We start from the raw sequence: 70892 nt of genomic DNA on the forward strand, positions 1-70892 counted from the left end.
GGTGGGGGGGGATAGGGGCTTGAAGACATTGCTGGAGGTTTTAAATAGCTATAGACGTGGGGGAGGAGGGATGAGGCAGTGAGTAGGTCAGGGGAGAGGATGGTCAGGCAGGTTTGAGGGCCCAGCTGAGAGCCAGTCCTAGGGGTAGGGGCATTTCCACAGCAGCCATCAGCAGCCCGTTATAGGAAGAGGAGGTAGGCAGCCACATGGTTCCAGGATCAACGTTCTGTCTAATAGGTCCAGGAGGAGACAGAGAGGAAAGGATATCAGGGTGTGTTTAAGAGAAAAGGTGAGGAGGGGTAGTCCATGGGTCCAAAGTGGGATAGGGAAGGCAGAAAAGACAGAGGGGACTTCAGAGGAGAAATAGAGGACCCAGGGTCTGTTCAGGTGATCTAGTGTCCCAACCCACTTTTGTCAATTCCAGGGACTAACTTGAAAACACTTGTGGCCAAGGCATGGCCTTGCCCTGTTTTTTGTTCTTTTTTTAAATCTTTTTTTTTCTTTAAATGTTTATTTATGTTTCAGAGAAACAGAGAGACAGAGAGAGAGAGGCAGGAGCAGAGAGAGATGGAGAGAGAGAATCCCAAGCGGGCTTCCCGCTGTTAGCACAGAGCCAGACATGGGGCTTGATCTCATGAACTGTGAGATCATGACCTGAACCAAGATCAAGAGTCAGCCGCTTAACTGATTGAGCCACCCAGGCACTGTAGGAACCTCCTCAAGTCAAGCTGACCCTAATGGAAAAATACCAACCATTGTTTCACTCTCCAACCCTTTTCTGCTTGAACAATCAAGGGTTGGGAAATTGACCTCGGGGAGTCATAAAATGTAACCCATAAATTATAACTTAAAGGTTAACTTGTTTCTAAGTTACTGTTGCTAGATTCTAAGATACTGTTGCTAGATCCCACCCTTTAACCACAAAGTTCTCGCTTCTGTGCACCTCCCCTTCGGACATATGATTGGTCACTTCAAACTCCCCCTGAGACAAAGAGCTCTAAAATTGATAGGTCTCTGCCAAATCTTATGTTTGTGTGTCAAAATATGATTGAGAACTATAGAATGCTGCAAACTATGATTGGTTAACTAAATGATGACTTATTTTGTCTTGCCAAAACCCTTAAAAACCCTGAGTTCCTGCTCAGCAGCACTCTCTCCTGAGGAATTGCCAACACTGGGGGGGGGGTGGGGGCTGTTTGGCCGAACTAAAATAAAACCCATTAACCATCTCCGTTTGTGTCCGTGGGTTTCACTCTCAGTGACTCGCTTCAGGAGGGAAAGGTCTAACAGTGCCCCTGGTTTGTTTTGCCTTTTTTTTTTAAAGTAATTTCTACCCCCAACGTGGGGCAAGGACTCATGACCCTGAGATCAAGAGTTGCATGTTCTTGAGCCAGCCAGTCTTGCCATATTTTTGCCTTTGTAAAAAAAAAAACAGAAACCGAAAAACAAAAAAACCAACCTGGAAATTAAATTTACTGTGATCACTTCACTAGCAGAAGATTCCTTCCATTTCCTTCTTCATAGTTAAGTAGACACCATCATTTGCTAATTTGTTCACTCATTCATTCATTCATATATCCAATGTTGTGTTTATAATGTGCTTTGTGAACATGGTGACATGGGCCCCTGCTAACATAGAGGTGAGCCATATGAAAGGAAGCTTTTTCTCCTTTCTCCCCTCAAATAGGACATAAATTCGCAGCTAATTTCCCCAAGCTTCAGCTCTAAGTTAGCAGAGTCCAGAGTTCATAGAGCACATTGTAAGTGCACAACGTTGGATACACAAATGAATGAGTGAGCAAATGAACAAACTAAAGGAACAATGGCTTCTATTCATGTTAGTTTCAATATGATCATCAACAAGGTGTATTTTAGGAGTAATTTGTATGTAAAATGCCTGAATCTTAAGTGAACAGCTTATTGTATTTTCATCTATGTGTATCCTCTATATAACCACCATCCAGATCAAGATATAGAATATTTCCATCACCCTAGGAAGTTTCCGTTGGCCCTTTCTCAGTCTACCTCTCTCACCCTCAAAAATAATGAATATTTTGACTTCTATCATCATAGATTCAGAGGACACAGTGTTTTTGATTAGATTTTTCAGGGGAGTTGTAGAGAACTATCCCAAAGTCACTGTAGTCAGTATCCAGTGCTCAATGAGATGAAGTGTCCACTAAAGCTTGGAAATAAGATTGCCATGTCTTGGGGCACCTGAATGGCTCAGTCCGTTAAGCATCTGACTCTTGATTTCGGATCAGGTCATAATCTCATGGTTTGTGAGTTCAAGCCCTACATTGGGCTCTGCACTGGTGGTATGGAGCCTGCTTGGGATTCTCTCTCCCTCTCTCTCTGCCCTTCCCCCAATTGCGAGTGAGCGTGTTAAGGACCAAACTAACACCATGACAGGCTTCAAATAAGCCTCAGAAACTGGAAGGGCTAAGTTTCTGTTTCCCCAGGTGTGACTCAGCAGTAACGGAAAGAAAAACAACCCACCTGTTACCCAAGCAGATACCACCACCAGCCTGAGCCAATCATTAAATGCCTGATGTTCCCGCTGTTTAGTGAGCTCGCTTAGTTTAGCCAATCACCCTGTGCCGATGCGCCACCCAATCATTTTGTAATCCCAGCCCCTCACTCCACCCTTCACCCCATCCCTCACCCCTACTGTAATAAAAACCCTGCTCTGCTCGACTGATGATCAGGGCTCTCAGCACGGATCCACTGCATTGGTGAGGTCTGAGAGACCAAGCTTAAGCCTGAATAAATGCCCTTTGCTTTGGCATATGTGACTCGGTCTCCTGCTTGTCTTTGGGGGAATCCACGATCTCGGCATAACACATGCATGCACATACACACTCAAAAATCAATAAACATTAAAAAAAAAAAAGACTGCCATGTCTCAGTCAAGGTATACTCAGGAAAACAAAGTTGATTTTTGAGTAGCCAGGATTCCTACGTCACTTCCATTTTTGGAGAGAATACACTGACCCAGGTGACCTGAATATGCAGATTACCACATGCTTATATCTCATTATAAATTAACAAAATGCCATTTCAACATTAAGATCTACGATGCCTTGGAAGATAGCCATTAATTAACATGCCAACCTAACTTTCTTTGGAAACTTCCACACTCACTGAAGACATGTTTTGTAAACACAAAATTCTCCAAACATACACTGGAATCACACACAGGGGTGCCCGGGAGGCTCAGTCGGTTAAGTAACAGACTCTTGATTTCAGCCTAGCTCAGCACAGAACCCACTTTGGATCCTCTGTCTCCCTCTCTCTCTGCTTCTCCCATGCTCATGTTCTCTCTCGCTAAAAAAATAAATAAAATATTTTAAAAAAGAAAATCACATACAAATAATTCCTCCAAGACAAAGGAAAATATACCTTCTCAAGATTCAAAAAAGCAAACTAGATTTTTTTAACCTTTTTATTGTAAAATATAACACACAAACATACAATATCAATGTCCAGAAGATGGATAATTATGAAATGAACACTAGTGAAATAACCACTCCCTGGGACATTGAGAAAGGACCAGAACCCCACATACTTGTGCATGTCCCCTTTAGACACCTCCCCATCTCGACTACTCCATACCTAGGTAACCACTATTGGATTTTTATGATAATCACTTCCTTGCTTTTCAATATACTTTGAACACCTACATCCCTAAACAATATACTTTCTTTTTGCCTGTTTTGAAACTTTACATAAGTGGAATCACATTGTTCATTTTTATGTATATTTATGTATAACATAACATATAGGATACATAATGTATATTATTTATATTTCTTCATTTTCATTTTGGTATAGATCCCATTGTATGGAAAATTCCACAATTTGCTATCCATCCTATTGTTAATGAACATTTAAATTGTTTCCAGTTTTTGGCTTTTATGAATAGTGAACAAATGAATGTTATGTTATTTTTTTTGTTAAGTTTTTTAAAATTTACATCCAAGTTAGTTAGCATATAGTGCAACAGTGATTTCAAGAGTAGATTCCTGAATGCCCCTTCCCCATTTAGCCCATCCCCTCCCACAACTCCTCCAGTAACCTTCTGTTTGTTCTCCATATTTAATAGTCTTTTCTGCTTTTGTCCCCTCCCTGTTTTTATATTATTTTTGCTTCCCTTCCCTTATGTTCATCTGTTTCGTATCGTAAAGTCCTCATATGAGTGAAGTCATAGGATATTTGTCTTTCTCTCACTAATTTCGCTTATCATGATACCGTCTAGTTCCATCCACGTAGTTGCCAATGGTAAGATTTCATTCTTTTGATTGCTGAGTAATACTCCATTATATATATATACCACATATTCTTGATCCATTCATCCATTGATGGACATTTGGGCTCTTTCCATGCTTTGGTTATTGTCGATATGGCTGCTATAAACGTTGGGGTGCATGTACCCCTTCAAATCAGTATTTTTGTATCCTTTGGATAAATACCTAGTAGTTCAATTGCTGGGCTGTAGGGTAGTTCTATTTTTAATTTTTTGAGAAATATCCATACTGTTTTCCAGAGTGGCTGCACCAATTTGCATTCCCGCCAGCAGCGCAAAAGAGATCCTCTTTTGCATCCTCGCCAACATCTGCGGTTGCCTGAGTAGTTCATGTTAGCCATTCTGACGGATGTGAGGTGGTAACTCATTGTGATTTTGATTTGTACTCCCCTGATGATGAGTAATGTGGAGCATCGTTTCATGTGTCTGTTGGACTTCTGGGTGTTTTCTTGGGAGAAGTGCCTGTTCCTGTCTTTAGCCCATTTCTTCACTGGATTGTTTGTAAAAAATGAAGGTTATGAACATTTTGTACATGTATTCCAGCACATGTAACTGCATATTCCTACAGTATTTCATCCAAGGAATAGAATTCCTGGGTCACAGGGCATGTATAACTTCAACTTTAATCGATTCGGTAATGTTTTAAATTTTTTATTTATTGTTTTAATTATTTTTGAGAGAGAGAGCACAAGTGAGGGTGCAGGGAGCAGAGAGAGGGAGACACAGAAGCTGAATCAGTCTGCATCCAGGCTATGAGATGTCAGCACAGAGCCCGATGTGGGGCATGAACCCAAGAACCGTGAGATCATGATCTGAGCCAAAGTTGGATGCCCAACCGACTGAGCCACCCAGGCATCCCAGATTAGGCAATATTTTTTAAAAAATTATTGTACTTGAGGCACCTGGCTGGTTCAGTCAGTAGAGCATGTGACTCATGATCTCAGGGTCATGAGTTCAAGACCCATGTTGGGCATAAAACTCAGTTTAAAAAATATTTATTTATTTAAAAAGATTGTTTAATGTTTATTTATTTTTTGAGAGAGACAGAGCATGAACAGGGAAGGGGCAGAGAGAAAGGGAGACACAGAATATGAAGCAGGCTCCAGGCTGTCAGCGCAGAGGCTGACACAGGGCTTGAATCCATGAACCATGAGATCATGTCCTGAGCTGAAGTCAAATACTTAACCTACTGAGCCACCCAGGCGTCCCCCGCAAAAAAATTTTTCAAATCATTATACCAATATGCTCTTACCAACATGTTTTGAAAGTTTCTGTAGATTCACATCATTGTCTATACTTGGCATGGTGAAATCTTTTAACTTTTACCAACCTAGTGGTGTGTTGTAATTTCCCTTGGTTTCAAATTGGCATTTCCCTAACTACTAATGAGGTTGAGTGTTGTTGTTTTTTTATACATATAGATTCACTGGCTTTTGGATTTCCTCTTCTGTAAAGTATCTGTTCAAGCCCATTTTTCTATCAGGCTTTTTCTTTCTTCTTTTTTTAAATGTTTATTTATTTATTTTGAGAGACAGCACACAGGTGCAAGCAGGGGAGGGGCAGAGAGAGATTCCCAAGTAGGCTCCAAACTGACAGCACAGAGCCTGACACAGAGCTTGATCACATGGAACTGTGAGACCAAGACCTAGGAGCTGAAACCAAGAGTGGGACACTTAAACGACTGAGCCACCCAGGTGCCCCAAGCTGATTTTTTCTTATTGATTTGTAGGAGTAATTTATACAGTGTGGATACAGCTTATCTTTTATTTTCCCATTTTGTGGCTTTTATTTTCTTTTTCTTTTTCTTTTTTAAATGTTTATTTGTTTTTGTGAGAGAAACAGAAGAGGGGGAAAGGGCAGAAAAAGAGGGAGACAGAGGACCCAAAGGGGCTCCGTGCTGACAGCCTGATTGTGGGGCTCCAATTCACAGACAAGATCATGACCTGAGCTGAAGTCAGTCGCTTAACCAATTGAGTCACCCAGGTGCCCCTTGTGGCTTGTATTTTCATTTATTTTATTTTTTTTAATTGACTTTATTTTTTAGAACAGTTTTAGATTTAGAGAAAAACTGAGAAGATATACAGAGAGTTTCCACATGCCTCACACCCAGTGTTCTCTATTATCATCATCTTACATTGGTATGGCACATTTGTCACAATTAATGACCCAATATTGATATATTATTAGGTAGAATCCGTAGTTTATTCAGAATTCCTATTTGGGTTGCAGGATTCCATCCAGGAACCCACAGTATGTTGTCATTGTTATGCCCAAGTCGCAATATCCTCAACGACCAGAGACCACCAGGAAGACCGAGGCACGCATGCAAAGGCAAAGGGCTTTATTACGGGGTCGGGCTCAGGCTCACAGACTTCACCAGTGCAGTGGATCCGTGCTGAAAGCCCCAAACAAGGGCTGAGCGGGGTTTTTATGGGGTTTGGGGCGGGGGGAGTTATAAGAAATTGTGACATAGGTACAGTGATCCAATCATTATTATACAATATTATTGACAGCAGGTTTAACCATTCACATTGTCTAGAGTATTCGTTACTTTTGGCCGGATCCAATTACAACATTTAGAGTACCTTTAAAATCAACCAATTACAGGGCGAGCCTAGGGTCTTGTTCGGCGACTATCAGGTTAACTTTAACATTAGGTAACAGGGTCCTATCTAAAGTCTCATCTGCAGGCCTCACCCTTAGGAATGTGGAGAGTGGTAGCTGGCCTTCCCTGACTGGGTGTTGGAAGGTGGTCTCTCTTGCTCTAGACAATGTGTAACTGCCTGTTCGTTTCGGGGAACTGAAACCTAGGCCTTCTAGATCAGAGGGGAAACTTAAAGCCTGTCATGGAGTCTGTTTGGTTTAGACTTGTGTCCTTTCAGTCATGTCCCCTTAAGCCCCTCTTGGCTGTGATAGTTTCTCAGACATTCCTTGTTCTTTTATGAACTTGAAAGCTTTGAGGAGTACTTGTCATCAGATATTTTGTAGGGTGTCCCTCAGTTGGGATTTGTCTGGTATTTTTGTCATTAGACTGGGGTTATGGGTTCGGAGAGGTAGGCCATAGAGATAAAGTGCCATTTTCATCACATCATATCAAGAATACAGACATGGGGGTGCCTGGGTGGCTCAGTCGGTTGAGCGTCCAATTTCCGCTCAGGTCATGATCTCATGGGTCATGGGTTCAAGCCCTGCATCAGGCTCTGTGCAGACAGCTTGGAGCCTGGAGCCTGCTTCAGATTCTGTGTCTCCCTCTCTCTCTGACCCTCCCCCGCTCACACTCTGTGTCTCTCTCAAAAATAAATAAATATTTTAAAAAATAAATACAGACATGGTTTGCACTACTGCCATTGACCTTGATCACCTGGATGAGGTAGTGTTTGTCAGGTTTCTCTACTGGAAAGTCCCTCTCCCCTCACCCCTTCCCCTCCCCTTTCCCATTCTGTGTATGGTATCTTTTGAAAAGAAATGCTTTTTTTTTTAATTTTTAATGTTTATTTTTGCAAGAGAGAGAGACACACACAGTGCGACTGGGAGAGGGGCAGAAAAAGGAGACACAGAATCTGAAGCAGACTGCAGGCTCTGAGCTGTCAGCACAGAGCCCAACGTGGGGCTTGGACTCACCAACTGTGATATCATGACCTGAGCCAGTCAGATGCTTAACCAACTGAGCCACTCAGGGGCCTCTGAAAAGAAATTCTTAATTTTAATTGAGTGGGGGCTGCATGGTCTGGGGGCATGGCATGACCTTTGGCTCCACAGGGCTCCCAGAGGGCTGATTTGCAGGGACCAAGCTATCTCAAAATGCTGCCTCTGGGATCATTCAGAATTTACTGCTGAAAGGAATGGGTCAGGGGGACACAATAAGGGAAACAAACTGAACTGTGTATGCTTTCAAATCTTATTCCTGGCCCTCTCCTTTTAAAATTCAATAGCCAAGCACCAGCCATCTTTGTTTACTGGTTCCTTTCTAAGAATCCTCCCCTCAGGGTGATGAATGACAGGAGCCTTGGCTATCTGGCTTGGGAGGAGAGGTATGATGAAGGTGGGGGCGGGGGGTTCTTTTAGGCTAAAGGCAGGTCATTATTTCCTGTATTATCCTGCCACACATACATCCACCTCTAAATGCTTCAATGAGAAAGTTAGCCGCACATCCCTGATTGTTTACCCAGCATAAAAGATTGAAACAGAAGGACTACACTGAGGGAGCAGAAGTGCTGACGAATCAAAATGTGACCTTGAGTACAGACGCCCTTCCCCAGGTTTCAATCTCTCAATCTGCAAAACAAAGAGAAAGCTTCCTACAGTGTTTATCTTGCTGAATTCCAAGGCCATAAGGAGCAGCGATGCCCCTTGGAGACTTCAGAGGAAAATGGGCTTTAAAGGATAAGCTATTCACCCCTCACTCAAAGAAGGATGCTATTTGTCAAGACACAGAGTATGGAAAGATGGTAGGACTTTGAGGTTTTCTTGCGGGGAGGGGAAAAGAAGAGGGATTTATTTTATGTTCCTATTTCAAACAGTTTTGGTTTTCTTCAAATTAAAAGAAATTACAATGTCCTAGACCTCTTTCAAGAAACAGAAAAATTCATTCCTTTTCCTGTTTCTTTAGGTTGGATGAAATGGCGAAAGTTCTCCGCTTTTAGCTAATGGTGCCCCTAAATAAGGTTTATTTTTTCTTTCAGGGCCTTTGGTTAAAAATCTGTTCTAGGATATGCAGCAAGATGGACAAAGAATACAATTTTAGTTGATGTAAAGAGGAATGACTCCATCATGCTTAAAAATTAATTTTTAGGGGTGCCAGGGTGGCTCAGATGGTTAAGCATCTGACTTCTGGTTTCAGCTCAGGTTATGATTGCATAGTTTTGTGAGTTTGAGCCCTGCACCAGGCTCTGTGCTGACAGTGTGGAGCCTGCTTGGGATTCTCTCTCTCTCTCTCTCTCTCTCTCTCTCTCTCTCTCTCTCTCTCACTCTCTCTCTCTCTCCCTCTCTCTCTGCCCCTCCCTCTCTCTCAAAATAAATAAACTTAAAATATTTTTATTGAGCCTTTTAGTTTATAACATGGGGTAAAAGGAAAGTCAGTTCTCCTAAACCAATATTTCACACAGCTGTAGTAAAAGATTTCAAAGTTTAGGGAATTATAATGGATTACATATATTAAAAAGTGGGGATTGGGTAAACAGTATCTGCGTTCTTGAATTTTCCAGTTGAGTCTTCCGTTACAATAGTAACCAGCTCTAATTAGTTACATAAGTTTCTTCAAGGCCATGTTTTATTGTTGCTGATGTCTTTACAACAGAAGCATTGCTATTTCAGTCAATATCCGCTAATTCCACTTCAAAAATGAATTTTGTATTTGGTGGAATTTTGGTAGTGAAAGGACACAGGTCTGAACCACACTGACTCCATGACAGGCTTCAAGTTTCCCCTCGGACCTTGGAGGCCTAAGTGTCAGTTTCTCAGAATCAGTAGACAATAAAAGGGCACAGATTGCTCAACCAGGGACCACCTTAGGAACACCCAATCAGAAGCGGCCAGCTAAAATGCTTAACATTCCTAAGGGCAGGCCTGGAGATAGAAGCTATAGATAATCACTTATTGCTTACGGCTAGTTCCACCCTCCATGAGGGTCCTGGGTCCACCCTGTAATTGGTTAATACTCTAAATGTTGTGAATGGGTCCCGCCAAAAGTAACGAACACTCTGCACAATGTGTATGGTTAAGTTACTACCAATGATGTGATGCGATAATGATTGGACCCCTGTACCTGTGTCATAATTTCCTGTAACTCCCCCTCCCAAACCCCATAAAAACCCTGCTCAGCCCTTGTTCGGGGCTCTCAGCACGGATCCACTGCACTGGTGAAGGCTGTGAGCCTGAACGTATAAGCCCGTAATAATAAATGCCCTTTGCTTTTGCATGCGTGACTCGGTCTCCCTGGTGGTCTCTGGTTTTTGGGGACGATATTGAAATCTGGGCATAACAGTAGCAGGCTGTCCTTTCGTTCCATAAGCCCATTCTGGTTCAATTTCTAGTCGAGCCTTTTCTCCTTTACTCATGGTCAAGAGTGCTTCATCCCCTCCTCTGACAACTTTGCCTGTTCCAACCTTAAAACTTAAAGGCTTGGCGTTTTTCTTCTTTTGAACTCGTTCGACTATTAGTATTAAAAGCAGTTCCATCCTAAAGTGTTCCTGTATACCAGTAATGAACAACATCTCCCCTTTTGGGAAAGTTAGTTTTATCTCCTTATTTTACATATTTTGGTGGACCCTCATCCAGAGTTTCTTCAGACTTGGTTTCTTTGGGTTTATCTTCATTAAGCTTCACACTTTTCACCTGCTCAGACACTTTACTTATACTTTCAGTACCCTTGATATGCTTACTTTCAAAAAGATGGTTATAGGCTGTAACCAAATGGTCCTTATTAGCTGTCTTGGCCACATTTTTAATGTTTCCTAACAACTTATGCTCTGCAAGAAACGAATCTGAATCGTGGTCCTGTAGAAACTTGATAATGTCCTTCTTGGGTAGCTGCTCCAGGGTCCAGGCCTGCTGTGGAACGGCCACAATCTTCTCCCACTGCCTCTGCTTTCTTTTATTTATTTACTTATTTATTTTAATGTTTTTTAATTTATTTTTGAGAGACATGGAGAGAGACAGCGTGAGCAGGCAAAGGTCAGAGAGAGAGAGAGAGAGAGAGAGAGAGAGAGAGAGAGAGAGAGGGAGGGAGAGAGAGATACGGAATCTGAAGCAGGCTCCAGGCCCTGAGCTGTCAGCACAGAGCCAGACGCGGGGCTCAAATCCACGAACGGTGAGATCATGACCTAAGCCTAAGCCAGACGCTTAACTGACTGAGCCACCCAGGCGCCCCTGCCTCTGCTTTCTATACTTAAATTTTTTAATCAATTTTTAAAAAATGATTAAATTTTTATTGTCTTTTTTCCCCCCAAAACCAGTCATTTCAGAGTTGATGCTCTGGAAAATAACTGCTTTAGACTTTTTTTTGAGTAATCTAATAATTTCACATTTCTAATGGCAAAATATCCCTTACCCCTACAGATTTCTTTAAAGTCACTGTTGTGCAAATTCTCCTTTGAAAGAATGCAAATTTGAGAGTCCAGAGTTTCCTGAAGTTGAGGGAGGAGATCCAGATTCCATTCTATAATTGTGAGTGGCTTTGGTGAGTATACCGGGTTCCATAAAATTCAAAAGGAAGTATGTGGGGAGGGTTCTGATTCCAATTTTGAGTAGGGCAAGTTTTTCCTGGTGTAGGTCTGTTACCTGAACAACTTCTGGGAAAACTGCTTCCAACCCATCTCCTTTTTTCCCCTTTCAATTAATCCCAAGAAGAAAATGGAGATGGAAAACTGTAAACAGTAAGGCATTTCCCCCCCCCCAACAACTCTCTTGCTTTTGTGCACTTTAGAGAGCTCAAACACCTTCAATGGCTCTCCATTTCCTGCCAGTTGGCCGTAGTTCTTTTATTCAGCATTAATATTCTCAATAAATATGTGTGCAATTGAAGATTTTAGCTCCATGTGCCGCCCCCTCCCCCATATAATTGTTAGACCTTTCCCTCCTGAAGGGAGTCACCGAGAGTGAAACCTGCGGACACAAACGGAGATGGTCAATGGATTTTATTTTATTTCTTAATGCTTTTTATTTATTTTTGAGAGGACAGAGAGAGACAGCTCGAGCATGGGAGGGTCAGAGAGAGAGGGAGACACAGAATCTGAAATGGGCTCCAGGCACTGAGCTAGCTGTCAGCACAGAGCCTGACACAGGGCTCAAACCCACGAACCGCGAGATCATGACCTGAGCCAAAGCCTGACGCTTAACCAACTGAGCCACCCAGGCGCCCCTGGGTTTTATTTTAGTTTGACCAAATGCCCCCTCCCGAGTTTTGGCAAGTCCTCAGGAGAGAGCCCCGTTGAGCAGGAGCTCAGGGTTTTTAAGGGTTTTGGGAAGACAAAATAAGTCATCATTTAGTTAACCAATCATAGTTTGCAGCATTCTATAGTGCTCAATCATATTTCGACACACAAACGTAAGATTTGGCAGAGACCTGTCAATTTTAGAGCTCTTTGCCTCAAGAGAAATTTGAAGTGACCAATCATAGGTCAGAAGAGGAGGCGAAGCAGGTGCACAGAAGGGAGAACTTTGCGGTTAAAGTGTGGGATCTAGCAACAGTATCTTAGAATCTAGCAACAGTAACTTAGAAACAAGTTAACCTTTAAGTTATAATTTATGGGTTACATTGTATGACTCCCGGAGGTCAATTTCCCAAACCTTGATTGTTCAAGCAGAAAAGGGTTGGAGAGTGAAACAATGGTTGGTATTTTTCCATTAGGGTCAGCTTGACCAGAGGGGGTCTTACAATAATCTCTTCTTTCATTAAATCAAACAGTTAATGCTCAACCTGACAGACTTTCTGCATGCTGTATTTTGCGGTTTTTGCTACCTGCCAGAACCACCTCTACTTCTGTACTTGCATATTGAAACCACAAACATCTTTCAAGGTCATGGGCTGTCTTTGAAGGTCCTGGGCCGGGGCATCCTTTTCTGACCTTAGTTGTTAAACTATGTCACTTCTTGCAAAAAAAAAAAACAAACAAAAACAAAAAACTAGGCAACACCCCTCCTGAAAAGTGGGAAGAATGGATCCAGGTGTGATTAGTAGATCTCACCCTTACCTAACACTGAGCAAATGGATGAAGGAAGTAATTAATATTCTTGTCCTGTCGCTCCTGGTTATAAGAGTCACCTTAAGGTGGCGACCGAGCGGCCATTTCTCTGGGGGCTAGAGGAGAACACGTGTACAGACGACCCCCCGCCCCTCACCTGCAGACCTGGAAGGTCCCGCGCCAGTTTGAAAACAGCCAATCATGAAGCTCCAGCTTCCCATCACCCTGACAGCGGAGGCGACCTATTCCATCCTGCCCCGGCCCTGAAATGCCCTTATTTGATAATCTGCCCTCCCAAGATCAAACCCAGAACCCCCTCACCCATGAGGGGCGACTTCCCCGACTCCCCACGTCGTGGGACCTTGCCCGGGAATCGCAGATCCCAATAAAGGCTTTCTTGGCTCCATAACGTAGTCTCTTTCTTTCCTCCCATCTCTGCCTCCATCTATTAAATCTTAACACTGGTGATGGGAGAGTCTTAGGAGATAGGGTTGCCATATTTAGAACATCAAGATACAGGATGCCCAGTCATATGTGAATTTCAGATAAACAACATATACTTTTTTCTTTTCTTTTTTTTTTTTTTTAAGTAGGCTTCATGGCCCATTGTGGAACCCTAAGTGGAGCTTAAACTCACCATCTGAGATCAAGACATGAGCTGATACCAAGAGTCAGAGGCTTAACCACTGAGCCACCCAGGGGGTACCTATGAATACTTAAAACATCTTTTTGAAGTTTATTTTTTTAATTTGTGTGTGTGTGTGTGTGTGTGTGTGTGTGTGAGTGAGTGTGAGAGAGAGAGAGAGAGAGAGAGAGAGAGAGAGAGAGCGCGCGCGCGCAAGTGGGGGAGAGGCAGAGAGAGAATCCCAAGCAGGCTCCATAGTGTCAGTGCGGACCCCAATGCGGGGCTCAAACGCACAAAACCGTGAGGTCAGGACGTGAGCCGAAATCAAGAGTTGGCACTTACCTGACTGAGCTGCCCAAGCGCCCTCGAATCCAATTTTTTTTTAAGTACCAGTATGTCCCATGAAATATTTATGATATATTTGTACTAAAAGGGATTCGTTGTTCATCTGAAATTCAAATTTAACTAGGCGTCCTGTATTTTATCTGGCACTCCTGCTTGGAGGGCCGGTTCCGAGGCGCCTGGCTTCCTCCCCGCAGGTGCTCAGCATCTGTGCAATTGTTAGAAGGAAATCCAAATCCGCCCGGTAGCTGCCACAGCTGCACTCGCGCGGGGCGGAGCCAGGCGACCAGGAAAGACAGACACCCCAGTTGTAGATCATCACCAGAGATTGGCCAAGGGGTCCGCACCTCGGAGTCAGCCCCACCCCGTGGGCACTCAGGATCCTCAGACCGGCTCTGTCATCCCCCACATCCCCGACCCCCTGCCCTACCCCTCAATCTCGTGACTGGTGGTCACGGGCGGGGGGGACGGAGCTGCCTGACCCTTCAATCGCTGCCTGCCATTGGTAGGGCCTTCCATCCATCACTTTGGGCCCCGCCCAAGAGGCTGACGTTCCACTAGACTGCGTCTCTTCGACAGGCCGCAACGTAGCTGGCGATTGGTGGGGAATGCGACAGTCGTCCCGGCAGAGGCGACGACAGGGCGGTCTCGGGGAGTCGGGACGAGCAGGAGCGCGTTACCCCCTGTCGCTGAGGTGGTCGCTCGCGTTCAGCCGGCCCGGTCCGTGCCGCCCTGCACTGCTGCGGTCGCCGCGGAACCATGGCTGTGCTCGTGATGCTCCTGTCCTTGTTGGCGGCGGGTGAGGGCCAGGGCGCGGTCGGGGTGGCCGTCAGCCTCGGGGGTCGGGGGTGGCCTCAGGTGGGCGGCAGCGGCGCCGGTGCCGCAGTGCGGGCAACCGGCGGCGGCCTCGCTCCGGCCGCCTCCCTCACAGCCTTCTCCTCGGCCGACCCGCGGCGGCGCAGCCCGGAGGCCGCGGGGGCAGAGCCGGCCGGGCGGTGTGGGGGCACCTGGTTTAACCCGCCGCCTCTTCCAGGAAGGCGCGTCGCCGGCCCTGCCGCGGGTGTCTTCCGGCTCCAGAGGCGCGGCGTGTATTTCCCAGTTAGCTGTGGAACCGCAGCCCTTTGCGAGAAGGGAAGGCGGACTTCTTAGCTGCCATCAGATGCTGCGTTTCTTGGCATTTTTCTGCCGTCTTCCTTTCTAGCGGTTGTCATCAGTAATTGGTGAAATCGCCTCTGCTCCCTTAACGTGTTTCAGGATACAAAAGTTGGAGGTGGCGTCATTGTTTCTGTAGCGTTCTTTCTAAAGGCAAATTCCGAGTACCTCTCAGTAGTTTGTCAGGGTTCTCCATTTTAAGGATTTGGAAACTAAGATGTGAGTCACGTTCTCAGGGTCACATGTCAAGTAAATGGTAGCTTTCAGGGTAGAACCTAGGTTCTCTTGTATTCAGCAAGCCAGTTAATGTTTGGCCTATTTCTATGCATCATGAAATTCATTTCACAGCGTTCTTAGAAGAGGGCATCATCCTCACTTTACAGGGTGATCAAGCCTAAATAAATTACCCAGCACCACGCAAGTAGTAGGCAGCAAAGCTGGAACTGAACCCAGAACAGCTGGCTCGAAAGTGTGGGTCTTTTCCATTATGTGTGTTGTGGCGCAGGTAATGGAGACGCTGCTGCTGCTGCGTCGGGGTAATGTGGACTGGGGGCTCAGTGGCCAACAAGAGGCCAACTTGAGAACAACTTAGAGAAATGGGGTTCTGTTTCCTAGTGTGTCTGTTTAAAGCCTGTGGGTTAAAAATCTTTGTGAGGTGCTGGGATGACCGGCCCACTTTTGGAATGGTGGTTTCTGCATGAGGGTATAGACCACTCATGTTCTTGAAATCTGCAGGTCTTGGCCATCCCTGAAGGTGTGCTCAGGGTGGTGTGTTGATGACAGTTATACTTATTTTCATACCCACAAAGTTTTAGGGTTGTCTTGTTCGTTTTGTTTCTGCTCCTGGCTCTGGAAAATTCATCCTGGTCTATCTAAGTATGTTAACGTTTTTGGTTTTTTTCTATTAAGAGTTGTTTATTTATTTTGAGAAAGAAACAATGTGTGTGCATGTGCGTGCATTAGCAGGACAGGAGTGGAGAGAGAGAACCCCAAGCAGGCTCTGTGCAGAGCCCAGCACGGGGCTCGATCTCATAAACCATGAGATCATGACCTCAGCTGAAATCAAGTCAGACACTTAACTGACTGAGCCACCCAGGTGCCCCTAGTAAATTACTCTGAGGGATGTTTTTACTTCAGTTTTTAAAATTTCAGAATCTTCCCTTTGATGTCGTGATTTAACTAAGTATTCATTGAAATTGCATCTTTGTTTTTAACGTTTATTTATTTTTCTGATTTGAAAGAGTGCATGAGTGGGAGAGGGGCAGAGAGAAAGAGAGACGGAATCTGAAGCAGGCTCCAGGCTCTGAGCTGTCAGCACAGAGCCTGATGTGGGGCTCGAACTCTCCAGTGGGTGGGATCATGACCTGAGCCGAAGTCCGATGCTTAACTGACTGAGCCACCTAGGCGCCCCAAAATTCCATCTTTTAATGTTGTGACTGATACTATTTTGATTCAGTGAAGTTTAGAGGTTTTTGTTTTTGGTCTGAGGCAAAGTAATTGCTTCTGTACATGGTTTGAACATGCTTTCCTAACTAGAATAGTCTAATTCATACAGACTAAGAATCAGATCTTGTCAGCTTCTGCATTGCTTGGTCTTGTCATGTGAGGTTAAATTACTGTTTTCCACAGTGACTAAATGTGATCTAGTGGAAAACATCTTTAAGACATTGGACTTCTCTATTTGAGAAAAAACAAAAGTCCTTTAAAATGATGTTAACTAAACCAGAGAGAGACTAGAAGAAGGGAGCTGGGGTTATCAATACCAAATCATGAGGAGTGTTTGAAAAAATTCAGGTGTTTAGCCTGGAGAGGAAAGGCCAAGGGCAAACACATGGAATTTGAAGAACTGTCCTGTAGAAAAGAGATGTGATGTGGTCAAGTAGGACCTATTTATTAATTTTTTAAAGTTTATTTACTTATTTTGAGGAAAGGAGAGAGCTCGAGTGGCAGAGCGAAGATCCCAAGCACGTGAGAGTGGAGCCCAACACAGGGCTCGAACTCACGAACTGTGCGATCATGACCTAAGCCAAAACCAAGAGTTGGATGCTTAACTGACTGACCACCCAGGCGCTATTTATTTTTTCTCTTATTGATTTAATCCACCGTTCATTGATCATAGAATAGTATGGTGGGAGTTCCTAAAGGGAAGGATACTTACCCTCTCTTCCAGAATGGGGCAGCTGAGGGAAATTTCCCTGGGGAAGGAGGAGCAACTATGTGAAAGGTTGATGTGAGGGCAAAAGGCAGTTTAGACAAAACGGCATGTGTAAACACAGAGATGGGAGAGCAAAAGAGCCGGTAGTTTGGTGGGGCTGGAATGTAGAAGAGTTAAGTTGGGTGTTATGTTTTGGGTTCTGTCTCCAAAGCTCTGGGCAGCGAGTGCAAGTGATTAAACTGTTGGGTGAATGAGTGCACCTGTATTTTGAAAAGGTTCTAGAAAGGCTGGCTCAGAAAATGGTGTGACAGGTAATAAGGCAGCTGGTTCTAGGCTGGTAAGGATCTGGAATGTGCAAATGGACCAGGAGGGGAAGGGATTTGTGAGATAAGAAGAAAAAAATCCTCAGAATTTGGCAGTTGATTGGCTGATGACCAGTTTGAGCAGCTGCATGGAAGGCTGTGTCATCCTTTGAGATAGAGAATATCGAAGGAGCCTGTGGAAAGATGGCCAGTTCAGTTCGGAACCTGTTGAGGGGCCCGTGGGACTTAGAAGGAACTGCTCAGCTGACTGTTGGGTCTTTGGGTCTCGGGCTCAAGGGAAGAATCTGGGAGCCATCTGTGTTTGTGTTTGCAGCCTGAGGAGTAGATGGGCTCAGCCAGGGACGGGTATACAATAGGAAAGTGGTGAGGGTCAAGAATGGAGACCTCAGATCTCAAAAGTGGGGGATGCTAGGTGATCTATTGGGATGCCAGGAGAGGGTACTAGAACATCCATTTGTCTTTTTTTTTTTAATTTCCTGTTTTGTTTTTTTTTTAGTATATTTATTTTGAGAGCGACAGAGACAGTGTGAGCTGGGGAGAGAGGGAGAGAGGGAGAGAGAATCCCAAGCAAGCTCTGTGCTGTCAGCTCGAACTCAGGAAACCTTGTGATCATGACCTGAGCTATTAAAATGGAGAGTCAGACACTTAACTGACTGAGCCACCCAGGCACCCCGTTGTTTTTTGTTTTAATAGTAATGGTCAGATACTTCATAGAATGTCCCTCAATTTGAGTTTGCCTGATGTTTTCTCATGATTGAATTGGAAAGAATACTACACAGTTACCTCATCCTCTTAAAAAAAAAAAACATTGTCTTTTGGGGCACCTGGGTGGTTCAGTCGATGAAGTGTCCCGACTCTTGTTTTCTGCTTAAGTCATGATCTCAGTTTGTGAGATCGAACTTTGTGTTGGACTCTATGCTGACAGTGTGGAGCCTGATTGGGATGCACGCATGCTCGTTCTCTCTCTCTCTCTCTCTCTCTCTCTCTCTCTCTCTCTCTCTGCCCCTCCCCTTCTCCTGCCCTCTGTCTCTCACACACATTTAAAAAAATTTCTATTTTTGTGTGCTTTGTAATATATTATGAATGTATAGTCTGTCCTACACGTGTGTGCTTTATGTGTATATTGGGGCTACTTTCAGGTTTGTACTGAAAGGGCTGAAACCTAAAAAGCTTGGGCATCACTCACTGTTTTAAAGGGTGGAAGAGAAAGAAACAGAGTCCCAGAACTCTGCGGGGAGTGGGAAACAAAAGCCCAGGCTTCATGAGGGTCAAGGCAGGAAGGAAGGAGGGTCAAGGCACCCAGTATCAGGTGCTTTGAGAAGTTAAATGAATCAAGGGCTGAGAATTGTGTTTTGGGCTTGGTGAGTGGTTTCAGTGGCGTGGGGGAGTCCGGAGCTGTGAGTTCGGTAGCAGTGTGAGATGAACTAGAGAAGCAAACGGTGGCTGACTGCTCTTCTAGGATTCTTCCTCTGAAGGGAAGCAGAGGCTGGTAGGCCCAAAGGAGGGTTTTGTTTTTTTTTTTTTTTTGTGGTTGTAACTTAGAATGGGAACACTCTTAAGTGTATTTTAAGGCTGAAATGAAAGCCAGTTGAAAGGGGGAAGTTGCTAGTGCAAAGTGTGGCTTCATTCACTAACTCAGCAACTGTTAAGCTCTAGTGTGTCAGGCACTGTTCTCAGCTCTTGGGGATATTGTGTGAACAAGACAAACTGAAATCCCTGCCCTCATGGAGCTTATATTCTACAGGGCCAGCTTCTTATGCCTATAGCCCCAGCGCTGCCTGACTCCTGATCGGTTGTCTTCCCAGAATAGTGGCGTAATAAACACTGAATGACTAATAGGTGAGCAGCTGAAGGTCCCCAAGAAGGCTGAGTGCCAGGATAATGTCAGACTCTTGGGGGGACGTCCCTGCCAACATCTGCAGGGAGAGGAGATAAGGCGGGGAGCTGGTGCAGATAAATTTGTGGTAGGGAGAGGAAGCGGGCAGTGGGAGGGATTCCTGGGCTTTCTCTTGAAGCTGGAGACGAGTTATCTGCTAAGATGGAGTCATGGGGGATTAAGTTGCAGAAGCTGCGAAGCTCATTCCAGTTCAGTACAAGGAAGGCCTTTTCAGGGCACTGACATGTTGGCACAGTGGAGATGATGGCTGGCAAAGGTAGGGTTTGTGCGTTGAGGTGGTGTCCTCCCTCGGTTATATTCTGGTAGAGAATGGGTGACTTCTATCATGTATCCACGACATACCTGTGTTAAGCAGCAGTTTCTCCGTCTAGGAGGCCACAGCTGTAAGGCTTTCTAAGTCTCGAGGCTCCTGAAGGATTGTCGTGCAGGCACAGAAGTGGGGGATCTACCTACAGTGTTGGGGGCAGGGGCCCCTGAGTGGCTCACTCATTTAAGTGTCCGACTGCAGGTTGTGCACTCAAGGTTTGTGACTTCGAGCACTGCATCGGGCTCTCTGCTGTCAGCACAGAGCCTGCTTCGGATCCTCTGTCTCCCTCCCTCTCTTTCTGCCCTCTCTCCCCACCTCCCGCCCCAGTTCTCGCTCTCTCTGAAAAATAAACACTAAAAAAAAAAAACAAAAAACAATGTTGGGGGGCAGAGTCATTCAATATAGCTTTCTTTGCTGTGGTTGAGTGATTAGGGCCATACTGCAAAACAGTGCTATCTCCAGATCCAAATATGTCTACGGTACTTGGAAAGTATAGGTCTCTTGCTGCCCCGTTTTCCTTAGCGTTTGCAATAACCACTACTCGAGTGAACCAAGATGCCCATCAGTTACAGACAGCCACCCCAATCGGCTAAATTTTTTTTGCCTGCCTTCAGCTAGAACATTTTGGAAATTCCTGCTGTGGCAGCCGCACTGAATTGAAACTCATAACTCTTCGTGTTGTATCAGCACCATCCTGAGGTCTTTTATTTACTGTCAATACTGCAACACCAAAACATTTATTGTTGCTTTCAACTTTATTCCCATACCCCTTAAGTGGTACTTTCCTTAGGTCAAGAGAATAACAGCGATGCTTTATTAAAGTCTAATTTTCTCATACGAGGTAAGCATGGCCAAAATTTGTTTTAGACTTGCAGCTAATCTTTTCATAGGAATCTGAAAGTTTCCATTAGTTGTTCTCGTGTAAGCTAGACGTGATTGGGTTAACATAAAATGGCCAAGGAAGCGGAACACCTCATCCTTAGCCCCGCAGGGCTTCTCAAACAGCCCCTTTATTCTCCTCCTCTGCCTGTTAATCCCAGGCTCCGTACCCACAGCTAGACGAGTGGGCTATATTATTACAGAATATCTTTTCTCAGTCTCTTGATACATCCACCGGAAGTACCATTTCTTATACTACTTTGTTTCTAAAGTCTGACGTGTTTATATTCTGACTGGTAACATGCCTCTGCCCTGTGTCTGACCATCTTCATTTGCCTATGGAATGTAAAGAAAGACCTCTGTCCTAAGATAGGTGAACTTGCTAAGGTTTCAGGGTGAAATACTAGGAATTTTATGAGTTTGCATTTTGAAGACAGGGCTGAAGGCTGACATGATTTAGAGATTTCAAGTTTCTTCCTTTTTGGTCTTTGCTAGGGTTTTGTTTGCATTTTTAAATTCTGGGGAAATGCCATTGATTTAAAAAAAATTTTTTTTTAATGTTTTATTTTTGAGAGAGAAAGAGACAGAGAGAGAGAGCAAGCGTGAGCAGGGGATGGTCAGAGAGAGAGAGATACAGAATCTGAAGCAGGCTCCAGGCTCTGAGCTAGCTGTCAGGACAGAGCCCGATGCGGGGCTCGAACCCACGGACTGTGAGATCAGGACCTGAGCTGAAGCTGGACGCTTGACTGAGCCACCCAGGTGCCCCAGAAATGCCATTGATTTTTAATTCTTGCTGAAGTGCCACATGCCCCCTGTTTAAGGGCCACCTGTAGGAAGGCATCTAGATCATTAGGAGAATCCTGTTTCTAACTATGCCTCTGTTAGAGCAGAATGTATGGACTTAGGTTCTTAGAGTAGTACATTGAAAAATAATTTGTTGATGTTTTTGATTCAGCATTTTGTCCAATAATTAGTATGCTAAGTTGAAAATGGGGGAACATGTTTTATGTTTAATAATTTTCAACATGGGTACAAAAGATTTATGATGTTGATCACTCATTTTATTAATCTGTTTTCTTCCAGGTGTTTTGGGGGACGAGTTTAGTATATTAAGATCACCAGGGTCTGTTGTTTTCCGAGATGGAAATTGGCCTATACCAGGAGAGCGAATCCCAGACGTGGCTGCATTGTCCATGGGCTTCTCTGTTAAAGAAGTACGTGTATTAAAAAATAAGATTTTGGGAGCTACTTCTGAAAGTATTTTTCTTGATTTCTGCTCATAGCCCAAGAAAGCAGCAAGCAGACATAGGTATATTTGGTACAGATTACAAAAGTAAAAAAGCTCATTTGTAGTCGGGGAGATTTAGAGAGCTGCTACAATCTTGCTTATGAAGCCAAGTCTTCATAAATCACTGACTGTGTGATTCTTCAGAGCGGTGATGCTCTTTGTACGCGAGGGACTACATCTGTCCTATTCAGAGGATGTATGATTTTACTCCCCCCCCCCTCCCCGTACTCCATAGCTTTTTATTTTAGTTCGGGCCATTACAAAATGCCATGGACTGGATGGCTTAGGTAAACAACGAGCATTTATTTCTCACAGTTTTGAGGGCTGGAAGTCCAAGCTCAGGGCGCCAGCCTGGTCGGATTCTTAGTGAGGGCCCTCTTCCAGTTTGCAGACTGCTGGCCTCAGAGGGTGGGGAGAGGGCTGTAAGGCACTTACCCCACCGTGAGCCTCCGTCTTTGTGACCTCATCACCTCCCTAAGGCCTGCCCCTAATACTATCACATTGGGGAGTAGCTTTCAACCTGAATTTGGGGGCGGGGGAGGGGAGGGACCCAAACGTTCAGCCTATTGCTGTTTATTATGAATGATAAAATGCATATGCATCTTGCCTGAGTTTGGGAAGATAGTGCAGTGAGTAGCTGCCGGGTAGCCTAGGACCCTGGTTTCCCACAGTGAAGCCAGAACCTGTCCAGTAACTGGCTGCTTACAGGATGTGGTGGAGAGGGCCTGGATCCTGTCAGTGTGAGAGATCTGCAGTTAAGGGCTAGAAGATAGGAGATGCAGTTTGCTCTGTCTTGCTGTCATCATTCTTCTCACTTCATAAATTTGGCGCTTTTGATGTGGTGTCTAGATTATCATCAGTCAGTCAACGGAACTTTCCTCCTAGGTGCTGAGTGCCCTTGAAACCAGAAGCAGGCTCGGGAGCTACTCTCCCCTGGGCCTGTGGGTGGAGCCCCTGAGCTCTTTGTGTGACCGAGACTGGTTGGTTACATTTAAGGAGGAAATTTGTACCTAATTCTTTACCTTAAATTTGACTACAGTGGCTGTCAAAGTAACCCTTAGCCACAGTGTAGATAAGGGCAAAGGATGATGAGGAGGAAAGCGTCCATGTTTATCTGAAGAAGACAATGGTTTGTAATCTGGAATTTGAAAAGTACCTGCATTTCATTCTGCTTTCTTCCACAAAAGGTCTGAGATGACTTTTCACCTCGGATCCATAGAAGTGTAAGAGCATAAAGGAGGTTGAACTCCGTATGCTTGATTAGACAGAAGCTTTGCTCCCCCTGTGAATTGTCATCCTTTATGTGACGCGTCAGCCCAGAACCCCTGGCTCCGCTCCGTAGATGTTGTTGGAGAAATGGTTTCTGGACTTCATAATTAAGCACCGTTTCATGCTCTCCAATGTTTAGGACCTTTCTTGGCCAGGACTCGCGGTTGGTAACCTGTTCCACCGTCCTCGAGCTACCGTTATGGTGTTGGTGAAGGGAGTAGACAAACTCGCTCTACCCCCGGGCAGTGTCATTTCATACCCTCTGGAGAATGTGAGTATTTATGATAAAAAATTAAAGGCATGCATTTTTAATCTTGTCAGCTGTCGTTATGAATTGTGTTCTAAGCACACTTCTCTTGTACATTTTCTTGGGCATTATCTTGTCACTCTCCCTTCTGAAACTCACCTGATTTGTGTGTAAGAAGGAGACCGGAGGCTATTTTGCTGGTTCACTCTTTCCTTCCCTGGCTCTTCAGGCAGGACGGCTGGCTGAGCGGTCGTGGAGTCACCAAAACACTTTTACATGCGTCCCTGAACTTTCAGACAAGGAAGGAACACACGTAGCTGCCAGATAGGAGTGGGAAACTCAAAAGCCGCAGTGGGGAACGAGAGCTGAAGCTGGAGTCATGTCCCCCGCAGAAGGCCGGGGGCTGTGGGTGCTGTCTTGTCCTCAGAAGGGGGGCTGGTAAAGCCCCGGCTGCCCCAGGGCTGCCCCAGAGGGGCTGGCCTACCACTCAGCGCTGGGACCCAGACAGTCTCCCAAAGGAAATCAGAACCACAGGCTTGTGCCGTGCGGAGCGCTGTGCTCCAAATTCCCATGACCCACCGCATGTGGACCCTCCACAGCCCAGGGCTGCTTTGGTTAGGGAAAAAAAAAACAAAAAACAAAAACCAACTGAAGATGAGTTGAATTTACAAACCACTTGCAAGAAAAAAATGCCATGAGAGTGTCAGCAGGTGCAACAAACCACATTCATTCACTTAGAACTACAGATAACCGAGCAATCTCAGAGATTTGAAAATACATATGTTAAACTTGTGAAGGAGTTAGAGGAAGGGATAGAAATTATGAGGCAGTTAGATGATGCTTCTAATAGGTGGTGCATTAATTGATATTCACTTCTACATATTTCATAATTTATAGTGTGACTTCTTTAACCCATGGGTTATTTAGAAATGTTTAACGTGTGGGTCCTTTTCAAATAATTTTTTTGATTTTTCAGTTTCTAATTTCATGGTATTGTCAGGCTGGTTTGTATGATGATCTGGGAGAAAATTTTCAGACTTTCTGTGGTCTAGTATTATTTCCAAGGACACGTACTAGACCACAAGGCAAATCTCAACAAATAATAATTAGTATCAAACCACTTTCTCTGACCACAGTGCACTTAAATCTGAAAACCACAAAACGATACCTCAACGATGTGTCTGGGGGGCTCAGTCAGTTAAGTGTCGACTTGGTTTCGGCTCAGGTCAGGATCTCATGGTCTATGAGTTCAAGCCCTGCATCAGGCTCTGTGCTGACAGTGTATAGCCTGCTGGCGATTCGCTCTCTGCCCCTCCCCCACTCATGCGCTTGCTTGCTCGCTCTCTCTCTCTCAAAATAAATAAATGTATTTGGAAGGGTGGGGAGAATGAAGGAAATAGGTAAAGGGGATGAAGAGGTACAAACTTACAGTTAGGAAATAAATAAGTCATAGGGATATAAAGTAAAGCAGAAGGAATACAGGCAGTAATATTGTAATAACCAGTGACAGTAACTAGACTTACCATGATAATCATTTCCTAATGTGTATAAATGTCAAATCACTGTACACCTGCTAACGAATATGGCGTGTCGACTATACTTCAGTAAGAAATAATAAATAAATGAAAATGTATTCGGAAATGGGAAAAACAAAATAGATGACTCCTCAGCTTTAAAGTGCACTGAAAATCTTACGAGCTGTCAGAGAAAAGACACTGTCATTACAAAGGAATGAGAGTAGAAAGAGCAGATTTCCTATTGCCATTAGGGACTAGAAGAGCAAAACCGAACAGCAGTAATTGTCTGTATAAGGCTGGGCTGAGCATGTTGTGCACGACATCATAATAATGAAATGATACGGATCCAGTGAACATTATGACTCTTGGGAGGGTGAAGATACAGAAATGGAGTGCATGTATGGGGCGGGGGAGGGGCTGTGTGGTTGGCGACCTGGGAAAGGTAAATCCTCATTTTCTTTCTTTTTTGTTTTAATGTTTATTTTTGAGAGGGAGACACAGAATCTGAAGCAGGCTCCAGGCTCTGAGCTAGCTGTCAGCACAGAGCCTGATGCAGGGCTCAAACCCACGAACTGTGAGATCATGACCTGAGCTGAAGTCAGACGCTTAACTGACTGAGCCACCCAGGCGCCCTAAAGCCTCACTTTCTACAATGTGCAATAAAGAGATGATGCCTAAAATTGAAAAATCAAGCTGTAGTGATATAGACATGACTTAGACATGGTGGTAAAAGGAAACAAAGGATACGAAAGTGGGGATCTTTGGAATGGGAATTGGGGGACAAACTTATTTTTCACAGAAAATCTAGTAGAACTATTTGTATCTTTAAACCATGTATATGGTTTTTTTATTCTTATTTTTTTTAATGTTTGTTTTTGAGACCGAGAGAGAGAGTGAGCATGAGCAGAGGAGGGGCAGAGAGAGAGAGGGAGACACAGAATCCAAAGCAGGTGTCAGGCTCTGAGCTGTCAGCACAGAGCCCAACATGGGGCTCAAACTCATGGGAACCATGAGATCATGACCTAGGCCAAAGTTGGATGCTTAACCAACTGAGCCACCCAGGAGCCCCACTTTTTTTTTTTTTTAATATTTATTTCTGAGAGAGAGAGCAAGCAAGTGCACACAGGTGGGAGAGGGGCAGAGAAAGAGGGAGACACAGAATCCGTAGCAGGTTCCAGTCTCTAAGCTATCAGCGCGCAGAGCCCAATGCGGGGTTTGAACCCACAAACCGTGAGATCATGACCTGAGCCAAAGTCGTATGCTTACCTGACTGAGCCACCCTGATGCCCCTAAACCATGTATATAATTTTATTTCTTGAAAAAAAAAATTTTAAATCAACAGGAAAAGTTGGGATAGATGTACTCCAAAATAATTCACGAGTTGAAGAGAAAAATCACAGTGGAAGTTTTGAAATTATTTGGAACTATTATTGAATGTACCATATATTTTTAAATGGTGGAGTGCAGCTAAAGTGATAAGGAAAGGAAAATGTATAGCTTTAAATGCACATGTTAGACAGTTTAAAAGATTGGAAATCAGTGAGTTAAAGAAACCAAAATAATCTCAGAATAAATGGAAGAAAGGGAACGATAAAAATCAAAAGGCAGATTTAGGGCCACCTGGGTGGGTCAGTCAATTAAGCATCCAACTCTTGATCTCTGCTCAGGTCTTGATCTCAGGGCTGTGAGTTTGAGCCCCACATTGGGCTCCACACTAGGAATGGAGCCTATTAAAAAAAGAAAAGGGCAGGCGGCTCCTGGGTGGCACAGTCAAGTCTCTGACTTCAGCTCAGGTCATTATCTTGTGGTTTGTGAGTTTGGGCCCTGATTCTGGCTCTGTGCTGAGAGCTCAGAGCTTAGAGCCTGCTTCAGATTCTGTGTCTCCCTCACTCTATGGCCCCTCCCCACTCGTGCTCTGTCTCTTTCTCTCAAAAGTAAACATTAAAAAAAAAACAGATTTAAAATTTTTAATCTTAGGGGAGCCTGGGTGGCTCAGTTGGTTAAGCCTGTGACTTCGGCTCAGGTCATGATCTCATAGTCCATGGGTTCAAGCCCCATGTCGGGCTCTGTGCTGACAGCTCAGAGCCTGGAGCCTGCTTTGGATTCTGTGTCTCCCTCTCTCTCTCTGCCCCTCCCCTGCTCACTCTCTGTCTCTGTCTCTCAAAATAAAATAAAGACCTCAAAAAAAATTTTTAATAAAACTTTTAATCTTAGTAAGATTATTAAGTATGTAATTTCTGTGAAAATCATTGTGGAAGATCCCTTTAAATAAATATATAGGGGTGCCTGGGTGTCTCAGTTGGTTGAGCATCCGACTCTTGATTTCTGCTCAGGTCATGATCTAGTGGTCGTGGGAATCGAGCACCATCGGGCTCTGTGCTGACAGCATGGAGCCTGCTTGGAATTCTTTCTCACCCTCTCCCTTTACCCTCCCCCCCACCATGGACACCTCTGTCTCCCTCCTCCTCTCTCTCTCTCTTTCTCTTTCTCTGTCTCTCAAAATAAATGTTAAAATAATTTTTTAACATTGATTTTTGAGAGAAAACGTGAGCAGGGGAGGGGCAGCGAGGGAGGGGGACACAGAATCAGAGGCAGGCTTCAGGCTAGGAGCTGTCAGCACAGAGCTTGACATGGGGTTCGAACTCACGAGCGGTGAAGTCATGACCTAAGCTGAAGTCGGACATTTAAGTGACTGAGCCACCCAGGCACCCCTAAGTAAACTTAAAAAAAATTATTAAAATAAATATCCAAAATGGTATTAAGAATTTAAATCACATACAATCCAAAAGTAAACATTTTCACCAGACTAGCCTCATTTCACATGAGTCGGAGCTGTGAAAAGAGCTCACGTTATGACTTGGAGCCTGACTGACCGCTCCTGATACTTTTCCTGGCAGTAGGTGGTGAATGAAACCCAAGGCTCACAGGACAGAACACACAAGAGCAGAATGTCTTGGAGTTCCCCTTAATGAAGCTTCTACTTGATTAGCCAGCTGTTTTCATTAGAATGTCAAGGTCTAAAGATACAGAAATGTCATTTTCTCTGGGACAAACACACAGCCTTCCAATACGGTGGAAGAAAACCGGTCAGGAGATTTTAAGCAGCCGAGCCTTTTCCTCTCTGAGCTTAGCGGGCTGTGTGATTTTTGCCTTCACAGTTTGGCTCTTACCTGACTCTAGCTTTTCCAGTTTGTTGGTAAGGATAGGTTACATTTAATCTTCAACTTTCTGACATGAGTGCCATTTCACGAGGTGGAGTGAGGCCAGAGTTCCCTCCAAAGCCTGAGCTGAACTGTGTGACCACGTGTGGAGAGACCCGGGGCTGCCTTGGGCACCGTGACAGTCTCCAAGTCTGACTCTTCCCCCTTCTTCAGTTTCTCCACAACTTCTTTTAAGAGAATTTTGTGAAGAACTAATACACAGCTTGAGTAAGAAAAAATTGGTTTTATTTCACGCTGTCATGAAATTGATCAATTTAATTTTGATGCTGAGATTTCATCTAAGATTTATTAATCCTATTTCTTTCGGCCTGTACCATGTTAGCCAGGGGAATTACTGGAAAAAAAATTAATGTAAGAAATCTCCATTAAAACAAAAACACTAGTTAGTGCTTGTTCGACAGTAATATTGAGAATAGCATAGTTTTGGAGGAAAAATGATAGCGTAACTTATTTTTAAAGATAAGGTGGGGTTAAAAACCAATTTATGCGGATGGAAGTCAGAACTTTGGTTACCCTCGGGGGTGGACAGAGTAGATGGGGAGCCTTCTAGGGCGCTGACAATGTTCTCTCTGGATCTGCTTGGGCTTTATGAGCATATCCATTGGTAAATATTCCTTGAGCTGTTTACCCCAAGATTTGTGCACTGTTATATGTATGTTATACTTTTAAGAAAAAATATTCAAGAAAAAAGGAGATTTTACTACAATTGGTTATTTCAATTTGATGTGGTCCTAAGATAAAGGCTTCAAAATTCTCATGACATACTTTATGCCTTGCCTGAGTCTTCATTCTATCTGGAGATAAACCCTAAATCCAGCATTTAAAAAATTTTGAAATGGGAAATGAGGTCTAGTTCTCTTTCAATTAAATTCTCCTGACCTTCTCTTACATACAAGTTAATACCTTTTTGTAGAATATACATTCATTGTGACACACTTAATCCATATTGAAGCCAAATTACTTCCTACTTAAAATACATGACCTACGACCAGAAAATGACGGTTTGTGCACGAGTGTTGTGTCCTTCATGTTGGCAAGTTATTTCCCATTTAGGCTTACTGGCAGGTACACGCTCCTGGCCCTCTGGGGGGGGCTGTTTTATGTGTGCCCTTCAAGTGCTGTTTATGTTTCAAAATGAGGTGCATCTCTTGAATTTACATAGGAAATGGGGGGGGTTGTTTTTTTGTTTTAAGGCTCTTTTGTTGCTGGATGATTTTTCTTACCCCTTGGGTTCTGATGATAATTGAGGTCTTACTCTTAAATTTCAGGCAGTTCCTTTTAGTTTTGACAGCGTTGCAAATTCCATTCACTCCTTGTTTTCTGAAGAAACTCCTGTAATTGTACAGTTGGCTCCCAGCGAGGAGGTGAGTGATACAGTTTTTACTGAACATGCTTTAAAAACTAAGCTTCCTTGGGGCCCCTGGGTGGCTCAGTCAGTTAAGCATCTGACTTTGGCTCAGGTCATGATCTCACAGTTTGTGAGTTCAGGCCCTGCGTCAGGCTCTGTGCTGACAGCTTACAACCTGGGGCCTGCTTCAGATTCTGTGTCTCCATCTCTCTCTGTGCCTCCTCTACTCGTGTTCTGTCTCTGTTTCTCTCTTTCTCTCTCAAAAATAAACATAAAAATTTTTTTAAAAATAAGCTTCCTTATTTAATGAAAATTTGAAACTGCTTTTATGGGGACGCCTGGGTGGTTCAGTCAGCTTAGCGTCTGACTCTTGATTTTGGCTCAAGTCATGATCTCATGGTTCATGGGATTGAGCCCCACGTTGGGTTCCGAGGTGACAGGAGGGAGCCTGCTTGAGGTTCTCTCCCTCTCCTCTGCCCCTCCCATGCACATGCTGTCTAAATAATTTTAAAACCCTATGTTTATGACAAATTGTATACGCTCTGTGTGTGTACATATAGACACTCTATAGTGTATTTTATATACACTCTGTACATTGGAATTAATCTGCAGACTGTAACAAAACTTTGGATTCTTCTCTCAGAGAGTGTATATGGTGGGGAAGGCGAACTCGGTTTTTGAAGATCTCTCGGTGACATTACGACAGCTCCGCAATCGCCTGTTTCAAGAAAACTCTGTTCTCAATTCAATTCCCCTCAATTCTCTGAGTAGGAACAATGAAGTAAGTAGTGCTGTCATTGAATGAATAAATATCATTACTAATTTCCCATTTCTTATGCTCCCTGACTGGAGAGCAAACTTGCAATTTTAGGAAATGACAAGTTTTACAAATTGACTGCTAGAGTAGATTCTTCTTTTTTCCTTTAGTGTAATTTTTAAGTGAATCTCCTGACATCTAGTCTAGTCTGTCTGAAGCTCTTTTTTGTGAATTGAGTAAATGAGTATTACATTCTGGTGCAAGGGCTGTGACCAGTTAAGGCTGCTGGGCCAGCCGTCACACAAAGCACCTGACGGCTGGTGCTGTGTGGGCCTGGGGACAACAGTCCGGTGGAGGGAGGCACTCTTATTTTTGACTCCGGTCAGCCTCACCACACGGCACGCCACCTCTGTGGTGGCCTCCCTGCTTTACCTCCTGTGGCCGACAGGCCACCGTCGCTTCTGCTCTGCTGCGGAACGTACTCGAGGAATGTGAGCAGACAGTGCTGCCAGCGGGACCTCCGTGTGTCGGAGAATTGTGATGCCCTGAGGGAAAGCCGCTGGGCTGTGTGGGTGCTTATCATACCTTTATCAAAAACACAGCTATTGAGTGGCAGTCCCTGTGCTGGAATGACCATCACCTTTTTTGTTAGAAAGTTCTAATTTTATGTGCATTTTCAATTGAAGTGAACCTACCAAATGGAGGGCATTTGTTGCATAAAGTCACTTACTGTGCTTAACGTTTGTAATATCTTGTTCCTTGATAAATGGCAAAACACGGGTCTCAGGTGCATATTTAAAATAATGCTTATTTGCTTTGGTTCTCTGCAGGTTGATCTGCTCTTTCTTTCTGAATTGCAAGTGCTACATGATATTTCAAGTTTGGTAAGGAGGCTACGCTAGTATTTCATTTATTTTAGTTCCAAAAAACATTTCCTGAGAATTCCTGAATGATAGTGAAACCAACTGAAGTTTAAGTATGCCCTCAATTTTATGATACGAAAATTGAGAAATTAGTGGTGTGGGGAATTGTGAACTCCTCTCTTGTTACAGTGAATTATTTTGCATTTCTGCTTTTAGGACAGATAGGAAGTGTATCTTCTAAGGACACAGGCCTGGGAGTAAGGCCATCTTCACTGTAGGCCTGACTTGGCTGTTGATTTCTTGAGAGACATTAAGACCTAATTCCTATACCTTCATCTGTGGGTCTAAAATAGAAATAACAGGGGCGCCTGGGTGGCTCCGTCAGTTGAGCATCTGACTGTTGATTTTGGCTCAGGTCATGATCTCATGATCAAGGGATTGGGCTCTGTGCTGAGCATGGAGCCTGCTTAGAACTCTCTCCCCCCACTCTCGCTCACGCACACACACTCTCTATCTAAAATAAAATTGAAAATAACAGTTTGGACTAATAATGCTGTCGTCAAGAAGGAAATAAATATGCCTGCAGTATTGTGTGTGTGTGTGTGTGTGTGTGAGTGAAATTTTTAAAAAAATACTTTTGAAATTTATTTATTTTGAGCGTGAACAAGCAAGGGAAGCCCAAAGAAAGAGAATCCCAAGCAGGCTCTGCACTGCTAGTGCAAAGGCCCAGGCAGGGCTCAAACTCCTGGAAGTGCAAAATCATGACCTGAGCCGGAATCAGAAGTTGGATGCTTAATAGACTGAGCCACCCAGGTGCCATTGTTTGAATAATTTCTTAAAAATCCTCCTGTGACTGAAATAAGAAAACTTGCCTGTATACCATCTTCTGAATTTGTTGCCGAAAGGTTTCTGCAGGTTACTTTGGGGGCAATCTAGAGGTGTATTGCTGGGGGCCGCCAGGTGCTCTAGGAGGGCATTTGGTAGGTATCTGCTCTCTGAGCACTGATGGCTCACGCGCTCTTAGGATTGAACTAGTGTAACTATCTGTTCTTTCATACGCCAGCTCATATCTAAGGGTTTTTTTTGTTTTAAGTAAACTCTACATAGACCAAGGGTGGGGATCAAACTCCCAGTCCTGAGATCAAGTACCGCATGCTTTACTGGCTGAGCTAGCCAAGACACCCCTCTATCTGAGGTTTTCATAACTAAGGCGTTTTTAAAAGAGCTTTTATTAAATATTCAAGGAGTCTTAAAATTGCTCTTAAAAAGGAGATTTGTGTTGGGTTTATCAGAAACTCCCATTTCAACTAATTCTGTCTGCCACCATTTTAGACAATTTGCATATTGTGGCACACTGGTATAGTTCCCGTTCGACCTAGTCTAGTCAGGTATAAAACTTCAAGTGGCTGTGTCTGACATTACCTTATCCCCTTCCCTTTCTTTGTTCCCCTAAGTTGTCTCGACATAAGCATCTAGCCAAGGATCATTCTCCTGATTTATATTCGCTGGAGCTGGCAGGTCTGGATGAAATTGGGAAACATTATGGGGAAGACTCTGAACAGTTCAGAGATGCTTCCAAGATCCTTGTCGATGCTCTGCAAAAGGTAAATTATTGATGTGGTACGAGCAGTTAGAGTATGAGCTTTGAGCTCTTTGAGCACTTTGAGCTTCTTAACGGAAAACCCCATTTTGTGAAGTACCGTTAATTGAAGTTTCCCCTTCTTGGAGGATCTCTCATTTTAGTGACCAAGGGTGCGGGGGTCAGAGGTGTGTGCTGGGAGGTCTCTACTGCTGGCAGAGACAGCAGAGGAGATGATCACTAACTCCAGCACAGTACTTTTTACCGTCGTAAAATACACATAAAATTTGCCATTTTGACCATTTTTAAGTGTACATTTTTGTAGCATTAAATACATTTACATTGTTGTGCAACTGTTACCACTGTCCATTACCAGAACTTTCTTCTTCCCTAACTGAAACTCTTCCCCTATTAGCCCTATGAAATCACCGAAGGAGAACACTGAGCCCAGTCCCGGCCACCAAGCAGATGTATAATAAACGCTAGTTTTTCTCTGCCCTTAAAGTTGCTCACCTACAACTCTTCAGTGAGTTAAACTTCATTAGGTGTTTGAGATGAACCAGAGACCACTTAGGAAGATTTTCATTTCCCTTTCCTACTTCCCTTCCCCCAATTTATATGCCAACAACTTGTCTCTCCTTAATTTTGTTTTGAACATTTGAATATATGTGGAAGATGAACACTTTTCTAAATATTTTAACAGAATTAAACCTTTAAGACATAGTGTCTCATTAGCCAATAAGCAACTGTTCTTGTAAGTGCACAGAGCTTTAAAATGACTTGAATAAGTATGTGATTCGTAGTAATGTCACTAACGATTCAGTTCGCAGATGACATGTACAGCCTTTACGGTGGGAATGCCGTGGTGGAGTTAGTGACCATCAGATCATTTGACACGTCTCTTATGAGGAAGACAAGGACTATTCTTGAGGCAAAAGAAGAGGTGAGTACATTTTTAGATCCTGCTTTAAAACTATAAAGTTAAAAAAAACCCCACAAAATCCTTGTTCACCTGGGGGACACATGGAGGAACAGTCAGTAAATCTGAAAATCAATTTAAATGAAAACACAGGTTGCCTATTCACATAGGCATGTGTATTTTGCCAGGGTTTGGGGGATGTAATCAGATAAAGCAAGAATCTGAGTTCGGGATAAATCTGTCAAAGCAAATAAGGGAATTCAAACGTTGCCATCCCAGGGAGCCATCGGACGGTAACGTGCCGGAGTGGTGCGCTCGGCAGCTGGAATCTGCTCTTCCAGGAGGTTTGCTGTCTCCGCGGCACAGTCCCTCTCCTGCTACGTTCTACTCTCTCTACACCTGATAATTTGCCACAAGTGTTTGGCCTGAATCTTGCTTTAAGTATTTAGAGGGGCCTGGGCAAGGGTGTCCGCCATAGCAGAACGTGTGTTTTACACGGTACACGTGTACATATGTAAGAGCAGCATCGCCGATACTCCCAACATTCATGGTTGGCTTCACAGCGTGGAGCAATTAGCTGCCCAGTCATTTAGACACTCCTTTTGGACCTATTTGCAGCCCCCGCTGTGCTCGGTTTTATTGAGTGCAGTGTGGCACTTAGGATGGTCAAAGGTAATGCCTGTTCAAGATAAGCTAGCCGTGGCTGGTTTGAGGTGGTTTCATTCTGTAATTGGAGTTGGAGGACCTGATTTAAGACAGCATGGCAAACTAGACAATCCCAACAATTTTTCCGCTGCAGAGCACCTAGAAATACTGCTAAAACATAAACAGCTTTTTGAATGCATAGCTTAGCTCTCAAGACAGGGAAGTTCTTAAGGAGCAAATAAAGAAGAGGTACTTGAAAACCAGTAAGTGGGCTACCCTAGGAACATTTCCAACTGGGTTACCAGGAGACCGGACACCAGGCCCTTGGCTCCCTGAAAGGGTGGGGTTTGAACCTCACCCTCCATATAAAACCAGGAGACTCTGTGAGGGCAGACTAGAAAACCGTCGTCTGCCCGCCAGCGGAGGAGACAGAATGGCAGCTTGGGCCCTACGTAGTTGGAGTATGTGTTGGGGATGGAAATGTCTCTTAGAGAATTTTTATTTTCTTGGAAGGCAGGAGGTTTATCTTACACTGGTAGGCTCAGAGGAGATCACTCTCCAGAGGTCTGAGCCCTCTTACGGAATTCTTAACCACAGGACCACCTTCCTGTTGGTTTGTGGCTCAAATTTCTGTTACCTGCAAGTTCTAGGAAGCCCCAGGCCAAGAAGTTAATACAAATACTGGTCCCAGACTGGGGAAGACCCGAGGTGCCCAGCAGGAGTCCACGTAAAACCTCCAGTAGCACTGGAGTAGTGCTACTAGATTCTTCCAACATTGTCCACGTCAGGCCTGCTAGTTTTACATGCAGCAGTTCCAAAGAGAAGGTGCCAGTTTGAAGAAGGTACCTTCGTTTGGGGAGTTTGGCAAACCAGTTTCGTAGAGGTGAATTGGCTTTGTCTCCGAGGTGTTAGTTGAATTTATAGTCTAAGAAGTAGTTTCTGAAATTATTGCACATGTGGTGAGGGGCAAGAATCAGGTGGTGGATGTTGGGTTTTCTTTACCTACAAGGTCGTGAATTAACATTTTACATATGTATTCTGAATTTCTAAAGTTTCCTATTTGTTAATTCTAACGGATGAAACCACTTTGAGATGGGAGGTTGGCATGAAACATTCCTGGGACTAAATTCCATTCTGCCCAGACCCGCGGTCCGTGTCCTCACCCTCCTGTGTCCAGTGTCTGTCCCTCACCGCTGTGCTGACGGTCTAGCCAACTTCACAGGAAACAAGGCCTTCAGCTTGGGCTGCTTTTTACGGTGCTAAGAATGGGCTACAGGTAGATTGTGGCAATGACTGTGCTGCCCTGTGAATATACAGAGAGGCGGGCGTTGTGCGCAGGGAGAACCCACTTACCCCCAAAAAGGAAAGAGGCCTTCAAGGGCGAACCCCTTTAACGTTTGCCTCCTCTCTCCGGTCCCGTGTGTGAGCGCCCACCCGCTCTCCCCCACGGAAATCACTGTCTGTCTTTAGTTTGAAGGGGAGAGGAAAGAGTTTAAGGAAGCATTTGCGTGCTTAGAGCACGCCAGGTGCACGGCTGTGGGGCCGGTCTCTTCTCTCTCCTTTTAAGACAAGCCTGGCCCTGTCCCTCACTTCCTGCTTGAAGCTTGTCGGTGCCTCCTCACGGCCCATAGGCTCCGGGCCGGAGTCTCCGCACCTTCCCTGTAGCCACGCCTGCTGTTGGCCGCCATCCATTCTCCTGTCAGTATGAACTCAGTTTCCCAAACAGGGCCTTTGCACAGGCCTGGAGTAGAGTCCACCCCTACCAAGCCCCCCGTGGGATGAAGATGTGGTTGCATGAACTATTTGATTTCATCTTTAAAATTAAAAAAAAAAAAATTAGGTGGCGCACACATAAATATATAGTGTGTGTGGTACTAAAGAAAAAAAGTTCTTAACGCTATATAAAACAGAAGGGAATATTTGTTCCTGTGAACCTCCTGTCTAATGTCTTTACCCTCCTCTACAGGAGGAGGTAATTGCTGCCCTGATATGTTAATCATGCCCTTGTTTTCTTTATGGTCTGACCACTTAATGGTTTTATCCTTAAACAGCATTGTTTGGTTTTGCCTGTATTTAAATTTTATATAAATGGAATCTCACGATACATATTGTTTGCTCCTCATTCTTGTTTCTAAGAGGCTGTAGTTCAGTCCTCCCTGCTGTGGGTTCCATTGTGTGGGTGTGGCACATTTTCCATGTTAATGGATGTCCTTGTGCGTGTCTCTTGGTGCATACAGAAATGTTGCCTAGGGTGCGGACTTGCCGGATCATAGAATATTCACACTTGCAATGTGATGGACGTTGCCCCATTTTCTCAAGCAGTTGAACTGGCTTATGCTTCCACTGACCATGCGCTTACCTTTTCTGGGAAGCCTCCCCTTCTTGGTTCCTCCTAGTATAAGCATGTCTAGATTCCACCTAGGAATAAATGATTGTGAGAAAAATGAATCCTAGCTACCAAACTGGGATAATTGCCTATCTTAAAATTCTTCCATTTTGATATTTTTCTCTTCTTCATTGTAGAAGAATCCACCAAGCCCCTATAACCTTGCATATAAGTATAACCTTGAGTATCCAGTGGTTTTCAACATGGTACTTTGGATAATGATCGCCTTGGCCTTGGCTGTGATTGTTACCTCTTATAATATCTGGAACATGGATCCTGGATATGACAGCATCATTTATAGGATGACAAACCAGAAGATTCGAATGGATTGAACTTTCCTTATGCCAAACTTAGACGAGAGGTTTGGAAATTGGCTGTTTTATTAAATCTTTTAGGGTAGTTGAAAGTAGATGGCATACTTTAAATTTATAAAAAAGAAAAAGATTTTTGTTCTGTGTGCCTGTGATGTTCTTTTAAAGTGAATTATAATATTGATGTGAACTGATTTGTGTGATTAGATTCTAGAATATACTCAAATATGATATAACCATTTAGTATAATTTCATTCCATTTAGTATTTGGAAATGTGCACTGAAATAAATATAAAAATTTAGTATAGCTTGTGTTATTTATGTTGAGAAAAAGCACTGAATTAGAGAAACTTCTGAATGTTTAATAACTTCCTTACACAGGGTAGGTGAAAATAGTATTTGGGCTGTTATATCCTATGAACCATTTGTAAATGTCTTAATTTGATGTAAATATCTCTGCAACAAGATGGAATCTTTTTAACTTCAAATAGCCCTAAACGATGAGAGTGCTTATTCCACGGTTACTTAGCTTGGGCACTGCATGATTGACAGAGGATAGCTGTCTAACCTCTCCTGAAAGTTTGGTGATGCAGATCGTGGTGTGGACCATCTACACTGACCTAAAAAGAAACTATTTGTGGAGTTATAGATACCTGTAATTATACCCACAAAAACCAACATTTGGGGGACATCTTGGGGCTTGAATATAAAATCTTCTAGTAACTTTCCCCCCATGTAAGTTACTGCTAATGGTTTGTGGTATGTCATTCTCTAGAATAGTAAGTGGAAGTAGATGCTCCCTACTTTTCATGCAGAAGTGGACCAATGTCTGTCAAGAGTGACAAATAAAGTTAATAATGATTCCAAATTTGTGTCATTTCAATACTAAATCTATTTTGTATTGTAAAAACCTAACTGAACAGGGTTTTATTTAATCAGAATTGGCAGTTTTGTCATAGAAATGGTTTCATGTTTTGTTTTGTTTTTACATTTTGTTTGTTCTCACCGCCTTCTGAGATTCAGTATCAAAGACAAGGAAGATATCTTAATTACCACCCTTGTTATTGAATTTATACAGAATATGTGGTGAATTTACACGAGACTTTAGGTAGGAATTAAATTTCCCTATAGTATTTAAAAGATCAGTAAGTAATTGGTCAAAATAGGAAGGAGTATCTAAGGTAAAGTTTTAAAGGTTATAATTTTATTTCTTAAAAGACTTAATAGAATTTCAGATTTCATGATTATGTAGCAAAATTAGTTGATGCGGAGCGTTGTGCTGCCCTGCCCCTGGGAACCCTACCTGGGTTTAGTGAAAACCATTTCTGCGCCTCTTCTTTGGAAGGATCCTCAAATCATTTCTTAAGTAGCTTTGAAGTTGACCGGCTTGAAAAGATGGAGTCTAGTTAGTGTGTTTTCTACCACTTGATGCAAGATACCTTTAACAATTACAGTGCTAAGTGTCCATAGACGGTTTTCTGCTTGCCTCTCATGTAACTGTAAACAGTCAAGGTGATAACTTCACCACGAAAAGAAACAACACTGTTCTCAAATCATGTATGTTTTATGGGCACCTGGGTGGCTCAGTCGGTTAAGCATCCAACTTCACCTCAGGTCATGATCTCATGGTTCATGGGTTCAAGCCCAGTGTTGGGCCCTGACAGCTCAGAGCCTGTCTTCGGATTCTGTGTCTCCCTCTCTCTCTGATCCTCCCCAGCCTGCTCTGTCTCTCAAAAATAGGTAAAAAAATTAAGAAATAAAAAAAATAAAATCACGTATGTTTTCTCCATTGCGACGCCCTGGCAAGTTCATGGCAGTGAGGGTGTTTTCAGTTGCTTGGCCCCAGAACACTGACCTCCACAGAACTCAGCAGGACCTGGTGTTTGGGGAGCCAGGAATGTGTAATGCTGCGGAGTAAATTCCACGTGTCTTTGACTAGTTTCTTATATAAACATTGCCGTAGAAGATGAGGATTTTATAACGAAGTAAACCAATGCCTTTGTAATTGAAAACTGATGAGACTAACTTCTAGGGGAGGAAAAAAAATGACACAATAGCACTAATCCTTCTAGGATAGATGGCAGCGGCGCCCTTCTATCTGTTAGGCAGAAAGCAATTAATTAAAATAAATGTTCTGCCAGGATTATTATACCTGTTGCTGATGATTTGCTCTTAAATTAAGTCTAATTTGTTCAGGAACATAAATCACAGTGTCAAGATTTGTGTGAGAGGCAGGAAAGCTAGACTCATGACAGACTATCTACTGACAAATGGGGGGGGGAACCCCAATCACCTTATACCTAATTAGAATATTCCAGGCTTATAAAATGTCTGAGATTCTACACGTGTTAAGTACTGTTGATGGCCTAATTCTATTAGGAGTGATATAGAACCGATTTTATTTTCTTTGCTGTTTTGAAGTAATGGTAATCTGAATAGTTTTCACTGATCCCAAATAACGTGGAAGCCATTAACACACTTTTTAGTGGATGATCAAACCAACAGTTTACAAGGGACATAGGAACTGGGGTCAGTGAGCAGGCCTACTGAGTCATTCAGTGGCAGCAAGCCTTCTAACCTTGGGCTCAGGCAAAATTTCTTTCTAGTCTGTTTTGTGACAGAATGACTATGCAATGGTTTCTTGGAACAGAGCTGTTGGAGAAGGCCGTTAGCAAGAAGCACTGTGATTAAAACGCATCAAGGGTCCTACAGATGAATTCAGTTCACCAAGACCCCTGAAAGCTGAACAATCTTGGTCAAATCCCTCAATCTCTGAATCAGAGTTGGGTTTTTTTCCTGTCCCTCCCCACCCCGCACACCACAGACGCGGAGCACTCTGAATCAGAGTTTTAACTCTCTATCATGGAGATGGTAATGCTCCAGAGGTTTGTGAGGGATGAGCATTCAGTACACTAACCTGTTCTAAGGCTTGTGAATGCCTTCTAAAATAACAGCGTTAAATCCCAGGAGCTCTGCTTGGAGCCATGGATGTACCATTGATGTGTGCTGGCCAGGTTCTTGGTTGCAAACAATGGGAACAGTGTTTGGTGAAATCACACCAACTGTCTTACTAAGAACCTTCTATTGGTCCAGAATCCAATTCAGGAGCGCACACTGCATTTAGTTCTCCTGTTCGCATGGGCCCCTCTAATCCGGAACAGTTTGTTTTTGAAGTGTAATGGACAGTTATTTTATAAAATGTCACTTAGTTTGGGATTGGTATTTGCTCATGATGAAGTTCAGGTTCTGTTTTTGGAAAGAATATCACAGAAGTGCGGTGTCCATCTCAGCCTGGCCCTGTCAGGACACGCACGGGTGTCAATAGCTCAGTTTTGGTGACATTAGCTGTGGTTAAGGTGGCATCTGCCAGTTTTTCCCCCTAAACAGTTACTAAGTTTTTCTTTTGTAATTAGAAATGTTAAGACTTAATTAGGGGAACCTGGCTGGCATGTGACTCTTGATCTCAGGGTCGTGCATTCAAGTCCCACATTGGTGACAGAGCTTACTTTAAAAAAAACTTTATATCTCATTTTTCATTTTACTTTCACTCATTCTAGCATCCATTGATTCCTGGCTGAAAAAAATTATTACTGTGGTGTTTGCCAAATAGTTTTTATTTTTTAAATTTAATTTTAGTGAGGGTGCATGCAAGCAGGGGAGGGGGGGAGACAGACAGACAGAATCGCTCAAGCAGGCTCCATGTTCAGCATGGAACCCAACACAGGTGCGCCTGGGATCATGACCTGAGCCAAAATCAAGAGTTAGATGTTCAACCAACTGACCCACCCAGGCACCCCCAAATAATGATGTTTTATTTCCATCATTCTGTTTATTTTTGAGAGAGTGCAAGTGGGGGAGGGTCAGAGAGAACAGAGGATCGGAAGCGAGCGCCACACCGACAACAGCCCGATGTGGAGCCCAGGCTCGCGAGCCACGAGATCATGACCTGATCTGAAGCGGGACGCTCAGCCGACTGAGCCGCCCAGGGGCCCCTCCATCGTTCCTTCTTATTTATTAGCTGGAATTCTGTAAGAAAGAGCTTTCCTTTCTCCCCGTTAATTTGTTTCTTCCACTGTTTAAGCCAGCATGAACTCATGGATATTTTAGGTTGTTGCACTCCATTACTATCCTTTACTTTGTTGCTCTGCTGGCCCAGTCGTTTGTGAAGCACCTGTTTACTTTCCGGCACCATGTATTTATGAACTAAAATTTCAAGTTAACAACCCCTTTACATGACGGGGAGAAAGATGGGCGGGGAGGGGCGCAAGGAAGGAAGGACCATGATCAGTTGGACTATGTAAGCATATACATAACAAAGTGAGGAATTAAAGAGGGAAGTGGGTCTCACCCAGGGCTCAGGTGTCTACCCAAAGTGGGGCTAGAACTCACCCAATGCGGGATCTGTGAGAATCATGACCTGAGCCAAAGTCAGATGCTTGACTGAGCCAGGTGCCCTTTGTTTTTTTAAGGTTTTATTTTTTTAAATGTTTTATTAATTTTTGAGAGAGAGAGAGAGAGACAGTGTGAGCAGGGGAGGGTCAGAGAGACAGAGGGAGACACAGAATCCGAAGACAGGCTCCAGGCCCGGAGCTAGCTGTCAGGACAGAGCCTGACGTGGGCCTCAAACCCGCCAACCGTGAGATCATGACCTGAGCTGAAGCGGGACGCTCAACCAACTGAGCCACCCAGGCGCCCCTAAACTTTTATTTTAAAGCAATCTCTACACCCAGTATGGGGCTTGAACTCACACCCCTGATATCAAGGGCAGCATGCTCTTCTGACTAGGCCAGCCGGGCACCCCAGGCAGATGTCCTTCTTCTAAGAACAGTCATATTGGATGAAGGGCCCGCTCTACTCCGGCATGATCTCATCTTCACTAATTACATCTGCAATGACCCTATTCCCAAATGAGGTCACTTCTGTGGTACCAGGGGTTAGAACTTCAACATCTATCTTTTTGGTGGACAAAATCCAACCCATAACAGGATTATAAAAATGTCAGTTGTCCCTAAGTTAATTTAATGTCATCCCAATGAAAATAAAAATGCTTTTGTGAGGCCTGGGTGGCTCAGTTGCTTGAGCATCCAACGCTTGGTTTTGGCTCATGATCTCACAGTTCATGGGTTCAAGCCCTGCAGACTGTGAGATTCTCTCTTTTTCTTTCTGCCCCTCCTCTGCTTACACTCTCTTTCTCAAAATAAACAGACTTAAAAAATGTTTTATGGAGCTAAACAAGTAGATCCTAAAGTTTATATATGGAAAACCAAGAAAATACTGAAAAGGAAGAGTTACAAAGTCTGAACTAGTGCTACCAGATGATATTAAAACCAAAAGCCTCTATGATTAAAACAGTATGGTACTAGTCCATTAATAGACAAACCAATGGAATAGAAGGTCTAGAAATAGACATTAAGTTATGATAAAGGTAGCACCTCAAATCACTGTGCAAAGGTAGACTTTTTAATAAATGATGTTGGGGCAACAGGATACCCATTTGAAAAAAGATAAAACTACATCCATCTCTCCTAGCACATACAAGAACTGACTCCAAATGGATTAAAGATCTAAATTTTAATTATGTAGGGGCACCTAGGTGGCTCAGTCAGTTAAGCGTCCAGCTTTGGCTCAGGTCGTGATCTCATGGATCGTGAGCCCCGTGTCAGGCTCTGTGCTGACAGCTCAGAGCCTGGAGCCTGCTTCCGATTCTGTGTCTCCCTCGCTCTCTACCCTTCCCCTTCTCATGCACTGTCTGTCTCTAAAAAATAAACATTAAAAAAATAAAAATTTTATTTATTTTTAAAAATCTAAATTTTAAAGGGAGAAACCACATAAGTACTAGAAGAAAACAGGGTTATTTTATAGCCCAAGTGCAGGAAACAGCTTTTCTGTTGGTATTGCATCAAAATCCAGATGCAATAAAAATGTTGATAAACTTGGAGACCTAAAAATTTGAATTTAAAAAATTTTACTGAGGCATATATGAGATTTCACATATCTATTTCAATTGTAAAATTTAATGATGTTTTTGTAAATTTATCAAGTTGTATAACATCACTATAAGTCAATTTAGAACATTCTCATCATCCTAGTAAGACCTCGTGTACATTTTTTTTAATTTTTTTAATGTTTTATTTATTTTTGATACAGAGAGAGACAGAGCATGAGAGAGGGAGGGGCAGAGAGAGAGGGAGACAGAACCGGAAGCAGGCTCCAGGCTCTGAGCTAGCTGTCAGCACAGAGCCCGACGCGGGGCTCGAACCCACAAACGTGAGATCTGACCTGAGCCGAAGCCGGTGACTTAACCAACTGAGCCACCCAGGCGCCCCTCTCATGTACATTTACTATTACCTCACCCCCACAGCCACTAAACTACTTCCTGCTCTACAGATTTGCCTTTTCTGGACATTTTATATAAATGACATCATATGATACGTGGTCTCTTGTGTCTGGCTTCTTCCACTGGGCATGTTTCTTTTTTAATGTTTATTTAGAGAGCATACGCATGCACACAGGAGCCAGGGAGTGACAGAGAGAGAGGCATTCCTAAAATGCGGGGCTCCAACTCATGAACCGTGAGATGATGACCTGAACTGAAATCAAGAGTTGGACACTTAACCAACAGAGCCATCTGGAGCTCCTGGGCATGTTTTTAAGGTTTCTTTATGTCATAGCATGTGTCCATAGCTTTTTCTGTTTTATGGTTGAATAATATTCCTTGTACGGATATACCACATTTTGTCTCCATTCACAATTTGCGGCTATTATGAACAATGCTGCCAAAAACACCATAAAAAAGTCAAAAGCCAAATGGTAAACAAGGAGAAAATGCTTGCAACATACACCACAGATAAAGTACTAATATGTCTAACTCATAAAGAACTTTCCAAATTTGAGGGGAGAGTCCAAAATTCTGATTTAGAAATGAGCCAAAGACATGAAGAAACAATTCACCCAAAAAGATACTAAAATGACCCTTAAACATATGAAAAGAAATTCACTCATAATAAGAGTGAAAATTACAAATGTTATTGAGAACAATGATTAGGATGGCTATTAAAAAAAGACAGGTAATTACAAGTGTTGGCAAGGATGTGCAGGAACCAAACCCTTGTGCGCTGCTGGCCAGACTGTAAAATGTTGCAGCCTGTTTGGAAGACAATCTAGCAGTTCCTCAAAAGATCAAAGAGAGTTACCATATGGGCCAGCAATTTCCCTCCTAGGTAACCCACCACAAGACATGAAAACACACACCCACACAAAAGCTTGTACACAAATGTTCACAGTGGCATTATTCACAAGAGCCAAAAGTGGGAACAACCCAAACGTCCATGCCCCGATGAATGGATAAACCAAAAACCGTGGCTGATGTGCGCAGCAGAACAGTCTTCTGCCATAAAAAGCAGTTGCGCATCCCTACATGCCGCAACGCGGATGAACCAAAACAATATGCTAAGTGAAAGAAGCCAGACATAAAGGTTACATTGTTTCCTTTTATACAAAATATCCAGAATAGGCACTTCTTAGAACGTTTACAGGTTGTCAGGGGCTTCAGGGAAGGAGAATGAAGGCAGACTTACTACTAGGTATGTGGCAGGGTCCCCTCCCTAAGGAAAGGAAAAAACAACCTCAAGGTAACCTGGCTATATGCGTACTCGACAACATCCCTCACTACCTTGTAACATGAGACCACTTGATCCGACTACATTTTTGTGTGTTACCATACATGGGAGACAAAGAAATAAAAAAATTATATAAAAAACTATGTCACGTGGCATCCGGGACTCAGTTCTTTGGGTCCATGAGTCCATGGGTCCACCCATGAGCCCAACTGAGCCGTGCCGGCAGGATAAAGTTGCTTCCTGGAAAGAAAAGCCTCCGTGTCATGACTGTGAGAATCCTGCTGCCTTACTTGGGGACTCTCGTCCGGGATTTGGAGACCATGCGTTTCCACCTCCTTTGCCACCGGGATGCAAACTTTGGGGCACCGGGGGAGGCGGCTTCGCCTGGCGACAGCAGACCGTTTGATCCGCAGGAGACAAGGGTGTGCTGGGACAAGGACCCCGTGTGCGCCAACAGAACCCATGAGGCCTGGGAACCAGCTCAGGGAGCGCCCATCGGACTGGTAAGAACCCGGGTTCGTTTTGGCAGACCTGCTCGTGAGGGGCAGAAGCCGGATCACCTCCCAGAGTCGCACTAGTAGTTCCACAAGGAATGAGGAGCGGCGCTGCAGCTCTAAGGTCTGGGCGGCAGGTTGGATCACCACGTGACTGTGTGTGGCGACTTGTCTCTTGTTCGTTTCCTGGGTCAATGACTATGATAATTAGAGCCAACTGTCTCTGATGATTCTACCTCGGAACAGGGACGGCCTGAAGGGATAATCCCAGACAGCTGCTGAAACTCCTTTTGTTTCGGGGAAATTCCCTGTCTTCTCCGGACAGACACTGAACTGCCGATTTTCACTCATGGAGAACAAAACAAAACAAAACAAAACAAAAAACAAAACCGGAGTCTGCTCCTCTGCCTGAGCTAACAAGATTTACAACTGGGAATTCTCTCTGCCTTCTGCTGGCACCTCTCCTCTTCTGCCTTTCCCTCCCTCCCTCCTGTTTCTGCACCCCCTGGGGTGCGCCCTGCATAACCGACTCCCCAGGCCTCAGGCACCATCTGCTCCCCCTCCCACCCTAGATGTTGAGGAGCAAAGACCACCAATGTTGCGGTAAAAGTTAATCATGGGGAATAAATGATCTTACATGGACCAAAGTAAAACACATTCAGTGTTTAAGCTAATTTGCTTTGAGATAGACAACAATTATCAACACACAAAAACTTTGATTCTACCTAGATTTCCTGAAGGTTAGGCTCATGTTATCTCAGTTACAATTTGTTAACAAAAGGATGACTTAACGTGATGGTTAATTGTGTCTGTCTCAAAGTTTTCATGGGTAATTGTCAAGAGAGCTTACAAAGTCTTTGGTAACCTAAAACGTTTTGCTTGCATGATAAGTTGAGATTGAAATCACTGGATATCTAACCAGGTAAGAGGCTAAAGCACTAATCACTAGATGTAGGTTTGCGCTTCTGACTTGTTGCAGAAAAAAAAAACTAAGGATATTTTGAACTGTTGAAAAACATGCTTTATGCTTAATGGATTCATACATTTGCCATCTAAAAAAAATCTGATGTAACAGAGTTCACAATTGGTTACTACTTAGTTTTCACTGGACACTAAGGGTTTCTAAGAGTTAAAATTCTGCTACATGTAGTTAAAACTGATATAAAAAAAAAAAAAAGAAAAGCCAACTCTGTATATAGAAAAGTAGAAGCTATAAAAGAAAGATATAAGAGGGGCTGGGTGGCTCAGTCAGTTGACTGTGCAACTTCGGTTCAGATCACTATCTCACAGTTCGTGGGTTCAAGCCCCGCATTGGGTTCTGTGCTGACAGCTAGCTCAGAGCCTGGTGCCTGCTTTGGATTCTGTGTCTCCCTCTCTCTCTACCCCTCCCCAGCTCACACTCTGTCTCACTCTGTCTCTCAAAAATAAATAAATATTTTTTAAAAAGTAAAAAAAAAAAAAAAAAGATGTAAGAAATGGAAATATCTTTTTGTTGAAGGTAAAAGAAAGTAATTTTGTCCTAAATGAGACTGGTTATTTGGAGAAAAATGGCTTGGGAGAAAACCTAAATGCAAAGAAAAGTTGTAGAAAGTTCGTGAAGGAAAATCTTTAAAAAGAAATTTTAGGGGCACCTGGGTGGCTCAGTCAGTTGAGCACCAACTTTGGCTCAGGTCATGATCTCTCAGTTCGTGAGTTCGAGCCCCACATCAGGCTGTGTGCTGACAGCTTGGAGCCTGGAGCCTGCTTCGGATTCTGTGTCTTTCTATCTCTCTGCTCCTCCCCCACTCTCTCTCTCTCTCTCAAAAATAAATAAACATTGGGGCGCCTGAGTGGCTCAGTTGGTTAAGTGTCTGACTTCGGCTAAGGTCATGATCTCATGGTTGGTGGAGTTGAGCCCCGTGTCAGGCTCTGTGCTGAATGCTTGCTCAGAGCCTGGAGCCTGCTTCAGATTCTGTCTCCTCTCTCTGACCCTACCCTCTTATGCTCTGTCTCACTCTGTCTCTCAAATAATAAATAAATGTATTAAAAATTTTTTAAATTAAAAAAACATTAAAAAGTTTTAAATAAATAAATATAAAAAGAAATTTTATGTGTGGTCAGGACAGACTAAGGTTAAAATAAATTGATTTTTAAAGTACACAGAGGTAAGGTTAAAATTCCTCCTCCTCTGATCCAAAGGCTGGGAAATGATGACCATACCCTCGGCGCTGGCCTCCAAATCCTCCACATTTGTGTTGTTCTTGTTTAGCAGAGGGATGGATGCCTCTGCCATATGGGGGATGGATGATATATGAGGAGATTTTATTAAGATACAGAGGAGCCATTTTACTAAGCTTAGCCCCTTGTAAGCCAAAAATGGATATCCACGTGGCTGAAACATGTTTCTGTAGGCACTGTTGAAAAAGGCAGGGGAATAGACCTTGACTCTGGCTCTTTAACCCCCTCCCTCGATGGCCATTGATCAAGATGTAAGTTACTGTTGGGCCAAAATAAAATTAGTGCATCCTACGACAACCAAGAAAAACTTGCTCGGCACAGTCTATGCCCCCAAGGTCCTACAGGCGAGAAATGGAGGGGTTACAAAAAAATCAAGATATATGTAAGTAATGTAAGGTGGATTCTGATTTAATGACAACTCTTTCTAAAGTCCAGCAGTCAGGAGGGGAAACAATTAAGGGCCCCTTACCTGTGTCCAAAACAGACCTAGAGAAGGAGGAAGAGAAGTGTTCCCCCTCAGCCTTTCCCCCCTCAGGTCCCCAATCTACATATTTAAAAAAATACAATTCTGCTTCCTGCTACCCACCTTATCCAGGCCCTTCCTGGAATGTAACAGGCATGTATGTCTCTCTTAGAAGAAGTTAGAATGCCAGGAAAAAAAAAAAAAACACACCTTTACAAGATTTAAGACAGATAAAAAGAAATCTAGGTAAATTTTCTTCTTTTTTTTTTTTTAGGTAAATTTTCTGATTGGATAAGTATTTAAAGGCTTTTCAGAATATTACATATGTTTTTGAGTTGATCTGCAAAGATATAATGCTTTTGTTAAATCAGACTCTTAATGAGACAGATGTTTTGAAAAAATAAATTAAGGAAGTCTAAGATTTGGCCCTTAAATTATGCTAAATTAACCACTATTTTACAAACACAAAATGGAAGCCCAATGGCCCTCCTGGAGAGGTTGAGGGAGGCTCTTATTAAATATATGGCTCTATCCCCCCCTGAACCCCTAAGGCTGAGATAATTTTAAAGGACAAACTTGTCACTCAATCAGCCCTAGATATTCAGAGAAAATGCAAAAATTGGCTGTTGGCCTTGAAGGGACCCTGGAAGAGCTCTTACAAGCTGCCAATTGGGTATATTACAAACAAAGGATAAAAGAAAGCTTAAAAAAAGAAAAAAAAAATCTGAGTCCTTAGCTGTGGCCTTCCAGACTATGTCAGACCAGACTTTCCAAGGTCCTGGCACCAAGTGCCACTTATGTGGCCGTTCAGAGCACTAACGTGAGAACGGCCTGAGAGGGGACAACCAAAACGAAAACCCCAGAAGCCGCCCCTTGTGTGGAGACAATGACTGGAGACCTGAATGTCCTCAGGGACCTCTGTCCGTGAGGGCTCAGAGAACCCAGGCCCCAGAAGGGACTAGCCGGGGCCTGGGGTTTTTCACGGTGGCTCCCCTAAACCAACTGTCTGTCAGAACCCCAGAACCTCCGGTTACTCTAAATATAGAAGGAAGACTGGTTGAGTTCCTTCCTGACAACACAGCTCTCTTTCCTGTTCCTCCTTTCCACTGCAGGCCAACCATCCAAACACAGCATGGTGACTAGAGGCATCTCTGGGGAACTTCGAACTACAGCTTTCTCTCAGCCCCTGGGATACATATGGGAAAAACAAATTTTTTCCTCTTTCTTGATAATGCCAGAGAGCCTCACTGCCTTGCTAGGAAGGGACATTATAACTAAATTAGAGACTATGGTGCTGCTAACTCCAGGACAGATAAATAATTACGTGAGTTTTTGGAAATTACTGGATATTGTAGGCTGTAGATACCAGGGTTCAGGAAAATAGTTTGCTGCTATATCAATTATTAAAGGAGACTCAAGCCCACCTTCTCCCCCTCCACCCAAAAATAAACTAGAGTCTGACTGCTAGGTCCTGTCTCCAGCCCTTGGAATGGTTACCAACAGAGCAGGGAAATTACTATTACCAACCTCACAGAGCTAGACGATTATTGAAACACAGCATCAGGCCTTTCATTTAAGGAGAGACAAAACTTATCAAATGGCCCAAAGGATGTTTACTAGAAAAGAATGGTCAAGGACAGTCTGCAAGCAGTATCGGGCTGTGAAGTCTGTCTTAGAAACAACCTTCTCAACCACAAGCTTGTTCGCCCGGGCCCGCAAGGACCTGGAGGTGTTCCAGGAAAGACTAACAATTAGGTCTCACTCAGATGCCAAGGTAAAAAAAAAAAAAAATTACAACATCTGTTAGTATGGGTCAATACTTTTACTAATTGGGTAAAGGCCTTCCCCTACGAGACAGAAAAGGCACAAAAAGTAATAAAAATTCTGCTTTATAAAATAATACCCAGGTTTGGCTTACCCCCAAATTTTCAAATTATAATGGTAAATGACTGTCCTGACTCATTCTCTAGTAGATGACTGGCTCTTGAAGAAGTTTTATGCATCAGAATAAAGCAGACTGTCTGCTTATACTTAGCAAAACTCCAAATAACACCTTACAAGCATTAGATGCCTTAACAAAATTTTTTTTAGTTAAGTTAGGGCCAAACTCTTGAAAACAGAACCAAACAGACTCAAGCCCACATTGATTACTTACTGCTCCCGCTTCTCCGTCACCTGGGTTTTGAGAGATTCCCTGATATGTGTTGTTTACAAAGTCAGGGTCTCTCCCAGATTATTTGACAGGTTTGGAAACTGTAGCCATGATCTTAAGATGTCATCTTGTTGGTCAGTATGATCTTTACTTTGTGTTTTTCTCTTTGTCTGCTAATGTTTGTGCCGCCTCATGCCTGCCAGCCTGGAAAACCATACTGTGGGCACTGGACCGACCCTCGGGGAGACTCTCACTGCTGTACCCGTGCACTGCCCTTTATCAGCTTGAGGAAGCAGAACGGTCATCGTCCCTGTTTCAGGGGAGGACTAAATAGGGAAAAGGCTCACATTAGGCAGCAGAGATAAGGGACCTTCAGGGAGGCAGACTGCAGCTGCAAGTGGGAGGCTAAAGAAGCAGACAGGGTTCTCCTCTTATAAAATCCTTTATGGGTGCCCTCCCCCCATTATCAAGGGCATAAGGGGGGGACGGAAATGAGACAGACGCTCTAACTCTAAAACAACAGATGTGGGCCCTTGGCTTCACCCTAACCACCTTTCACCACTGGGTCAGGGAATGATTACCTGTGAATCTGACCACAGACGCTCACCCCTTTAAACCAGGAGATGCAATACGGATACAGGAATGAAATGTGCAACCCCTACTGCAGTAAAGGTAGCAGTCCCTGGGCCCTCGATTCACTACAGCATAATGAGGCCAGCACATCTCGAAAGTAGGAGTGCATTCCCGATCCATCCACACTATGCAAGCTGACCGTATGGAAGAAGCAATCTGCACCTCCAGAGGCTCCAGGAGACCGCAGCCCTGCGTTAGTCACTCCGGAAGCTGGCTAATCTACGCACGGCAGAAGCTTGAGGAATCAACGGTCCGGTGAAACAAAAGACGGCCCTTATTTTCTATATGTTTCCTTAATGTGGTGCACAGTCACGCCTTGTTTCTCACAATTAGTGCGATTCTTGCTCTACTCTTTGCTGTAGGATTGGCCAAGGCCGTACGGCAATGGCCGTAAGAGACTAGAAAATTAGATCCCCACGAACCTTATAGTAAAACAAAATACCCCAGTCCTACTACTGAGGTTTGGCTTCTCAAATGCTCGATTATTGGGAAAAACTGTCTTGCCTAGTGGGGAAAAAGTTCGTCATCTCTGTTAAAAACTTAACATGCCTAAACCAAGGATTTTAGAACTCAACTGCCCAGAAAACCCAATGGTGGGGGACCCCAGATCACCCTGAGCCAGGTCCCCACCCCTTGTCTAGCTTCTCTCATCTCCAAGAGGCCTGAGACAATGTCAACACAGCCATCAAATGGCAGGTGCCGGGTGGGCCGTACCAGAGATGTGGAAGGACAGCCTACAGAGTACTTCCCTCGGTCTGCTCAGGGTCATAGGTGCCGGAAACTATCTGTCCATCTGTCTTCCTGCTCCCACTCGCCAGAGGGAAACATTGGGAGTCCAAGTGCAGGGGGATGGGGAGACTCAAAGGAAGCGGTGTGCCTTACAGATTGACAATTAAAAAGATAATAAATGGCCTCCCAAGCATATAATCAATATTATGGCCCTGCCACCTGGGCAGAGGATGGGCATTGGGGCTCCTACACTCCCACTTACATGCTAAACCGCATACTTAGACTGCCAGCAGTTGTAGAAATAAGCAGTGAAACTGCCAGAGCTCTTAACGTACTAGCCAAGCAGCAGACCAAAATGCCCAATGCCATCTATCAAGATCGCTTGGTCTCACATTACATGTTTGATTCTGGGAAAGGTGTTTGTGGAAAATTTAACCCGAGCAACTGCTGCCTACAGATAGATGATGAGGAAAAAGTCCTAGAGGAGATCACAGATCAAATAACAAAGGTTGCTCGTGTCCCAGTCCATCCGCAGAACGGTTAGAACCCTGGGAAGTTATTTGGAGGATGGTTTTCAGCTCTCAGGGGATTCAAAACCCTCATGGGAATGATTCTCCTGAATTTTGGAGGGTGCTTAATCTTACCCTGCTTTGCTCCCCTGGTTGTATGGTCTGCCTCCAGTCTCAATGAGGCCATAATTTAAAAAAGATGGTCACTCATGTAATGATGTTATAAAAGCATAAACCTCTAAACCAAGATGATGCTCTTTGACCCTAAACTAAGGGGTCCGTGCATCAAAGGGGGGAATGCGGTAGGGTCCCCTCCCTAAGGAAATAAAAAAAACCCTCAAGGCAACCTGGCTGTATACGTGACAACATCCCTTACGACCTTGTAACCTGAGACCGCTTAATCAGACTGCGTGTTTGTATGTTACCACATATGGGAGACAAAGAAGTAAAAACTATATAAAAAACTATACCACACGGCGTTCAGGGCTCAATTCTTTGGGTATGAACCCAACTGAGCGGTGCCGGCAGAAATAAAGTTGCTTCCTGGAAAGAAAAGTCTCAGCGTTATGACTCTGCGAGAATCCTGCTACAGGTACAGGGTTACTTTTTGGGGTGATGAAAATGTTCTAGAATTGATTGTGGTGATGGAGGCACAGCTCTGTGAATATTCTAAGAACCACGGAATTGTGCACCCTGAATGGGTGAATTATACGGTATGTGATACGATATGGCTGTTATAAAAAAACACCACCACCTACCGGGAGATACTGTTTCTCTACGGTCACCTCGGCAAATATTCTAAAGCTTGATAACATACTCTGTTGACAAGACTGTGGGGTAACAGACACTCCTGTACATTTTGAGAATGGAAAATGTAAGGCAAATTTGGCCATATCTTTAAAAAAATTTTTGTTTTTACATTTATTTATTTTTTTGAGAGAGAGAGACAGTGTGAGCAGGAGAGGGTCAGAGAGAGAAGGAGACACAGAACCTGAAGCAGTCTCCAGGCTCTGAGCTAGCTGTCAGCACAGGGCCCTACGCGGGGCTCGAACCCACAAACTGTGAGATCATGACCTGAGCCAAAGTCGGATGCTCAACCAACTGAGCCACCCAGGCGCCCCAAATTTGGCCATATCTAACAAAATTAAATTTATATTGACCCTCTGACCCAGCAATAATATTTCTAGGGTCTTGCTCTTTTTTTTTTAAGTTAGTTTATATGTAAATGTATGTATGTAATCTTACACCCAATGTGGGGCTCAAACTCATGACCCCAAGATTAAGATCAAGAGTGCATGCTCTTCCAACTGAGCCAGCCAGGCGCCCCTCTAGGGCCTTACTCTTATATAACAACAACAAAATACACATGCACAAGGATAGTCATGATTACTCATACTTGCAAAATAATAGAAACAACCTCAGCATCTAAATGAAGGATACTGAGTACATAAACTATGACACATCCACACAATGGTGTACTTTGTAGCTGTAAATAAAACAAAAACTATGTTGGGGGGTGCGTCTGGATGGTTCAATCGGTTAAGTGTCTAACTTTAATTCAGGTCACGATCTCATGGTTCACAAGTTTGAGCCTCATATTGGGCTCTGCACTGACAGCTCAGAACCTGAAGTCTGCTTTGGGTTTTGTGTCTCCCTCTCTGCCCCTCCCCTGCTCATGTTCTCGCTCTCTCAAAAATAAACATTAAAAATTTTTAAAAAAGATGTTGGAGGATCTCTATGAGGATGGTATGGTCATTTCCAAGAAAAATTGTCAACTGGAAAAGAATATAGTCTGTTCCCATTTGTATAAGAAAAGAAAATAAGTGAAAATGCACTTTATCTCCTTATTTTTGCAAAAGGAAACACAGGAAGGATGAACCAGCAAAAAAAATGAAATTAGTTACCTGTAAGTGGGGTGTGTGTGTATGGTGGTGGGGCGGGGTGGACAGCATGGAATGAATCAGGAAGGGAAAAGCCTTTGCAGGTGTATCATTCTGTGTAGTTCAATGCCAGGCTCAGAGGAGACAGCTCTGAAGGGCTGTCACTGTCCAAACGAGGACCAACTGGGGCATCAAAATTAAGATGACGGTAAAGGATCCTAATCCACTGAATGAAACAGGCATCCAGGAGTCCATATTAGTAACAAATAGGTAAGTACACACATGGGGGGAGATGGGCGGTTCTTCCTTACAGCAATGCTGACATATATATGGAAGGACTGGAAAATCTTTACCTTGCTTCCGTTGTAGTAAACAGGGATTTGGACGAGACTCATCCACGGATGCCAAATCTCTGGGAGAGAAAGTCTGAGAAGGAGCAGGATACTTACATAGTCTTGGAGTATCCATTTGCTGACCGCTTATTAACTGCAAGGGGCAAAGTTGTAACTGCAGTGGGGAGCCTGGCCAGGGCTTTGACCAGGTGACCAAAATGAACGTCACGGCGATGCGCAGACACACACGTGCTTCTGGATGCGAGGCTCGCGGAAGGACGCAGATCACGGACAGTATTTTGGCTGAGAAAGTATAATCTTTCTGGATCTATGAGGAAGCATCCAGCAAGCCCCGACTGAGGGAAGGTTCTATAAGATATCTGGCATAAAAAGTGAACAAAGGTGGAGGAACTATTCCAGCTAAAAGAGGAGTATGAAACGCTCTGCATGACACTGGCCTGGATCCTGCACTGAAGAAAAAATGCTATAAAGCACATTATTGGGACAGTTGACAAAACTGAAATATGGACTAAAATCATATATTGTATACAGTGTTACATCAGTGATTACTGTGGTTACATGAGAGAATATATTCACTCAAATGGTTCAGATAAAATATGTAGTAATGTGTTTGGACATACATATGTAATGTAACACACACACACAGACACACACACACACACACACACCAGAAAGAAAATGATAAAAGAAACATGGAAAGGTTTTTTTCAAGATTTCATTTTTAAGTAATCTCTACACCCAACATGGGGCTTGAACCTACAACTCTGAAATCAAGAGTTGCACGCTCCACTGACAAAGCCAGCCAGGCGCCCCGAACACGGAAAAGGTTTAAATTGGCTGGAGTGGTCTGTACTGTGTCAGCCTGGTCAAGCCAGAACCCTGTTTCCCAGAATCGCCTTCCCCAGATGGTTCCACATCAGAGACCGGACATATACCAGTAAGACATGACTCTCCAAAGGCTTTTGGGGTTAAATGCAGTGCAAGAGGCAGCGGTGCTGGCGATTCCAGCTTGTTCTATTCTTTGCTCCGTGGCCAGCTCAGCTTCCTAACTGCGGGCCTTACTGACCAGCAGTGCCCCCTCCCCTGGCCCATCATCAGACTCTTGGCTGCAGCACCTCAGAGGCAACAGCCCCCTCCCCGCCAGCCCGTCCGCAGGCCTCCCCTTCAGCGCCCCAGGCCCTGCTTCGGCAGCTCAATGTACCTGACTCCTCACGATGACCGATGACTGGCTGGTCACCTCTCGCCCTCCAAGTCCCCCTTTCAGACACAGTCACCTCCTCAGCTCCTTCCATGGCTCTATTCTATTGTCTGTAATAAATTCCTTCTCCCTCGCAGTGGCCCTGCCTCCCTGACAGAACCCTGTCATTGCTGAGTCAGAGGAAAGGCTGTATGAGAGCTCTCGGTGTTCTTCAAATATTCTGGTAAATGTGAAATACTTTCAGAACAAAGTTTTCCAAATTCAAAGTTCTACATTTTGGTAAAATTTTAAATATCAGATGATCCACTCACTAAAAGGTTAAAAAAAAGGTTTTCTGTTTCTGGCGCCAAGACTAAGTAGGAGAAGTAGGTACAGGTACATCCGACGACAGGGCCCTCCAAGTAGGCCCTGGCAGGAGAGTGGGTGGAGGGCGGCTCTGCAGCCTTCTGCTCCGTTGCCATGGACTTGACGGCAAGACACGTGAATAGGCAGAAATCAGACAAAAGATTATAAGGAAGTAGCAGTGCGCTGGGAGTTGGGCCCAACCTACCCCCTCCCGCCACGTGACTACACCAAGGGACCCAGACTGGGCTACGCCATGCTTTACAGCCAGAGAAAATGAGACACAGCACACTTACCGATGTTCTCATAGCTACTGACAGATGCACCCACGCAGCTTTCAGCCACTGTATTCACATGAGAAAAAAGAGCGCACGGAAAGACGAAAGATTAGAATCAGGGCCACAGATGGCTCTAAAATTACTTTCAGCGGTAACTGAAAATAGTAGAGTCAATATATCCACCTATTGTTTTATTCATCCAGCTTCTTTTGAGGCACTATGCTATTTATTCCCTTTGGTAGAATTTAACAGCAAATACTCCAAGGAGATCAGCATAGATGTGGCAAAAATAATTTTTTTTTCATAAAATATCCAAGTCCTAAATGTTCGGTTTTCACAGCCATAATTCATGAATAGTCATATGCTTTGTAAATGTTGGCCAGCATTCCAGGGCAACTTTAATGAAATACATTTCTGACTTCTGTTTTAAAGCAGGAGAGAGAAAATCGTTTTAAAAAAAGAATGCTGCCATCATTAGAGTAATACTGAATTCAGGCAAGAATCAGTGATGGATGCTAAAATTAGTAGCTTAAATATTTGATGAGAAAATAGATATTTACATGCCTCACAGTACCTCCCTACAAATTACTTATTACAAAAGGGAAAATACTGATTTTACAGTGAAGACACCTGGCAAAGCCTGCCTTACTGTTACTAACAACCAGACACACGGACATCACATGCCTCCTCATGTGACACACTGGCGACAGAACATCCCCTTCGTGGGGTTCCCGCCCAAGATGAACACTCCGAAGGTGGGCATGAAGAGACATCAAATGAACCCATATTGACATATATTCTATCAAACAGCTGGCCCGTACTCTTCTAAAATGCCAAGGTCATGAATGGCAAAGAAAGGCAGAGGAAGGCAGAACTGTTCTAGATGAAAGGAGGTGAAAGAGACACCGCGATGAAATGCACGGTGTCATCCTGGTCTGGATCCGGGACCAGAGAAACAAAATTGTGAACAGGACATTAGTAGGACAATGAACGAAGTGTGAATAAGGACTGCAGATTATAGGATTATATTGTTAAACGTCTTGATTTTGATGGGTGTATTGTGGTGATGCAAAAGAAAGTAATGAGTGTCCATGTGCTTGGGAAAGACACACTGACATTCTTAAGAAATAACCCTTAGAGGTAGAGAAAACCTCACAGGGACTGTTGCAAAATGCTGGGTGAAGGATATGGGGGTGTTCTTTTGACACTTCTCGCTTTGTTAAGGCTTGCCTTAAGCTGTTTCAGCTATTCTGTGAGTTTGAAATTATTTCAAACTAAAAAGTTAAAAAGAGCAGGTAAATTTGAAAGGCATGCTCTCTACGGCCCACCACACTGGAACTCACTGAAGGGTCGTGGAGTGCGAGGCAGGATTTCACAGGACCCTGCGAGCTGGAATCTTGGTTAGAGGAGGGGACTGGGCAAAGGTCTGAATCCACCTTCGTATTTGGTTGTCTTCTCCCATCATTTTCCTCTGAAAGAGGATAGTGAACTGACTGACCGTGTTTATGTTAGCGTCTCTAGGCTGAGTCACGCAGCAGACCCTGACGGCTTTATGCTGGGAGAGGCAGCCCAGGAGAAACGCCACTTCCAATGATATTAATGGTAAAGAGATAGTATTCAAAATAATGATAAACCTTCAGCTGTTTAGTCTCATCTATTAAAACAGTGCAATACACAACAGCGCTCATTACGTGTGGGGAAAGGTAGTCACTAGCCAACATGAACGGTGATGACACCCAGCTGGTCTTAAGGGTTAACTCGCTTCAAGTGGGCACATTCCTTGCTTGCTGACCGGTCTTTGATCTGTAACGGAACAGATTTACTTTCTTTGAGATATGCAACTACTGGCCTTGGGAAGTGAAGGACCAGAACTTTCCCAGGCCACAGAGGCCAGCAAGTCTGTTTGAGGCTGCCTCAGCTTTCTGATTAGCCCAGCAATTTTTTAGCAAAATGTTTTCTCTTTTTAAGGTCACACAAATAACTTCACTGGCTTCCCTTTGTGCATCTGTAGACCTTGCCCTCCTTTGCAGAAAGAACAGCGTGCTCTTGCACAAGCCCCCGCGTACCAAGGAACCAGATCTTCAACAGCCCGCCCTCCTGCCTCCCGGGTACCAAGGAACTAGAACTTCTTGCTCAACCTTCAAGCACCAAGATAACTCTGTAGCTGGCATCATCGAGTCTGCATGTGATGAAGAAATGTCACAGACCACTGCACTCCCTTAAGTGATTAAACTCCTTTAAAAATCTCCAGGCCAGGTGGAAACCTCGGAGTTGGCTCTTGGACAAGAGTCCACCTTCTCCCAAGGTGGCAGGCCACCTGAATAAAGCTATTCCTTTCCAATCAACGCTGGTCTCTTTGAGTACTGGCCTTTCAAGCGGCAGGCAGCCGAATTTGGGACTGGTAACATTACTTATGTTCTCTAGTCCTAAAACTGTTGTCCCCTCTTTGCTTCAGCCAGGAAGAAGTCTTCTGTAGCCATGCTCACTCCCAGCCCCATATCTTTCTCCAGTTTCCCTTCAAGGGCTAGCCGAGCTCCATTACTATGTCTTGCCCTCTGCCTGGGCCATTCTCATATCTGTAACAACCCAGATCTACCAGGCACAAACCTTATATAAACACTAGATTTAGCCTGCACCTATCAGCCTGGAGTGTACCAGGAAAACCACACATTGCATGTACCTCCATTTCTCTAGCTGAAAAATGCTCCACTGAAAGGCAGACCCTGTCTTGTTGAATTTGTTTTGGGCCATATCCAGTCAGCATTTTAAAAAGGCTCATGAGGGGAAGGAACAGTTTCTTTGGTGATATTTTCCCTGGTCCGAGGGAACTTACAACATGGTGGGAAAGACAGAAACACAATACATGTTAAAGTGATCTGTGCAGAGGACTGATGTGGTTTATTGCAACTCACTGTATCACCATGGCAAATGACAAGATCTCTTAAGGCTTCATACCTCATTTGCAAAATGAGGGGGTTGGGGTGGATGCTAATAAAATAAGAGAAATTCACTGAGCACTTACTATATACCAGGTCCTATACCAAGCCCTGAACAAGGATTAACACATCGAAATCTCACAATACCGTTGTGAGGTAGATACCACTATCCCCATTTTACAAATCAACTGTGAGATCCTTTCAACTCCAATGTTCTGTAATTCTGTGATTACAAGTTAATATGGTAAACTTTGTTTTCCAACGGCAGCCACAATATTTCCCATCCCACATGCTCTTTTTTTTTTTTAAGTTTATTTATTTTGAGAGAGACAAAGACAGTGCCAGCAGGGGAGGAGCAGAGACAGGGGGAAAGAGAGAGAGAGAATCCCAAGGAGGCTCTGCGATGTCAGTGCAGAGCCTAATGTAGGGCTTGAACTCACGAACTGTGAGATCTTGACCTGAGCTGAAATCAAGACTTGGACGCTTAACTGAGCCACCCAGGTGACCCTCACATACTTCTCTTAAAGTGTGACTTTGGCACTTGCACTCCTGCCTTTGAGAGGTGGGTCTATGTCCTCTCTCATTGAATTTGGGTGGGCTTATGATTGGAGAAAGCGATGTTATGTGACTCCAGAGGCTAGATCACAAAAGCCAATATAGCTTATATTTGTTTTCTATTGCAGCACAACAGATTACCACAAACTTAGTGGCTTACAACAACACCCACTTATTAGCTGGGTCTGTAGGTTAGAATTCTAGGCACCGCATGGCTGGGTTCTCTGCTCATGGTCTCACAAAGCTGAACTGAAGGTGTTGGCTGGACTGAGTTCTCAGAGAGTCTAGGGGAAAATCCACTTCCAGGCTTACTCACGTTGTTGTTAGAATTCAATTCTTTGTGAGGACTCAGGTCTGCGTCTCTTCACTGGCTGTCAGCTGGGGCTGCACTCAGCTCCTCAGGGCTACCCAAATTCCTTGCTAATAGGGCTACCTCTACCCTCAAAGCCAGCTGTAGATAATCTCCCTCACATTAAATCCCTCCGCACTTCAAATCCCTTGACATCCTGTGTCTCCGGTTCCTAGAATGGACCCAGATTTAAATGGCTCAAGTGATTACTTGAGGCCCAGTTGTAGAATCTCCCTATCTTAAGGTCAACTAATTTCGGGCCTTACTTACACCTACAAAATCCCTTCTGTCATATAATCATGGGAGTGAAATCTAATCATATTCATAGGTTCCGCCCAACCCAATGGGAGATATGCCAGGGCAAGGGTCACTGGGGGGAAACTTCTGTTTACCACAGAGCTCCTATTTGATTCTGTTACGCTTAGTTTTGGAGCTCAGCCCCCATACTGTGAGGAAGTACAAGCAGCTTGTGGGAAGCAACGGAGGCCTCCCAGCCAACAACCAGTATCAACTTGCCGGTCATGTTAGTGAGCCGTTTTGAAAGTGCATCTTCCAGCCCCATATTGAGCAGCCCCAGCTGGCGATGCATGGAGCAGTAAGCTGTCCTTACGGAGTTCCACCGCCACTGCAAATCTGTGAGTAAAATAAAGGGCTGCTGTTGTTCTAAGCCACTAAGTTCTGGGGGGACTTAGCACACAGCAACAGGTAATCAAGAACGAAGTAACAACCCAAGTGAGATGATCCGCAAGTACTGAATGTTTTTTGTGGACAAAGTGGTACCTTGCATTTCTTTCAGGACACTGGTGTAGGCCTAGAATGTCACTCAATTCATGGTTGCCAATTTGTGAATTCAAACTTATACTAGTATTCCAGTCATCCACATTTGGAAGCCCAACATTTGAAAAAGGTTATGTAAACATGATGCTGTTTTCCTTTTCAGCAATGGCTATACTATAAGCTATAGTTGCAAAATATTTGGGATGTAAATAAACATAATGAATGCACTAATTTTTAAAGGTACTATGGTCTTGTTTATAATCGCTAAAGCATTAATATTTCAATGTATATTTAAATGTCGTTATTTTTTTTTTTTTTGCTTTCAAGGACGAATTACATTCTCATTGATGAAATAAATGCAAATTCCAATACAATGGACTGTACTGGAATTTAGCCAATGTGGTTAGCCTACCACATTCTTCCATACCACTACAAACCCACCACAGACCCTTTTAGACTAAATCCAGTTAGTCCTGTGTTGATTAAATCCACATTTTTTTGAACTGAAGTATTTATCTCATTTTGGGGTTCATTTGTAGTACCCTCCTCCCAAAATAATTAAACTTACTCACTCGCCGAGTAATTATTTGCTGAATCTCCAAATATAAACAACATTTTGCCAGAGCTATGAAGGAATATTATGAGAGGAGACTATAAACTTTTCTTCAGACTCATTTAATCCATGTCACAAATTATAATATAGTTACTGTTTTTCTGATCTTATAGATTGAGATTCAGAAAACTTAAATCTACCCCAAGTCACCATGCTGACATAGCATGACCAGAATTCAAATTCCAGTTACCAGACAACCTCAAAACGTATCCTTTTCACTATACAATTAACACTCAAGCCCAGGGGAGATCTTATGTCTAACTGTCCTGCTCTACTTTACGTGAGCGATACTCACAATATACCCGGAGTTCTGTTTTCTCATGAAGCCACACAGTAGAATCAGGCTAGAAGAACATTGTGATAATTTTTGAATCAGTAACTCCTATTCTATGATTTAGAAGATAGTGAAAAAAAACATGAAAAAAAATTTAACTGCTCCAGACCAAAAATATTAAAAAACTGGGGCACCCGGGTGGCTCAGTAAGTTCACCTGGGTGGCTCAGTAAGTTAAGTGTCTGACTCTTGGTTTGGGCTCCGCTCATGATGTCAAGGTTCATGAGTTCCAGCCTGGCGTCAGGCTCTGTGCAGACAGTGCAGAGAGACTGACTAGGATTCTCTTTCTCACCCTCTCTCTGCTCCTCCCCTGCTCATGCTCTGTCTCAAAATAAACAAACAATGACAACAAAACAAATTAAAAAAATTAGGGAACCAAGTTAACTAAAAAAAATCCTCCAAACCGGGCATTGTACCAAGAACTTTATTTATACTTCCGATATCAAATTATCACATTACTACACATAACATGGGCATCATGACTTCAGTTTACAAGTGAGGAAACATCTGTATACAAGTGAAATAACCTGCCTAAGTGCATATAGTTAGTTATATGAAGCCAGGACCTAAGACCACGTAGTCTGATTCCCAACAGGCATGGTTAATCACTAACAGTTTTATCTACTTTTTTGTACCCAGTGAGAAATGTATTTTAGATGATACAGTATGCATATACTCATATAAAAGTAAAGCAACTTCTACAAAATGCTATTTACCTTAATAATTTGTAGCAAGAAAAAATACTGTTTTTAAGATGCTGGTTTTGAGTCCTGAAATTATTATCTCATGGATCATGAGTGGGAAATGCATAGTGCTTAGCTGCTTCAAAGATACATTATTTATTACAAGTATAGCAGCAAAGCAAAACAAAACCAAAAAACAAATTAAATGGAACTAAACAGTCAGCCACAGAGCTGGGAATTATGAATATAAGAAATTGTTATTCAGAGAAAATACAGTATGCACATTGCTTAGATGATGCATCATGCTTATACATATAGAAGATATGTAAATATATAATAGCTGTCTTAAGGTAAAAACGGTATAAGCAATTACACATTTTTATTTTTAATTTATAAAGGCTTTTATTTTAACTTACAAACTGGGGTAGTAAAGAAACCAGATAGTAGCCACTTTGCTTTTTACTTTCTTGGCACCAAAGCAATTTACCAATGTGTTCTTTAACACCTGTTCTAGATCATGGTGCAAAGTTTTCCAACTAGTTGTATAAGGCTAGCAAATTTTTTTATGCAAAAGATACAGACAATAACACAGGTTAAAATAAAAATCTTCTAATATTTTTTAAGAGAGAGAAGTTGGGACCAAATAACTTAAAATATTAAAGGAGAACAGAAGTTTGCAAACACACCCTAGAGTCACACACATTTAAGCGTTACAGAAATAGGCTCCCTCCCACCTCTACCTCTTCACCTTCGACACCAACTCCCCTGGAGCCCAAATCAATCGCAGACTTTAAGAGGAGGAAGGAGGGCCACCGGTCTCGGTCTCGGGTCTGGCCCTCGCCTCCTCCTCTGCCAAAGCCTCAAGGTACTGCCCTGGCCAGTCCTTGGGGTCTTGATTATGGACTTTGGCCACAAACTTAAGAACTTTCATCTTGCTGGTTTCCAGCTTGGTCCGGGGACCCCACTGGAATTCATACTCTACAGGATCCGTGTGGGGTATCCGGAGATAATCTAGGTAACGCTGCCGCACAAATACTTGGGTAATAAGTTTCTTTGGGTCTCCGAAAACTGAATGCATCTTTGTGGGGAACACCCCTAAGCGACGCAGGAAGTCCCAGACCTCACTTTCCTTGACACTATTGCCCTTCATAAAGATAAGACCTAGAATACTCATCAGGAGGCCGGTGGTGGGCGTGCCCTGATCGCCTCTGAACTCTGCATCCTCCTCCACTGGTTCCAGAGTGTTGATCAGGATGTAACTTCTGCTTTTCGGTTCCAGTTCCACCAGCTTGTACCCGAAGACGTACTCGAGGCGCTCGGCAGCCATTTTGAGGAGGTCATGGAAGATGTTCTTGTAGTCTCCGAGGACGTGCTTCCGGATGTCAGCGCGCCTGATCGGGGTCTTCTTCTGGTCTTTAATCAGCAAGAACTGCACCAGCTCGGCCACCTTCAGCTCCAACTGCTGCTGGGACCTGGGCCACACCTCAGGGAAAGCCTCGGCCCCACGGCTGCCCTGTGACGACGTGCCCGGGGCCTCCTGGAAGCCTGCCGCCCCGCGGGAGGTGCTCGGGGCCTCCTCCATGGCGGTGGCGCCGCGTTCCCACTCCTTCTCCCTCTTGTCCTGGCTGCTCGGGCGGTCCTGTCTTCTCGGTTTCTGGAACATGTTCTCGGCGGTGGCGGGAACCGTAACGGGCGGCAGCAGATGAGGCGGCGGCAGGCGGGAAAGCTGTCAAGTTATTTTTAATTGGAAAAATATTGAAAACACTTGTAAGATAGTCATTAGTTGTGTCATTAAAAGTTTTCCTCAATGGATATTAACTATCACGTGAAAGACTGAAGTAGAATTTCCATACCCCCTCAAAAAGGCTCCCCCTGTATTATTTGTTGATTACAGAGGGGAGAAACCTGGCAGGCAACTCCTTAACCAGATAATCAACTTTAATATCACTAAGGACACAACATGTGTAGTATTCTTGACCCAAAATGTTTAACCTAAATCTAGTTATGAGAAATCATATAAATCCAAATTAAAGATATTCTGAAAAACCACTGACTTGTAGTCTTCAAAAATGTCAATGTAACTGAATGTGAATCTTGACTGGATCCTGGATCTCGCCCCCCTCCCCCCATGAAAGAAAACAAAAACAGCCATAAAACTATAAAACTTAAATATGCACTGCCTATTAAATAGTACTGTACCTAATGTTAAGTATCTGAGTGGATTGTTGTACTGTGGTTAAGTAGGAGAGTATCCTTGTTAGACGCTGAAAGATTTAGGGGTGAAATGTCACTGTATCTACAATGCTCAGGTAAACCGTTTAACGGCTAAAATTGTGTACTCGGTTGAAGGATTCTGTATCAACATCGAGTCGCCACTGGCCACAGACTGGGCAGAACAGGCAAAGTTTCCCCCTGGATAGGTGAAGGGAAGCACACAGCTGTGCGGCCACTGACCTCCCTGGGTGCCACGTGGAGCCCGGCGAGTCTTACAACGGCCTCACCACAATGGCGTCCAGTGAAGACCAGGCTGCAGTCTCACCCTTGCCAGAGGCACGCACACCCAGGCGCAGGCGCGCTCCGTGCACTTCCGGGTGGTCCGGCTTAGGGATGACGACGTGACTATGTCGCAAACGCTATGTGAGAGCGTCACGTGCTTGTCAGACATACTTTACGGCAGCCACTTGAAGGCACAGGGGCGTGGCCCCCTTAAGACCTCCCGCTGTTAAAGGCATGTGTGACAGCATCGCGAGCACTTTATCGCAGCCATGCGACGGCGCGAGGCCATAGGCCAACGCTGCGTGGGGCAGGGTCTGTGTCCACGTCATTGGTGGGGGCGGGGCATTGTTACTCTGTTGACGCTCCCACGGCTCGGCGATCATGGCGTCGGTGGCAGCACTGTGGCGGAGGGCGAGAAACTATATGAAGACCAAGGAGTTCCGGGACTACCTGACCAGCACCCACTTCTGGGGTCCCGTGTTCAACTGGGGCCTGCCGCTGGCCACCGTTAAGGATATGAGAGCATCGCCCGACATCATCAGTGGCCGCATGACGACGGCGCTTATCTTGTACTCGATGGCCTTCATGCGTTTCGCCTACCGCGTACAGCCTCGAAACTTGCTATTGTTGGCGTGCCACGGCACCAACATCGTGGCGCAGAGTGTGCAGGCGGGCCGCCTGATCACCCACTGCTACGGCAGTGGCACCGCAAGCACTGCTGCCACCGTCGCCACCGACGACGTTCCCACCACCACCGCCGCTGACGACGACACCACCAGCGTTCCCACCTGCGCCCATGTGTGTCCTTGCGAATTTGAGGCTGACAACTGCTGCTAGGCAGGCGCCGGCTCCAACCCGGTGTCCTCCAAACCTGGGTGAGCAGACTGATCGAGTTTTGCAGCTTGCAAGCACTGAACTGTTACTCTTCCTGAAGAAAAGACCAGTGAAAAGTTTGGTTTTGACTCCAGTAAAACAGTGCGAATCTGATTTAACCTGCAGCTTGGTTAATTAAAAAAAAAAAAAAAAAAAAAAAGCAAAGAACCGAAGCTGTTGAGTGTTTATTTCGTGCTCTAGAAATACAGTGTTCTTTAGGGGAGGGTAGATTGGCTGGTGTTTCTTTTCACGGCACCTGTTTGCACCTCGAGGGGTAGTTTTTACAGGGGAGGAAGACTGAATGAAAGCTCTCTTGGGATGTTTTGTTACTTGTTTCGGTGTCCAGGCAAAGTAACGGTGCCTAGTAGTAAACATGATTTTTAAAACTTGGTACAGGCATTAATGCCTTAGAGCAAAAATAAAGTTGGGGGCTGTGTCTACCGAGGCAAATACTTCAAAGTGGGTTTACATGGGTTCAGTGAAACCCAGTTTAGACTTTTAAAAAGAGTGCTTATTAAGAGAACCTAGAATCTCTTGGTGACTGGAGAGCAATGAGAGACTCTGCCATAGAAACAGGATAAACAACTCTGAGGTCTGTTGCTATCAACCCTAGATTTTAGGTAACTAGAAAATTGGAATGACAAAATCATAATCCTTTCCTCTTCATGCCTAAAAATAGGCAGCTGGCAAAACTGGTAAGCTTGTTGCCCTGTGTTGAAAGCTAAGAGTGGGGGTGGGGGTCAGTGGTCAACAGTATTAGCCCAGTGTTTCCCGAGGAATTCCATGGTTGCTAAGGACTTGTCCAACCAGGTTGCATGAAATGGGGAAAGAGAAGGGTGGGATTGTGGGTGTGAGGCCATTATTTCTGCAGCAGAGGTGACCCTCTAGGATTTGACCCCAAATCTCTGGTCTCTGGAGGATGCAGGAAGTTCCAGAGTGGTCTGCTGGGTGAGGACTACTTAAACCCTACTTTTGTCAAAGATTTCAAATGCAGAGAAATTGAAGACAACTCTCTGAAAGGTTCTGAAGACATCAAGTCTTAGACAAGACATGCACAACATTAATGGAGCTCTGGAAGATTCCCCTTTATCTTTAAAAAAAATATATATATATATATTTTTTTTTAATTAAAACAATTTTTTTAATGTTTTATTTATTTTTGATACAGAGAGAGACAGAGCATGAGAGGGGGAGGGGCAGAAAGAGAAGGAGACACAGAACCGGAAGCAGGCTCCAGGCTCTGAACTAGGGGTCAGCACAGAGCCCGACGCAGGGCTCAAACCCAAGAACATGAGATCTGACCTGGGCCGAAGTCAGAGGCCTAACCGACTGAGCCACCCAGGCGCCCCCCTTTTTTTTTTTTTTAATTTTAGAGAGTGCAAGCTGGGGAGAGAATCTTAAGCAGGCTCTACGCTCAGCACAGAGCCCGACACAGGGCTTGAGCCCATGACCCTGGGATCATGACTTGAGCTGATATCAAAGAGTCTGATGCTCAGTCGACTGAGCCACCCAGGCACCCCCACCCCCTTTATCTTCTGTGGCATCTAAGCAGTAGCCCTTTTTGTAGGGAGTTTCTGCATTTCATGTTCTACATTCAGGGGGAGATCAAACTCTGGAAAACTACTGTGTATTAGTTATCTATTCCTGTGTAACAAATCACCCCAAAACTTAGATTAAAACAACACATACTATCTCACCATTTCTGAGGGTCAGGGACCTGGGAGTGCCTTAGCTTCGTGCTTCTGGCTCAGCGTCAGTCTCTCGGCTGTCGGCTGGGGCTGCAGTCTCCGAACTTGCCTTGGGCTGGCAGATCCATTTCCAAGCTCACTCACACAGTTGTTTACAGGTTTCATTCAGTTCCTTGGCACGGGGGCCACAGGGCTGCTCACGACAGGGCTTCCCGCCACGTATCCCAAGAGAGAGAAAGCCCAAGATAGCCATAGTCTTATGTAGCATAATCTGGAAGGTGACACACAGTCACTTCAGCTATGTCCTATAGGCCCATCTCTGGTACGCTGTGGGAGGAAAATACATGTAGGGGAATACCAAGAAGCAGGGATCTTTGGGGACGATCTCGGAGGCTAGCTACCACGTATGGTTCTGAAATAAAACTTCTCATGCCTTTCTGAAACTCGTGGAACGTAATAAAGCATATCAGGTCATCACCCATCTTCCCCCAAAGAGGTCACAAAATGCTCAGTTTACAGTTTTGTGGTCATAACTAACATGGACATATCAGAGAGCACGGGCTTGAGAAGTAGGAAGTCTCTGGAAGACAGTATTATAGTATCTTAGATAGTTCAGACTATAATCTAATAATAAAAACCAGTTCTTAAAGTTTTGAAGTGAGTCATAACCTTTTACTAAGATTCTTATTAAAACTTTAAAGGAACTTTCCCCTTCACTACTACCTGAGTAGGAATTATTTTTAGATCTATCTTACAACATGTATTTTATAATTTGAGTATATTTCAATAAAAGGCAGGTAGGTTTCTAATTAACCTGGTAAGGGAAACGTAGGTAATAATCCCTACTGGTAATTTCCTATCACTTTACAACATTTATAATTTAGAGGGCAAATGATCAGAGAAAAATTCCAAAAGATTGCAATGCCTCGTACTGTAAGGCAGTCCTCCACTTACAGGTATATGGTTGCAAAGGTAAGGTAGTTCTTTAGATTTTGCTTGTGCTTTGCTAGGGAACTCGGAGGACCTAAGGGAAAAGACACTACTTATTAAATTCAGTATAAAACACGAATTCTGGGAAATAACCTGTATGTCAGTAACAAAAACTTCAGGAAGAATAGCTCTGGCAATTCAGAAAATGTTATATGGCTTTAAAAGTGATTAATACTTGAATAAAAATGAGCATTTCAGGGCACCTGGGTGGCTCAGTCGGTTGAGTGTCCAACTCTTGATCTCAGCTCAGATCTTGATTTCAAGGTTGTGAGTTCAAACCTCGCACCAGGCTCCAGGCTGGGCATGGAGCCTACTTAAAAAAATAATAAAAAAATAAAATTTTAAATCATTAGGGTAACAATCATTTTATAACCTTCCCCAAACTCTCAAACGATCCTTTCTGGCCCTGGCAATTTAACTTGTCTACAGATCTCTTCTACTACTCTATGAAGCCAATAACATTTTCTGAATTGCCAGAGCTATTCTTCCAGAAGTTTTTGTTACTGACACACAGGTTATTTTCCAGAATTCGTGTTTTATACTGAGTTTAATAAGTAACGTCTTTTCCCTTAGGTCCTCTGAGTTCCCTGGCAAAGCACAGGCTAAAATCCAAAGAACTACCTTACTTTTGCAACCATAACGCTGAAACTATTTCTTTCCTCTGATTCTTTCCACATACTGTGTCCCAGGGAGAGGCTGAGAGAGTAAATCATATTGCTGGATGAAAATCAGACACTCCGAGACAGAAACAGCCCTGTGTGGAAAGGAGGGCTTTTCTGGACCCTGATGCCTCACAAGTGCCCCCGGAGGTGGAGCTGAGCTCCGCAAAAATGGAGGCTGCAACATATCCCCAGAAACGTGATCTGTAAGTCATGGCAGTTTGAATTTATATTGTTCATGCCTCTTTATTATCTTGAAACGAAAACCTGTGATTAAAAACTTTGAAAACACCAGGAGCGCATATTTGTTATAAAAACTTCATGCAGGAGTATGCGAAGAACAGAGAAGCCAGATTTCTTCTAATCACCCCATCCAACCCCAAATCCTTTCACAGCTAACACAGCAAAAGAGCTTGGGAAAAGCACACAACTTCCAAGACCTTTTACTGAAAGATATAGTTTAACAGCATGCCACGCATTGTTAAACATTCTGCTTTTCTATTTAGTAGGTGTTCAAAAGCATTCCGTACTACTGCATTGCAGCGTTAGTTTATACTTCTAAGCAACTGGATGATGCTCGGTGGCATGGATGTGCTGGGATTTAACCCATCATCTCAATGGCTGGCTGCCAATGCGGCTGTGAGCACCCTTTTGTGCACATCCCGTGCTGCGCACAGATCCGTAGAGAGGCCCACAGGTTGATGTCCCTACATTTGCTTTAGAGCTCTCTCTGGGCATGTCTTCCTTTCTTCAGTTTCAGTGTAATGTCACCAGTATAATGTTTTTCTGAACAGTATCAATTTATCAGAGCAAGCAATAAGTCCAGAGAGAACAGCGTGTGTACCATCGTCCACACCCTAAGAATCCTCACTTTTGCATCGATTCTAGGGCCTGGCCCCTGGCTGACACGTGATAAATGTTGGCGAGAGAAGGAAAAGCTAACTAGATACAAGGGGCGTGAAATGAAAGTGTTCATAACTCTAAGTTCCTAAAGTTAGAAATCAGCTCTTAAACTGGTTAGTGACTCAAGATTTAATTTGATGCCGACTCTTGTACCTTGTATCTAGAAGCTAGGAAATGTTTTAGCCAATTTCTTAGTTTGGGGATAGTTCTTACTTTACTGCATGAAATGAAAGGAGAAAGAAAATGTACGATTCAAGACCAAATAGTAAGTTACAGGCAACGTTTGCATTCATCCAGAGTTTACAGCATTACTTTACATGCATTTTAATGTAAAAATATACCAAATACACCCCACCCTCTGCCCATTCTCTACAGACCACATCCTTTTTTTTTTTTTAATGTTTATTTATTTATTTATTTTGAGAGAGAGAGAGAGAGAGAGAGAGAGAGAGAACACTAGCAAGGAAGATGTAGAGAGAGAGAATTGCAAGCAGGCTCCATACTATCAGCTGTCGGCGTGGGGCCCAACATGGGGCTCCAACTCATGAACTGTGAGCTCATGACCTGAGCCAAAATCAAGAGTTGGACACTTAACTGACTGAGCCACCCAGTCACCCCTACAGATCACATCCTTGATGGGCAGCTCAGGAAGCAAAGGAGGATGGCTTCATTTGGGCTTGGAGTGGAAGCACCTCCTCTAGGCAGTGGGGAATGAGGCAGTTCTGTTCCTGAAGGTCCAGAGGTGACATGGCCCAGTCAAGTACTACTGGCTTTGAACAGGAGCAGAGGTAGGGAAGGGTGAGGCTGACCCCCTCCCCCAGACCACTGCATATGGCGGCGGGTTAGGAAACAAACAGGATGAAGCCAGAAGTAGAGGACTTTTGGGGATAGAGGAAGTACAAATGAATGTGTCAATCTGTTGAAAGAAAAATGATGCCTCTGAGTTTCCAAAAGAATGTTGGTATTTCATCCTTAAATCTCGTAACAAAAGACCAGGCTCAGTTAATGGTGTAACATTCATGTGTATGAATAAGTGATCAGTGGATCCTTCAGTCACCAAATATTCATGGCGCGCACTCAGGATATAAATGAGCAGGAAAAGTGGATTGCCACGGGGGTTGACTTTTCCCAGGAATCCCATAAACAGGCCACC

General features: G+C 43.9%; 3 protein-coding genes and 1 pseudogene across 6 annotated transcripts; 2 read left to right on the forward strand and 2 right to left on the reverse strand.

Moving 5' to 3' along the window:
• Positions 1-9615: 9615 nt before the first annotated feature.
• Positions 9616-14473, reverse strand: LOC115283375 (annotated as a pseudogene).
• Positions 14474-14525: 52 nt separating this feature from the next.
• ATP6AP2 (ATPase H+ transporting accessory protein 2) lies at positions 14526-37885 on the forward strand. Its single transcript, XM_029930385.1, has 9 exons — positions 14526-14753; positions 21751-21881; positions 23364-23495; positions 29478-29573; positions 30201-30338; positions 31145-31198; positions 32632-32781; positions 33580-33699; positions 36844-37885. Exons 1-9 carry the CDS (start codon positions 14714-14716, stop codon positions 37036-37038), a joined length of 1056 nt encoding a protein of 351 aa, XP_029786245.1. The 5' UTR covers positions 14526-14713; the 3' UTR covers positions 37039-37885.
• A 23968-nt stretch (positions 37886-61853) lies between these two features.
• LOC115284102 (non-structural maintenance of chromosomes element 3 homolog) lies at positions 61854-68419 on the reverse strand. Of its 4 annotated transcripts, none has more exons than XM_029930706.1 (3): positions 68381-68419; positions 67197-68211; positions 61854-63856 (listed from the first exon to the last, which is right to left on the reverse strand). In XM_029930706.1, exons 2-3 carry the CDS (start codon positions 67197-67199, stop codon positions 62921-62923), a joined length of 939 nt encoding a protein of 312 aa, XP_029786566.1. In that variant the 5' UTR covers positions 67200-68211; positions 68381-68419; the 3' UTR covers positions 61854-62920. The 4 variants fall into 4 exon arrangements, with proteins under 4 accessions (XP_029786566.1, XP_029786567.1, XP_029786569.1 ...); XM_029930707.1 differs by having other exon boundaries at positions 67197-67514; positions 68142-68416; XM_029930709.1 differs by adding an exon at positions 65415-65554 and having other exon boundaries at positions 67197-68416.
• On the forward strand, positions 64941-65613 carry MPC1L (mitochondrial pyruvate carrier 1 like). The gene has a single exon (XM_029930710.1). The coding sequence runs from the start codon at positions 65008-65010 to the stop codon at positions 65461-65463; it is 456 nt and encodes a 151-aa protein (XP_029786570.1). The 5' UTR covers positions 64941-65007; the 3' UTR covers positions 65464-65613.
• Positions 68420-70892: the final 2473 nt, after the last annotated feature.

Source organism: Suricata suricatta, chromosome X (assembly GCF_006229205.1).
Source record: "Suricata suricatta isolate VVHF042 chromosome X, meerkat_22Aug2017_6uvM2_HiC, whole genome shotgun sequence".
Taxonomy (NCBI): Eukaryota; Metazoa; Chordata; class Mammalia; order Carnivora; family Herpestidae; genus Suricata; species Suricata suricatta.

Excerpts from the sequence above, each read along its gene's own strand:
- ATP6AP2 (XM_029930385.1), top strand. The coding sequence starts at position 14,714 with ATGGCTGTGCTCGTGATGCTCCTGTCCTTGTTGGCGGCGG. Across the intron at positions 21,882-23,363 it reads TGGGCTTCTCTGTTAAAGAA|GACCTTTCTTGGCCAGGACT; the intron begins GTACGTGTATTA and ends TCCAATGTTTAG. Across the intron at positions 29,574-30,200 it reads AGTTGGCTCCCAGCGAGGAG|AGAGTGTATATGGTGGGGAA; the intron begins GTGAGTGATACA and ends TTCTTCTCTCAG.
- MPC1L (XM_029930710.1), top strand. The coding sequence starts at position 65,008 with ATGGCGTCGGTGGCAGCACTGTGGCGGAGGGCGAGAAACTATATGAAG.